The 72,089-nt window shown below is 38.9% G+C and overlaps 3 protein-coding genes and 1 non-coding gene across 4 annotated transcripts; 2 read left to right on the top strand and 2 right to left on the bottom strand.

Moving 5' to 3' along the window:
• Positions 1-20,040: 20,040 nt before the first annotated feature.
• Positions 20,041-20,147, bottom strand: LOC145044710 (small nucleolar RNA R71). Its single transcript, XR_013681655.1, has one exon. It is a non-coding gene; the product is annotated as a small nucleolar RNA R71 (small nucleolar RNA).
• Positions 20,148-29,472: 9,325 nt separating this feature from the next.
• Positions 29,473-32,014, bottom strand: LOC145040931 (uncharacterized). Its single transcript, XM_078988815.1, has 5 exons — positions 31,615-32,014; positions 31,425-31,498; positions 31,185-31,308; positions 30,834-31,092; positions 29,473-30,406 (listed from the first exon to the last, which is right to left on the bottom strand). The coding sequence occupies exons 1-5, from the start codon at positions 32,012-32,014 to the stop codon at positions 29,473-29,475; spliced, it is 1,791 nt and encodes a 596-aa protein (XP_078844941.1).
• A 2,490-nt stretch (positions 32,015-34,504) lies between these two features.
• On the top strand, positions 34,505-35,662 carry LOC145040930 (uncharacterized). The gene is made up of 2 exons (XM_078988814.1): positions 34,505-34,896; positions 35,104-35,662. Exons 1-2 carry the CDS (start codon positions 34,505-34,507, stop codon positions 35,660-35,662), a joined length of 951 nt encoding a protein of 316 aa, XP_078844940.1.
• Positions 35,663-67,705: 32,043 nt separating this feature from the next.
• Positions 67,706-71,388, top strand: LOC145044076 (uncharacterized). The gene has a single exon (XM_078992883.1). The coding sequence runs from the start codon at positions 68,486-68,488 to the stop codon at positions 71,225-71,227; it is 2,742 nt and encodes a 913-aa protein (XP_078849009.1). The 5' UTR covers positions 67,706-68,485; the 3' UTR covers positions 71,228-71,388.
• Positions 71,389-72,089: the final 701 nt, after the last annotated feature.

The raw sequence follows: 72,089 nt of genomic DNA, 5'->3' as shown, positions 1-72,089 counted from the left end.
TAGCACCCCGAACTTATATTCCTGCACTTGGGATGTTACAACTCTCCCCCACTTAAACTAGGCTTCGTCCTCGATGCTTGCTGCAGCTAACAATTCTAGATAATGCTCTCAACTCCCGGACTCCGGCTCCCACACTGCTCGGACCCTTCCTGATGCAGCCACTGGTCTCCCTACCTACGATCAAATGCCCTCCAATATGAACATCAACCAGAGATACAACCGCCTCCTCATCCACTCGGTTCTGACTAAGCTTCCTTTCTTACTATTCTTGGCTTACTAGGCATCCTGTAGTGACACCACCACCACTTGAGACTTACAATGACTTCCCAAGGCGAGTAACCAGACATAATTCACTACTTTGGATATCCTCAATTCACAATTTCACGTAACAACCAATCCTACCTCTATCGAACCCTAAAACCTGAAATCCCGAAACTGGTCTATCTTCCCGATATTTATTATTTACTGATCTGTTGTTATTTCCACTCCACTTATCCCTTGGAGTGATTACCCAACTCCTGATATTTCGAGGCTTCCCACCACCCATAGATTACCTGCTGCTACGATAGTTAATGCTTCCACAGACTACCAAACTTAAGATGCACCAAGCCTTCGGCATGACTGGAACGCCTCTCAGGGCCTACAGCCTCCCTGGGCCGCTCGTCGGGCGTTGACTTGACTGGACCACCTTACCAGGCCCTCAGTCTAACCGGACCATCCTGGTATTCCAACCCTATGCCCTAACTTTACTTTTCTCCTGAACCTTTCGTGCCTACGACTCTCCGTCGGTCCGCACCCGGTATCTTGGCCTGCTGCATATAGCAGGACCGCCTCACTTCACAATATCCACTTGTAGAACAAGTTGATAGACCATATCATATATATATATATATATATATATATATATATATATATATATATATATATATATATATATATATATATATATATATTCCCAGAACCGAATCATATGACCATCTAATCCCACACAATGATCTACCACGTATACAGAGTCTTCAACATGACGGGACCGCCTCACCAGGCCTTCCATCTATCTAGACCACTCTTTAAACCTTCAGCATGTCTGTACCGCCTCTCTAGGCCTTCAACCTGTTAGGACCGTTCTCCGAGCCTTCGGTTTGACTGGTACGCCCCACCGACCCTCAATCTATCCGGACCGCTCTGAACTATTGAGCATCACCCTGGGCCACCCCTTCTTGGTGACCCTTCCCATGCAAACTGCTCTCACCCACTTGGGGTTCAGAACTTTGGATCCATTCCGCGCACCATAACCTTGCCCTAACCCTAGGCCTCATGCCGATTGTCCATCCTCTCGGAAATCCGTGGTTTGCTCCCTGACCCGTGTGTCTACCACATACGCTAAATAACCCGCACTCCTGTGCTGAATACACTGTTGATCCCTGGTAGCTAACAAAATCCTCAATCTATAAATCCAAAAACCTCAGAGTCAAGCACGCCCTTGACTGAATACTTGAACTACACTCAATTTTTTACTATAACTCCCACCTGTTTTCCCAACTTCTGCTATCAAGCACCCAGAAGATGTGCTTCTTATGTTGGGGAGTTTTACCGAACCCCTCCCCCCAATCAACACAACCCTCAAACCAAACAGCCACTAGGGCCTCCATTTTTCTCAGACGGGTAGTGAAACTTATCCTCATTTCAAAACCTCTCCCATTTCGGCATCTTGGGGTAACACTCCCCCACTTAGATTCGACTAAGCCTTCATAATGCGTGAAAACTTGAGGATTCTCCATCCTTCTCACTTCCCAATGACCGATCCGAACAATCAACTCTTTCCCACTAGTTATCCATTATTAGCCCATCCCGATTGATCACTCACTTCGAAGAACCAGATGAAAACTTGTTGAACCCCAGAGAAACCGTCAGCCACTAATGCTTGAGCGACCCCACACTCATGTCCTGAAGACCACAAGATAAATGCTCCTACTAATACCCCAGCAACGAACCACTTCCCTTGGCATTTTCGTCCGTCAATCTCGAACGGTTGCTAAGACCACTAAGTCCTAACAATGTTGAATAACGATCCTGTGAAACCCTGTCCACAGACTTCCCACGTATTACCCCTTTTTTTTCAAAGGTGTTCCAATAAATTTCCCGCTCTCAAGCTCTAGAATAAATCTCTTCAGGGTTCGCACCCTAACTCACTTACCAGTTTAAACATCCATAGCTAAACTGCAGCAGCTGAAACAATGTCTGCCCTAAATCAGGCTACAACTACTCCCAATACATAATCTACAATTTCAAAAGTGCAATAGGTCGTACAATCAATCCTTATCGTCTGATGCAAGAGATCCAAGGAAAACTGGACTCCAAACTTACTTATGCCATGTCGACCCACCTGCGCTCACCAGCGCTGAAATAATGTTGCCAACCTCTGCAACCAATTGACCCCAAGCAAGAAGACTACTTGCCCCCGGGTCAGAAGCCTGCTCACTCTTTCAAGCTTGAAAAAAACTGATAGGACACAATCCTTGTCCTACAAAACGACAATCCGATCGATAAACTAACCATTCCACTTCAAGCTGCAAAGCCCCAGCTGAATATCACCATTGCTCCCTTCCAGTGTCCCTGCGTCGCACATTCCGGTCTCGAGCAAAACCCCCAAGCCTCAAATCTAGATACCCACATGCTAGCCTCTCCCGCTCAACCCGCAAAAATATAAGGAGTACATATCAGCCTCCTGGTCCCAGATAAATGTAGCCCTCTACTCATCAGAATATGCACCAATAATAAGTCCTGGTACTAGAAATCTCGACCAACTCCTCTCCCTTTCCGTCGTTACAGCTGTTAAAACTGCCGCAACAACCGTCTCAGAAATGGCTGCATAGCGCTCGCCGAAATACTCAAACATGGTGATCTTAATAGACCCGACATCTCCGGAAACTACCCCCGGACAATCTTGATCACCTACTCCAGGATGATCTCACTAACACGATACCCTGAAAATGTTGGCCTATCATAGCTGCCCGCTCCCGATCCTAACCCGGATCCAGTCTCAAGACGTCTTGAATATTCCATAAAATAACTAGGAACCAACTCCCTAATCCAACTCTAGGGGTTGTGACTTCCTTGATACGTGTATGGGTCCTGTGCTTTTAGTAGTACAGGCTCATACTACCTTCCACACCTACCCATATTTGTCTCAAGTATCACCACAACACCCTACCATATACATATACATAGCGAGCGATAAATCCTCACTCCTAGAGGAATGCTAAATATCTCATAACTGGCCTCTCGGCCTCTCACTACCCTCCAATCCATGAAACTTCCACCAACCCTGCAGCACTAGTGTACACTAGTCATACATAATGTTGGACCCTATAGACTTTCGAATATCCAATCCTACCCTAAGCCTAACCAATAAGAACAGAACATAAGGCTAGATAAAACATTCTCAGGCTATAAGATCTTATTTATATATAACTATGATACATACACAAGTAACTACAGTAATGATGTCAATCTCATATAAGGAAAACCCTAGGCTAACAGGCATCATACTAGGAAAACCCTAGACTTTGATTTAATGACGCATCTAGACTAATAATTGGTCGCAATAAATATTAGACTAAAATTTGGTGATAATAATACTAGGTTTCATTAAAGGAAAAGACAATTGTTAGAAGCGAAGTGTTGCCCGAATTTCGAGTCGTCACTTTAACAAGTGAGTGCATACTTACTTTCATCTTACACATAGATATGCAGTATTTAATATTAATACATGCTATTTGTGCTTATTATCTGTGTTCCTGATATCTATGCTAGATGAACGATTTATACATGTGTTACGTCATTTAAATTGTATATGTATTTTTATACCTATAAATATATTGGGTAAAATATGGGTAGAAGAATGATGAGAGATGAAAGATGATATAGATGATGAGAGGTGAAAGATGATGAGAAGCCTTGAATTTAAAGTTGATCTCATCATAGATGACGACCACAGACTATTATAGACAATCCAGTGGAATGCTATCATGTTCGCAACCTGTAGATGTTTATGAATGACATGTTCACTAGATGTACTCTAAAAATCCTGACAGCTGCACCTAATGGAAAATATTGGTAGTTGGACCTAATAGATAACAATGGTAGCTGTGCCTAATAGATAACAATGGTAGTTGTGCCAAATAGATAACATTGGCAGCTATACCATTGGAAGCTATAGACTTAGTGCCTGTTAAATTACCCTGGTAACGATGGACTTCATGCCTACTCCTTAGGACAATCCTTAGGAATGAATAAATGAAGAATAGATGATTCTCAGGAAAGATCCTTAAGAATAAAGAAGATAATGGGGATGGGAAATTGGGTTACTTGTTTGATGATTAAAACATAATAATTATATTATTGTGGTTTGAAAACTCTATGTACTCACCAGGTTTCCCAACCTGACCCACAAAGTTTTTTGTATTACAGGTGGCTATATGAAAGATACATTCAGGTGAGAGATTTAAGGAGCATTAGGCCACTAGTTTAATTACTATAAGGATTGTAATATTTCACTATGCTTATGTGTTTGTATTGACAATGAAATACCAATGTTTTAATATAAATAAAAATATATTTCTTCGGAGATGCTTTGATAACATCTTTATCATGTTTTCTGGGAACAAAATCCGCAATCCTATTTTTCAAAACAGATACTCTGTTTTTTAAATAAACATAAACAAATCGGTCTTTTTGGCCGTAAAAATGGAAGTGTTTGGTTGATGATTATGTAGTTGTGCCATTGGAGGATATACAGGTGGATGACTTCCTGAACTACATTGAAAGACTGGTAGCGATCCTCGATAAGAAGACGAAGGCCTTGAGGATCAAAGTCGTAGATTTGGTGAATGTTCAGTGGCAGCACCGAAAGGGTTCAGAATGGACGTTGGAGCCTGAGGATGAGATGATGGAACATTACCTAGAGTTATTTACAGCGGTGGACACCAAGGAAAAAGTCTGATTCAAGTAGGGGAGATTTGTAGCATCCGAATCCTTGAGGTACTTAAATTCTTGAATTTTTGCATTTTGGAGGAGGTTCACGACATGAGCCATAGTGGCCACGACGTGAGAATGCCCATTGACCGTTTGACCCATATCCTCGAACCTTACAATGTGAGGCATAAGGTCTCACGATGTGAGCCAGGTCAAATGACCCTTAACCCTAATTTTTAATTATTTAATGGAATGAGAGGGCTAGGAACACCCATCCTCAGCCTCTCTCACTCTCTAGCCCTTTAAGAACCCTAAATTCGACCTCCTTGAGACTTTGGGCCACTGTTGGTGATTTTGAGGAGCTTTTTGGAGGTTTTTGGTTCTTTGAAGTGGAAGAAGGCTCTTATGGTGCTTCATTTTGGCAATGTAGCTTCTACCACTTGGATTTGTTGAGCTTGTGAGCATTTGTAAGTCATAAAGCTCTTATCTTTTTGCCATAAGCATGCTAGATCTAAGCTTTGGAACCTTTCTTTGCATGGTTGGGTTGTTTAACATGCATGAGATCCATAAATTTGTCAACTTTATGGGTCATTGAGACATCTTATGTATATGATTCCTTGGATATGAGTTTGGTGTGGGCTTTGGACTCCAAGATTGAGTCTTGATCTTAATACCCTTCTTTTGACCTAGTTAGTGTATAAGTCATGCATGACTGAAAAGCTATGATTTTTATGGTTCTTAGGGTCGATAAAGGTGTTCTGGAAAGTCCTAATATATGACTTAAAGGATTAAGAGCTTAATGCTCAAGGATGGTCGAAACCGATCTCTCAAACGTGAGAAATAGAACCTCACGACGTAAGTCAGGCGGTGTCCCGGTCTGAGGATCCTGTCGAATGAGTGAAAATGAGTCGATTCTTTGAGTGAGTCTGGGTCGAGTCTATCCTCACGATGTGAGGGTGAACTAAGGAGAAATTTGACCTTTGACCCTAGGTGTTGGCTTTTGACCTGAGTTGAATTTTGGTCAACTCTTGGTTTTGAAGGGCAGATCTAAGGTTTGACTTGCATGATTATCTAGGTCTGGAGTGATACTGGTGTAACTAATCGTAAGAGTAGTAGTAGTTCATTATCGATCGAGAGGTGTGCTTCACTATATCCATGGTTCGAAGGCACCAATATCAGCCCACTAGTTTATGATGTAGTGTGATGATTGCCTTTGTGACAATTGTTAGTTATGCCTATATTTGCTTGATGACTCTGTGATTCTTGTCATGATATTATGTTGTAGTAGTAGGGGTGAAATAGATCTGGTATCCTTTTGAAATAGACCAAAGGGGATTAAAAGCACCCAGATTTGCTTCACAGTATCCGGTTGAAATAGATCGAAGGGGAATGCAAGCACCCATATATGCTTGACAGTATCTGGTTGAAATAAACTGAAGGGGTAGGGAAGCACCCATATATGTGTGGTTGTATGTTTGTTTAGTATGTGGTATTTTAGGGGAACTCACTAAGTTTTTCAGCTTATGTTGTAGGTACTTCTAGTTCAAAGAGGAAGGGTCCGGCCTGATTGCACCGCATCACCTTATGATTTCCACATTTTGAGATTATGGGAATTTGTACTCTGATAACATGCTTCTATGATACAATTTTTACTAGTATCGTACGATTTGAATGAATTTTTTAAAAAAAATTATCCGTATTTTTGGGATGTTACACGACGCATCACAATAAACCATGAAATCCTCAACACCCTCCAAAAAGGTCAAAATCGGTGCCTCACACAGTCTCTGCCTCAGGGTATCAAAAGTTGCCTACTGCTCAGTCCCCCAACGAAAAGTGACTAGCTTCTTTGTCAATCGAGTCAGGGGAACCGCTATCTTAGAGAAATCCTAAATGATTCTCTTATAGTAACGTGTTAAACCAAGGAAACTTTGAAATTCAGATGGAGACCTTGAAACCTCCCATCTCATCATAGCCTCGCCTTAGACGGATCGACCATAATACCATTTTGGTTAACTAGGTTGTAGCACTCGGTTCCTGGTATGTAATTTATTTTGTTGTATTTTGCATTTTTGGCATGGGACTCAGCGAGTTGAAGGCTCAACTCATCGAGTAGGAGGGGGTTTGGACATGGGACTTCAGTGACGGACTCGTCGAGTCAGTGGCCAGACTTGATGAGTAGGCTCTGACAAGACAAAGCCCTAATCTTAGGGTTATCACCCTATTTAATCATCTCTTTCAGCCACCACTCATCCCTATTGCTCCCAAAGACTCTCCATAGCAAACCTTAAGTGTTTTGGTGCAAGAACTAAGGCTTTTGAGATATTTTTGTGAGTTTTGACCTCAAGGAAGAAGGAAGAGCATAGAAGGATCAAGAGGAGACTGAAGGATTCGAGTTTAATTCATCATTTGCAATCTTTGAAAGGTATAAAGTTTGTACCTTGCTTTCTTGTTTGTTAGATCCCTTTTGGGGAAGATTTAGGGCTTTTAATCCATATGAGGTGACCAACCATGATTTGAAAACATGGTTGGGGGTCAAGTCTTCGAATGTAGCACTTGGTAAGAGTCACAAGGCAGATTTGGGTTGCTTTTGCACCCAAGGTAGGCCCCATGCAACAAAAGAGCCATTTTAGAGCCTTTTTGGCTCAAAAGTCCCATGCATGCACGTAAAGTTCGTAACTTTACTTGGTAGATAGAGCTTAGGGGCTTAGATCTATCATTTGGACAAGTGATATACATCAAAAATCGAGGATTAGGGTGTGGACGTTATCGACTCGGTGAGTCCGTTCGTGGGACTCAACAAGTCCAAGCCTTTGAGTCCCATATCTGTTGAGGGTTAAAAGAACTTAGTTGGGTAAAGAAGGAGTGACCCAACGCATTGGACTTAGTTTTAGACCTGGATTTCATGGGACTCGACGAGTGCTAGAACAGACTCGGCGTGTCCAAGGCAATTATGTTTGAAGATGAACTCGATGAGTTGTTCATACAACTCAGCAAGTCAAGGTCAGGACTAGTGCATCAGATGAAGGTGAACTCGACGAGTTGTTCATACAACTCGGCGAGTCGGATGAAGGTTCATTGATGTTCGTAAAGAAGGGGAACTCGTAGAGTTGTTGCCAAACTCGACGAGTCAAGTCATGGATAAGGACGAGTAATGGGTAGGGACTCGATGAGTTGATGGCCCAACTCGGCGAGTTGGGACAGCTGGAAGTTAACTTTGACTTGGACTTGGTTGGGGGTAAAATAGTTATTTTACCTCAAGAGTAGATATTAGATTTTGACAAAGTGTTTTGTAGGGATTATAGCCAGAGGATTTCTGGAGCAGCAGCAGACAGAGATTTCCCACAGAGATTATCAGCAGCTACTCGTACGACGCGAGTTACCTTCCAGTAAGGGTGGGTCTAAGGCCACAATGCCGGCCCACCAAAGAGGAATATTTAGGAGATGATTTTCTTTGTGATAATTATCTTGGTCTGGTTATGTGCCTTGGTTATGAAATTTATCTGTATGATATGTTATGTGTATAGTAGGGATTAGTTTCCCTGACAGTGGTCCTTAGGACCGAAGGGTAGGTCAGTACCCGGATATACCTGATTGTATGTTTATATATTGATGTTGTATGCTAGTGGTAGGGGGTGGAATAGTCCCCAGTTACCGGTTGAAAAATACCAATGATGGTTACCGGTTGAAAGATATTGATGATGATTAGCGGTTGAAAGATACCGATGATATTATATGGTATGTGGTATGATGGGGGAACTCACTAAGCTTTGTGCTTACAGTTTATGTTTGGTTTCAGGTACCTCTTCGTCTAAGGGGAAGGAGCCGGCGACGTAGCATCGCATCACACACACACATGATTCCGCATCAGATTTTCTGGGATTGCACTTTGATTTTCATTATTTTTTGTCATGGTTTGGGACACAATATTATGATTTTGTAATGTGTTGCTTTATTGACAATGTTATGGTAAAATGTTTTAAAAAAAATTATTAATTCAAAAATGAAATTTTCGGGCTTGAATTTTGGGATGTTACATAGGTTCCCCAAAAACTACAGATCATGCAACTAGAACCCACACTTGGAGAACTTTGCATAAAGTCTCTCCCTCCTCAAAGTCTCCAATACCTCCCTCAAGTTCTCCTCATAGAGCTTCTGGGTCGTGGAATATACCAGGATATCATCAATGAATATAATCACAGACCGATCCAGCATCGGCCTGCATACGCGGTTCATGAGGTCCATGATCGTGGCTGGAGCATTGGTGAGGCCAAAGGGCATCACTACGAACTTGTAATGACCATAACAAGTCCGTAAGGTCATCTTTTGTACATCCTCCTCTATGGCCCTCATCTGATGCTAACCTGAATGTAGATCAATCTTGGAAAACCAATATGCACCCAGAAGTTGGTCAAACAAATCATCAATCCCCAGGAATGGATAACGGTTCTTCACCGTTAGCTTATTCAATTCCCAATAATCAATATACATCCGATGACATCCATCCTTATTCTTCACAAATAGGATCGATGCTCCCCAAGGCGAATTTCTATGTCAAATGAACCCTTGTCTAACAGCTCCAACAACTATGTAGTCAACTCCTGCATCTCTGGAGGAGCTAACCAATACGGTGCCTAGGCTATCGGAGTCGCACCAGGAACTAGATCAATCCTAAACTGCACCTGCCTCTCTGTAGGCACTCCAGGAAAATCCTCGGGAAACGCATCTGGGTACTCCCGTATAATCATCACATCATCCACATTTGCCCTACCCTTATGCTGGCTATAGTAAAATAGGCGAAAAATCTAGAACAACCTTGATGAAGATAGCATCTGACCCTAGCCGCTGAACGTAGAATCAGCCCACGGTAAGCTCTCTCTCCCTAAACCAGCAACTCTCCCCCACTTGGGGTATGAATACGCACTAACTGGTACTCACAATCGATCATCATCCCATTGGGGCTCAACCAATTCATCCCTATAGTAACTTTTTTGTCTCATAAAGGAATGGGAACTAAATCACTCAGAAACTACTCGCTAAACATCTCAAGAACCCAAACCTGATGAACCCTCGCTACTCGGACAGATCGATCATCTGAAAGCTCATTGTCTACAGGACAATCTAGCTTCCTAGAGATCCGGAAAACCTCTTGCTAAGCGCAAACAATACAAAAGATCAGGTATCCCTCGAATCAAACAATACCAAGGCAGAAATAAGGTTCATGAGGAATGATCCTAAAATAAAACACACAAATATAAGCAAGCAGTTCAATGTAAATATAGAGATAAAGAGAAGATAAATACCCATCACCACATCAGGTGTTATGCAAGCCTCCTCGACCGTCAGCTGAAAAGCCATGCTCTTCACCACAGGCACATCTGCCTTGCCCTATCAACCATCAGTAATCATCAGCATCGTTGGAGTGGGTATTACCCATGGTCTCGTTGCTGCCAAACTCAAACAATGGGCCTTATTGTGGCCCCTCTTATTATGGTGGAAGCAAATCAGATCAGATACTAGGGTGTTGGTGGTGGTAGTAACACTACAATCCCTGCTAATAAGACTTCTCCATCCACACTTGAAGCAACCAAAACCACCCACTCTGCACGCCCCCATCGTGCATCTTGCCACAACGGCTCTGGCCCTACTGGCTTCTCGATCTCGATTCAAACACCTTAGGCCTCTTTCATGAACCCCATGAAACTTGAGCCTGATTCGGCTTCCTCTTCCTCTCTATCTCCAAATCTCTCTCTCACTCATTCTCTATATCTCTCTCTATCTATCTATCTCTCTCTCTTTCTCTCTATCTATCTATCTATTTATCTATCTATCTATCTATCTATCTATCTATCCCTCTCAATCATATCCTCCAGTGTCTTACAACTTGATCGACTCACAAACTGTTGAATATCACACCTGAGTATCTCATGATATCTCTCCTTCATCTCCTTGTTCACCAAATACTGGGGAACCAATAAAGCCCTCTCTTAGAACATCACAATGATCTCAGCCACCATCTTAGTAGTCTGAAAAAGGTCCTAGAACTCCCTCCCCAACTTCTACAACTCGATCACTGGTGCAAACTTAGCTCGGAATCTAGTCACAAAATCATCACATACCATCAAATCAACTACCTCGTCACCAACAGAGCGCCCAACCTCCTCCCAATAGTCTCGAGCTTTGTCTTTCAGAAGACGTGAAGCAAGCTTTACCTTTAGCTCATCGGGACAACTGCTATTACGGAAGGCGTTAGCAACATCCACTAACCAACACCTTCTCGCGATTAGGTCCTTCTCCTCGAAGTACTTCGAAGCCCCACATGCCAGGAAATCCGTAAAAGTCAATGAGCGTGCCCCAATCAAATCCACCATATCAAATAGAAAAAAACCCCAAGAACTCTTCAAACACCTCCATGATACCCTCCTTGATCGTACCAAAGATTACAGGAATCTACTCAAGTATGTTATGGCTAATCTTAGATGAAATGAACTCCCATGTCTGATCATCTAACTACCCATCTCTAGAACCCGAGCATGAACCCTAACCAACACCATAACCACTAAACGGTCTACCTCGAAGTGTCACCATACTAAAAATAGACCATATAAACAATCAGAATATGCATAAATATATCAAGAAGTATCATACCCTAAAAGCTTTCTGGTTTCATAGTATGCTATCCTTGACTCGAGTATGGATCCTCTTCTTCCAGTATTGTGCGCACAAACTACCTTCCACATCTATCCATACTTTCCTCAATGATCGCTTTGAATCGTCCAAGTCACTCAGTATCCATACATACAATCCTCCACAAAACAAGGCTCCCAACGCTAAATTTCTTCCTATCTTTTCCTAGGGCAATCACCACACCACTCTCCTCCATCAATTATATAAGGAACTCCTACTAGCAACCTCTAACTAGCTCGCGAATAAAATTACATATCACTGACACCAGATAATTCTTCGAATGAAAGGTCTCACACTACAACGGTTAGACTCAAAGAAGAGATGCACAATAAAGTTAAACCTAACCTTCTAAAATTATTTATTTTACGTAATATGTAACTTAGAATATTCACTTACTAGTTAGTTGAAGTTAGTGAGAACTCCTAAAAAGCACAAAGCAAGCAGCATTCGAGTATTGAGTAATAGAATAAAGCATCACCTAAATAGGCCATCAAATCACTGACTGATTAGCACTAGCAGGCAAGTCTACAAGTTTATACAATAGGCATATAAAGGCATCTTTCCTAGAATTCTATCATGCAAATCATGAGCAGATCCTGAGCCATAACTAGCATGCAATTCATAGATTCATAAGTCAAAGCACATCATAAAACATATATGGATATTTTGGAAAAACTCACTTAATCTCGGTCGATTGCGTGCACCACACCCTTTTCTTTTATTAGAGAACCCTTTTTATAAAAAAAAAATTAATTTTTTTACCAAACCCTCCGTTTGAGTTCAGAAAAACCCGAGAGTATGTCCGAATCCCTCAAACTAATGCTTTGATACCAACTTGTAACGTCCCAAAAGTTAAGACTAAAAAATTTCATTTTTAAATTAATAAAACTATTATCCAAATCATCATCATAAAAATCATGGTGGAACAAAGTGTATCAACAACATCACAAAACATCAGAGTAACATAAAATGCGGAACGGGCTGGTGTGTGTATTGCAATCATCATGGGCTCTTTCCCTTCAAACTAGAAGTACCTAAAAACATAAATTAAAAACTGTAAGCACAAAGCTTAGTGATTTCCCAAAGATACCACATACTATACATAATAAACACGTAATGGGCCCCGCCCGGCATCGAACCCCACTCGGTATACAGATCTTTTAGTCATCGAGCCCTGCACGGTATACATTTAAACATATAAGCATATAAACACATAACACATGCAATAATCACAAAGATAAATAGCATACAAAAAGGACATCGGGCCCCGCATTGTAAACATATACACACAACATAAGAAGGATTCACGCAAACATCTAGCATCCTAAACATAACAAACCATGGGTCGGCATTGGTGCCTTCAACCTGCTAAACATAGTGAGGAAACTCACCTCTAGCTACTGAAACGCTCAAATGAATCTCGATATGTTGGTCCGAAGAAATCCCCTCATCATCATCATCAAAATAATATCCAATTAATAATTGGATCTTGACCCGTAAACAAGAATCTAAGCTACTTAACCCATAACCAGGGTAAGAGACCATTTTACCCTTTTCTTACTTGGTCCAAAACCAAGGCCCAACCCAACTACTCAAAATCTTATTTTTGATCCTCGTCATCCCATTCACAAATTTAAATAGCATAATCCAAGGTTAAACATGTCATTGATAAGATTCAATGAATCTCAAACGATCTAGGAGTTTCATGCTAGATTGAAATTGGTAAATTTGTATTACCTACCTTGATAAATCCGCATTTAGATTAGGGCATCCATATTCTTTATTATGAATTGTATTTTGGATCCTAGCCTTGAATATTTATTTTGGGTTAAAATATTAAGGATTCATATCACTAACTAAAAACTTTGTCACTTTATATAAATGTCTGGAAACGGTAAACTTGCTAATTTGGCTCCTCCAACTCAAACTTCTCTCTACTATCGATTTTGTTGAAAGAGAAACTCACCGATCCCAACTACATGGATTGTATGAGGAACTTGAAGATGACTATTCATTATGAGGGAAAGGAATATGTCCTCGAAAATCCTCTTATCGAAATCAATGAATCCACCGCTACTCCTTTGGAGATTGCCTCTTTCAAAAAACATCAGGATGATGCCACAAAGGTCGCTTGCATCATGGTGGCTACTATGGGACCTGAGATGGCTATGTTCTATGAGGTCTACTAGCCATACGAGATGGTTCTTGACCTTGCTGGAAATTTCCATAAGAAGGTGAGACAAGAGCGGTTCGAAGTGGTCAAATATTTCATGGTGTGCAAGCTCAAGGAAAGAGAACCTGTTTTCCCTCACATACAAAAGATGCAAAGGTATGTGTAGCAACTCCATAAGATCAATGTGTCATTTGATGATGAGTTGGGCATTGATATGGTCCTTAACTCATTACCTCCTAGTTATGATCAATTCATTTTGACCTATCATTTGAACAATACGGAGACGACATTTATTGATGGAGGGTCTAGCAGTAGGTCAAAGTCAAAGCCCATCTTTGATGTCCCTATGATCAGTGATCCAAAGGAGGCCACTTGCTTCCATTGTAGTGAAAAGGGCCACTGGAGAAGAAGTTACCCTAAGTACCTGAAGGACTTCAAGGATGGTAAGATCAAGGCATCCTCTTCGTGTATTTACACCATTCAAGTTAATAACACACAACTTTCTTATTCTTGGGTCCTTGACACAGGATATGGTTTCCATAATTGTTCTAATCTGTAGGGACTAAGTAAAAGTGAGGAGGTGGAGCATGGGAACCTAAATCTAATCATGCAGAACAGGCAATATTCACCTGTTATCAAGATTGGATGGGGTTATGTTTAGTAGTGTTGTTAGGGTTAATTTGATTAATTGTTGTTATTCGTCAGATATGACGCAAAACATTATTTCATTTCATGCACTATTTAGATAAGGTTTTAGATATTCATTTAATAATGAAGTTGGTTATATTTATGCTTATCATAATGGTGTTTTTATGTTTGAAGCTTTACCTTGTAATGGTATGTATGAAACTGTGACTTATGTTGATAACCTAGGCAATATTATGCTTCATATTGATTCATCTAGTAGTGTGGATAAAGCATGTTTGTGGCATTGTTGTCTTGGTCACATAAACAAGAAACATATTGCCTAAATCCAAAAGGATGGAGTGATGGAATCATTTGATCTTAGAACAGATGATGAATGCGAATCTTTTCTCTTGGGCAAGATGAAAAAATCACCTTTTATTGGAACATGTGAAAGAGGTGAGGGTTTGTTGGACCTAATCCATACGGATGTGTGTGGCCCATTTAGATCCCCCACGAGAGATGCTAATTTATACTACATGACATTTACAAATGATTATAGCATATATGTGTATATATACTTGATCAAACATAAATTGGAAAACTTTGAAAAGTTCAAAGAGTTTAAGCACGAGGTCAAGAATCAATTAGGTAGGAAGATAAAGAAGCTCGGATCTGACAGAGGTGGTGAGTATCTTAGTACCGAGTTCCATAGCTATCTCATGGAATGTGGAATCGTTTCACAATTGAATTCTTCCAGAACACCACAACTTAATGGTGTGACTGAGAGGTGTAATCGAACCTTACTATAAATGGTTTATGATGAGTTGAGATTATCTTTCTATTCATTTCTGGGGGTATGCCTTAGAGAAAGTTGCTTCTTGTTCCAATAAATAAGGTATCCAAAACACCTCATGAGATATGAACAAGGAAAGCTCACTCGCTCGCACATATCAAGGTTTAAGTTTGTGAAGCACTCGTAAGATGAGAGACACATGACAAACTTGAACCCAGAGCCAAGAAGTGTTATTTCATTGACTACCCACAGAAATCCATGTTACTTGTTCTACAGACCTAGTGATAATCTTTGTAGATCGAAGGGGATTCTTTCGCGAGAGAGAACTCATATTCAAAGAGGAAAGTAGGATTACAGTTGATCTTGAAGAAATTCAAGAGTCATCCAATGAAGGAACCTCAGACAACACTAGCACCCAACATGAGGAAGAGTTTCCATTTGAGTCAGGTTAAAACACATTACCCCTACATTGTTCCAGTAGGGTTAGCATACCACCTGAGTTCTATGGTTTCTATATTACTAGAGATGGTGACACGTTTGTTAGTGATCGTACACTATACACTATTATATTTGGATGAACTTGCTAACTACAGGAAATCAATGGTAGGCCCAGCAGCTTCTAAATGGAAGGAGGTAATAGGTAGTGAGATTCATTCTATATATGATAACTAAGTATGGAACTTGGTTGCTCATGTGCCTGGTCGAAAGACAGTCGGGTGAAAATGGATCTTCAAAAAGAAGACCAAGATGGATGGGAAGGTACACACTTATAAATCTAGGCTGGTTGCAAATGGATTTACTCAAACCTAAGGGATTGACTATGATGAGACATGTTCAGTAGTACCAAAGATAAAGTCTATCAGGATTATGCTTGTTATAGTTGCATTTCATGATTATGAAATTTGGAAAATGGATGTTAAAACCACTTTCCATAATGGGAATCTATCTGAGGACATCTACATGTGACGTCCAGAAGGTTTTATACATGCCAAATTTCTTGATTGAGTGTTTAATCTTGAGAAATCCATTTATGGATTGAAACAAGCATCTCATAGTTGGAATCTTTGCCTCCATAAGAAAGTTAAAGATTTTGGGTTCTCTAGAAGTGAAGATGAGTTATGTGTATATGTCAAAACTAGTAGGAGTATAGTTACTTTCCTAGTCTTGTATATTAATGACATACTCCTTGTAGGAAACAATATTCCAAACTTGCAAGAAATTAAGTCTTGGCTTAGGAAGTGTTTCGTTATAAAGGATCTAGGGGAAGCATCATATATTCTAGGAATAAGGATTTATTAGGATAGAAAGAATCTTCTTATTGGTCTTAGCCATAGTACATATTTGGATAAAATACCGAAGCGTTTCAGTATGGAGAATTCAAAAAAAAGGGAATTTCCCATTCATAGTAATATCAAGTTGAGTAAGACTCAAAGTCCAAGTACTGAAGAAGAGATACCTGACATGAGTTGAGTCCCATATGCTTCGGTTGTAGGATCGATCATGTATGTAATGACCTATACTCACCCTGATGTGTCCTATGCTTTGAGCATGGTTAGTCGATTTCATGGATATCTTGGCACAGCCCATTGGATTGCGGTGAAAAATATTCTTAAGTATCTGTGAAAAATGAAAGATATGTTCTTAGTTCTTAGTGGCAGTGATACATTAAGAGTAAGTGGTTACATTGGCGCTAGCTTCCAAATAGACCGAGACAAATTTTTTTTCACAGTCTGGCTAGGTATTCTTACTGAATGGAGAAGCGGTTACATGGAAAAGTACCTATCAAGATGCAGTGGTTGATTCCACGTGTGAACTAAGTACATTGTAGCGAGCGAAGCATCAAAGGAAGAGGCTTAGCTGAAGAACTTTATCGGGGATCTCGGAGTCGTTCCAACTATTCAGGAACCTATGGAACTATTCTATGATAATGAAGGCATGGTTGCTTTGACAAAAGAACCAAAGAATCATGGTAGATAAGAGCATATTGACAAAAAGTACCATTACATTCTACATTAGGTTGAACAAGGACACCTTCTAGTGAAGAGAGTATCATCAGAATATAATGTTGCAGATCCTTTCACAAAGGCTCTGAGCAAAGTCAAACACTACCAGCATGGTAGGAGTATAGGCCTCCTAGATGATCTTAGTTTTAGTAGTTAGGTGATATGTTTGAAACTTGTAACAAAATAAATGTAATTGATTTGGTGAATGAATAATAGAAAATTATTTGTGAGTATCATATTGTCTTATTTAATTATTTACTCTTCTGTTTCTTTTTGCATATTTACACTTCTAGAGTAATTTGAATTATTCAAACTTCCACAGTCGTTCATACTTCTACAGATAATTAGTGAATTAAGATTGTCATGAATTGATTATAGATTGTCGATTGAGGTTAAAACATTGCATTTTGAATTGTTGAAATATTGATATGTGCATAATTAGCCATATGTTTAGTATATATTTTTATCAATTATTAGCTAATTATTTGCATTATATGGACACAAGGTACTTAATAATGTCTAAATTATATTTTCAGTCCAGAAGACATGCTTGGAAACAAAAAAGAAAGAAGGGGAAGCAATTAGAAGCTAGAGAATGAAGAAAGAGGAGAAAATCTGGAGCTACTCGGCGAGTCCACGCACCTACTCGATGAGTTGCCAAGAATATTCGCGAAGATTAGTCAAAAATCTTTGCCGTACATGGATTCTCCTATCTACTCGGCGAGTTGGGCATCTACTCGTCGAGTAGACCCTATTTTGAGATAACTATAAATAATGATTGAGATCCTAAATTGTGGAGTTTTTTTGGCTTACTTGGAGAGCAACCTGCAACTGGAGATACCTTTGTAGACCCGAAGAACCCTAATATTTGATCATTAAGAAGACTTAAGGCGAATTAGGTTAAATCTTCCACTTAATCTAGAAGTGAATCATGTTTAGTTTAATTGAATTCGTTTTTAGCTTTTCTATGACTGTAATCATGAGCTAAATTTCGTAGTTTCTGTTTAGGAAAGATTAATTTACTCCTATGGTGTGATTTATTACTTTGATTAATTATTGGTGATTTTATTAAGCTAAGTTTGTTAAAGAACCTTATGCATTGATTATAACTGTTTTCTGTTAATTGGAAGACAATTAGGCTGCATGAACATCTCTTAATTATCAACCTCATATGATTTATCTGAACACTTCATTATATGCCTAGGATTAGTGAATATGAAACTAGGATTAATTAGAGAATGGGTAAATTAATGTGTGAGCTTGTTTGGTAAACCAACAAACAAGGGGTAAGTTGAACCACCGATTTGATTAACCAATTATAAATCTTATTTAATCCAAATAATTGAGCTAGGGAGTTAATTAGTTTAACCACTTGATCACTGCTTAAATTGAGTAATTTCCTAAGGGTTGGTAATAGCGAATGCGAACCTAATCACTATAGTTGGTAACCAATAACAATCAATATATTATTCTATCATAAAATTGACCATAGGAGTGAATTAATTGGACCTAAACAAAAACCTTTTATTAAATTTGGTAAATTTTTACTTGTCTTAGTTGTTTAGTTAATTACGTGTTAGGAGTTGTGTTTAAGTTTCTAGTCTTGTAAAACTAGAGAAAAACCCTTTACTTTTATTACTTGTTTAGTTAAAATTAGTTGTTAGTTTAATTTCCGTTCCTTGAGTTCGATACCTAACTTATTTAAATATACCACTAAAAGACAGGTTCACTACCTTTGTGTACTTAAATTATATTTTTAGAGTAGGAATAAAACTAGTGCATTTATACACACATCAAGTTTTTGGCGCCGTTGTCGTGGAGCGTTTCAAAAATTAAATCTAATTCCTAGTTTTATCGATCCTTTGTGTGAGTTTATCTTGCACAAAGTTAATTTTTTTTAGTAATTCAATAAGTAGGTTAGGTTTTAGTATTTATTAGTTTTTAGTCGTTTTTATTTAATTTTGTCTATTTTTTAGTTTTATATAGCCTACTCGCCGAGTGCACTCGAATCTACTCAGCGAGTACCCTGTTGTTTGGCAGTTTAATTTTTATTTTCATTCAATTTCATCTTTTGTTCTTTTTACGCGTTTTTCTTGTTTTGTTGCAGGAGTTTCACTACCATAGGATCCAACACACCACTGGTTCTCCCTTTTGAAGACCCAAAATCCGCGTTGAGGAAAAGAAGAGGCAAAGACGTTGAAAGCTCGAATACACCTAAGAAGTCGCCTTTGTCTAGCTTAAAGATGGTTTTTGGGAAGAAGAAGAGCAGCAAATCAGGAGCATCTAGTGCCTCTTTAGAAATCGAAGACCCAATAAAAGAGGACACCGAGTACGAAACCGAAGAAGAAGAACCTACATTCGGGCACGACTCAGATTTCGGCGACGAATTAGTTATCCCTATGGCTAACATCGATGAAGTCCGCATGGGGGAATGGAAGAAGAGGATACACGACGATACCGACCCGAGACTTGTGCAACCCGAAATTCCCGTAACTGTCACTTTTGAGCTTAAGGGTCACATACTTGCCCAACTCAAAGAAATCCCCTTCTATGGAAAAGACCATGAAGATGCTTACAAACACTTGGATGAAGTTAACGATGTAGCTGATTATTTCAATGTTCCAAACGTACCTCGTGACACTTACCTACTTCTAATGCTTCCGGTTACATTGAAGGTTGCTGCAAAAGATTGGCTCAAGTCACTTCCCCCCGGATCCATCACTACATCAGTCAAGATGAAAGAAGAGTTTATTGATCAATTTTGCCCACCTTCCAAAATAGCTAAGTTAAAGAAAGCCATAGCCAACTTTGAGCAACAAGCTGGAGAATCACTTTATGAGGTTTGGGAGAGGTACAAAATTCTATTAAGAAATTGCCCACATCATGATCTCAATAGTCAACAAGAAGTCTCCATTTTCTATGATGGAGTGAATGTTACAACAAGGCAATTACTTGACTCGCAATGCCCCATCACGAAGAAAGATCCCCCGATGATAAAGCAATTAATTGAGGAATTCTCTAATCATTCTAGGGAATACCACAATCCGAGAAATGATGTGACGAGGGGGGCAGCTTCAGAAGATTTGTCAGTAGTCATGGCTATGTTGAAAACCATGGATAGGAGGGTGGATAAAATCGATCAAACAATACATGCTATTCGGGTGGGTTGTGATAATTGCAACGAACCTCATCTTACTAGAGACTGTGACTTAGACGAGAATGGGAACAAGAAGGCGCAAGTATGCTACTCCAGTGGTGACAAATATGATGATAACTGGCGAAAACCAAAGAAGGAGTGGCTCCCTTATGAAGAGTACAAGAAAGAAAAGGAGGAGAAGTATAAACAAAAAGGAAGAGGGTTTTACCAAAAGGAGGAGCCGGTGCAAGAAAGAAAACCAAGTTTGGAGGATATGCTTGCTAAATTTGTAGCTACTTCAGAAAAGAGACACAATGACCATGATGCTGCAATACAAGAGACAAGAACAATACTTAGAAATCAACAAGCATCTATCCACAACATTGAGACACAGCTGGGGAAACTTGCCCAACAAATAAATCAAAGGTCAACGGGAGAACTTCCTAGTAAAACCGAAAACAACCCACGAGGAGCACATATAAATATTGTGACAACTAGAAGTGGGAAGATAATTACCCCTCAGGCGCCTATTCAGAATGAAGAGCCCAAGCAGTCACAAAAGGAGGACGCAGAAAAACCGAGCCAAAGTCAAAATCTGTTGGACACAGACCCTACTCGCTGAGTCCAAAATATGGACTCGACGAGTCCATTGCCAAATCAGAAAAATCAGATTCCTGCAAAGCCATTTCAACCTCCATTGCCATATCCAGCCAGAGCTAAAAAAAGAAAAGAATGAAGAAGACTACCAGAAATTTCTAGAACACATAAACGCTCTTCAGATCAACATACCATTCATAGAAGCGGTTGACCAAATGCCAAAATATGCCAAATTCCTCAAGGAGCTGCTAACCAATAGAAGGAAGATGGAAGAAGTGAGTGAAGTGGCTCTTAATGAGAAGTGCTCAGTTGTCATGTTGAATAAGCTACCGAAGAAGAAGGGTGACACGGGAAGGTTAACATTGCCCTGTCAATTTGGGAATTTGGCCACCATTCATGCTTTGGCCGATTCGGGAGCAAGTGTAAACCTCATGCCATATTCATTTTTCAAGAAACTATATCTCGCAGAACCGAGGCCAATCCGAATGGCAATCCACTTAGCAGACAAAACTGTTACATTCCCAAAAGGAATTTGTGAAGATCTCTTGGTAAAGGTGGATAAGTTCATGTTCCCCGCAGATTTTATAATCTTCGACAAGGAAGCGGATCCTCAAGTCCCGATGCATCCTTGGAAGACCTTTCCTTAACACAGCAAGCGCTATAGTTGACATGCGAGATTCAAAACTTACTCTACGGGTGGGGGATGATTTAGTCACTTTCGGGGTTGATCAAGCCATGAAGCATGAAAGGAATAGTGATGACACGGCATTTTCAATCGATATGTTGGACGAATTGATGGAGGAATGGGATAATGAAGACTCAAACAAATCCACCATCAATTTTGAAGAAGAACTTGATGTTGAAAAAGACCTACTGGAAATAGAGAGACTGCTGGAAAAAGCTGATTATGATGTGTTAATGAAGATGATGGAGAAACCTACTCACCGAGTAGGCCCGATCTACTTGTCGAGTCCATCTGAAGAATCATGAGAAATTGCAAATTTTGCACAGGACTCGACGAGTACCTTACCTGTACTTGACGTGTTCAGCATGTAGAACGCAAAATATGAGCTCAAGGCACTACCAGATCACTTGGAGTATGCATTCCTTGAAGATGGTCAACAAAAACTTGTTATAATAGCTTCTGACCTCTCCAAATCTGAAAAAGAAGAATTAGTTCAAGTCTTGAAGAAGAGGAAGAATGCCATTGCATGGAGTATCACCGATATCAAGGGAATAAGCCCCTCTTATTGCTCTCACAAGATCAACTTGGGAGAAGCAGCAAAGCCGGTAGTATAACACCAAAGAAGATTGAACCTATACATGCAGGAAGTGGTCAAGAAGGAAGTAGTCAACCTTTTAGATGCGGGGATCATTTATTCTATTTCTGATAGTCCATAGGATAGTCCTGCGCAAGTGGTGCCCAAGAAAGGAGGGATGACGGTCATAACAAACAAGAAGAACGAGCTTATTCCGACCCGAACGGTATCAGGTTGGAGAGTGTGCATCAATTATTGAAAGCGAAACGATGCCACTCGTAAAGACCATTTTCCTTTACCTTTTATTGATCAAATGCTTAAAAGATTGTCCGGCCATAGTTATTATTGTTTCTTAGAAGGATTTTCGGGTTACTTCCAAATACCCATAGACCCAATGGACGAAGAAAATACCACTTTCACTTGCCCAAGTGCGATATTTCAAAGGTGCATGATGGTCATATTCCACGACATGGTGGAAAAATTCATGGAAGTATTTATGGACGATTTTTCTGTTTTTGGATCTTCCTTCGATGATTGTCATGCTAACCTTGATTTAATGCTTGCAAGGTGTGAAAAAACCGACTTAGTCCTTAATTGAGAAAAATGTCACTTTATGGTTAAAGAGGGTATAGTTTTGGGCCACAAGGTATCCAAAGCAGGGATTGAGGTGGATCGGGCAAAAATAGATACAATTGCTAAATTACCTCCACCAACTAATATAAAGGGCATTAGGAGTTTTTTAGGTCATGCGGGTTTTTACTGTCATTTCATAAAAGATTTTTCTAAAATAACTAGACCTCTAACACAATTACTTTTAAAAGATGCACCCTTTAACTTCACTAAAGAGTGTCTAGAGGCTTTTGAAATTTTGAAAAAAAACTAACTAATGCCCCGATCATCATTGCCCTGAATTGGAACTTGCCTTTTGAAATAATGTGTGATGCAAGTGACTTTGCATTAGGAGTTGTCCTTGGTCAAAGGGTATATAAGCACTTTCGACCCATCTATTATGCAAGTAAGACTCTAAATCCGGCCCAAGAAAATTACACCACAACTGAAAAAGAATTATTAGTCGTAGTGTATGCTTTTGACAAATTCCGCCCTTATCTTATTTTATCTAAAACCACTGTTTTTACTGACCATTCCGCTATTAAGTACTTGTTTGCAAGTAGGATGCAAAGCCAAGATTGATACGGTGGGTTCTCCTTTTACAAGAATTTGATATAGAAATATGCGATAAAAAGGGAATGGAGAATGTAGCTGCCGACCATTTATCAAGACTAGAAAACCCGCACTTGGAAGCATTGGAAGAGGGTAAAATTGGAGACGACTTTCCGGACGAGTACATTCTAGTAACTGCGGGGAGGAGCCATGGTTTGAGGATATAGCTAATTATTTAGCTACCAAATTTATCCCAAAATATTTTACCCGCCAACAAAATAAGAAATTCTTTTCAAAAATAAAATACTACTTTTGGGACGAGTCATATCTTTTCCGAAGCTGCGCGGATGGGACCATAAAGAGATGCATGTTCGGGAAAGAAAGCCGTGAGATTTTGGAGCATTGCCATAACGGGCCCACCGGTGGACATCATGGAGCACATTACATGGCAAAAAAGATATTTGATACTGGATTTTATTGGCGCACAATTAAAAAAGATGCTACCTAATATGTTAAAGAGTGTGATGCATGCCAAAGAGCGGGAAACATACCATCCTGAAACGAGATGCCACAACATAGTATTCAAGTGTGTGAAGTTTTTGATGTGTGGGGGATCGATTTCATAGGACCGTTTCCACTTTCAAAAGGGAACAAATATATTTTAGTGGCGGTTGACTATGTATCCAAATGGGCGAAGACACAAGCTTTACCAACTAATGATGCTCGGGTGGTGGTGCGCTTTCTAAAAAAGTTATTCTCAAGATTTGGAGTTCCTAAAGGCCTTATTAGTGACCAAGGCACCCACTTTGCCAATGATCAATTAGAAAATGTGTTAAGGAAATATGGGGTAACCCATAAATTCTCTACATCTTACCATCCACAAACTAGTGGGCAAACTGAAGTGACGAATAGAGCATTGAAGAGAATTTTGGATAGATCGATGGGTAGCAATCGAAAGGAATGGATGGATAGGTTAGATGATGCACTTTGGGCCTTCCGAACAGCATTCAAATAACCTATTGGTACTACGCCATATAGGCTAGTTTATGGGAAGCAATGTCATTTACCGGTGGAAATAGAGCATAAAGCTCTTTGGGATTTCAAAATGTGCAACTTTGATATACCTGAACTTAGAACCAACCGGTTGATGCAACTAAATGCTCTTGAAGAACTTAGAAATGAAGCATATACTAGCTCCTTGATTTATAAAGAAAAAACCAAGAGTTGGCATGACAAAAGAATCAAGGGTAATAAAGACTTTCATGAAGGGAAAAAAGTGTTACTTTTTAATTCAAGGCTCAAACTCTTTCCTGGCAAATTAAAGTCAAGATGGGATGGTCCATTTCTAGTTAAGAAGGTTTTTCACATGGAGTTATCGAGTTATTATCAAGAGATGGCACTCCTTTCAAAGTGAATGGACATCAGGTGAAAAAATATGATGAAGGAATCCTGAGTAATGAAGACCTAGAAGAAGGTATGCTGTTAGAAGGAATGGCAGAAACGTAGAGCGGGAAGGAGTCCAGCTAAAGACTCCTTAAAAAGAAGCGCTTCAAGTAGGCAACCCGATTTAGATTTTGCATTTCTTTTCCCTTTGTTTTTCTTTTTCACTTTTAGGATCTGTTTTCTTTTCATTCTTCTTCTGAAATTATGCTTAAAATGATTGCTTGAGGACAAGCAATGCTCAAAGTGTGGTGTGGCGGTTAAAAAATTGAGTTTTTTTTTTCAAACTGAATGGTCTACTCGCCGAGTTCACAAGATTACTCAGCGAGTAATTTTGGAATAACACGCAAAATCGTGAATACGCATCCCTACTCAGCGAGTAGGCATTTCTACTCGACGAGTACATGCATTTAAACGGGTTTTTACAATCTGTAAATAAGGGTTTCTTTTACCCTACTCATTTTCACAGCCACACCTCATCCTACTCGCCGAGCATTCAGTTTTCTCTCAAGACATTTCTTTGATTTCTTGTTGAATCTTCATCCACAAAGCAAAAGGTATGATTTTTCCTTTAGATTCTTGTTAATCGTCACAACTTTATCAGTTATTGGTCCTTATTTTTGCTAAAATTCAGATTTGGGGGTTTACTCCAATTCTAGGGTTTCGATTTTAGGATAAATTAGGAGGATTTGGATGAAATTTCTTGTGGATTTAGGCTTAAGGGACTTAGAACAGCAAACCCCTGTGCAAATATATGTGTTTTGATTAACCCAATAGGGACCGATTTGAAACTGTTCTCGCAGTTCATCCTACTTGCCGAGTAGTACATGGACTCAGCGAGTAGATGCTATGATAGACACGTATGTTTAACTTTAATTGCTGGGTTTTTGTTTGTTGTTGTTTTCTTGATGTTTTTCTGTAGAATCATGACCAGAAGGGGTCAGAGTTCAAGGGGAGGAAGTCATTGAGACATTCCATGGCTAGCTTTTTCACAAATCACTTCAAGGTCATCTCAAGCTAGGGCGAAAAACAAATTGGAGGCCTTGAAACAAAAGAGATCTATCTCCCCAATGCGCTTAATTGGGACTGGCTAAGTCAAACCGGGTTGGAAGAGGAGTTGACCTAGTATTTGCTAAAATCTTTCAAAGTGGAGGGCACAACAATAATATGTGAGGGGTGGATGCAGCTGTTTAAAATACAAGAACCCGTCTTCGTAGAATTGTGTTGGGAATTTTTTTCTACTATCTCATTTCGAGGTGGTAGTGAATATTATAACACCAACATTATCACTTTTTGCCTCGGAGGGAAGCTGCGCCACTGCAGCATAGCGGAACTCGCATGGAGGTTTGGTCTCTATGACCAAAATGTCATCATGACGGATGATTTTGAAGCATTTCTAGAGCAATGCCACAAGGAGCTTCCCGAGGGAGTTGTTGCATCTACTTGGTGGAACACTATTGCAAATCGGGTCTATATTCCCTCTACTGCTCAAGAGGGCCATATTCGTTCTCCAATCCATCATCTCATCCACCGTTTCATCGCTAGTACCTTAAATATGAGGAAGAATGATGACAAAGTTCCTACCCTCGACATTTTCTATCTATGGAGCATCATCACCCCGGACGTCTTTTGCAACTTGTCATATTGTTTGGCGAAATACCTTGCAGATGGAGCAGTTAAAGAGAAGATTAACTCCAAAATTAATGGGGGTATGTTTGTGACAAGACTTGCAAGGTCATATGGCATTTTGGACATGCAACAGGCGAGGGCGTTGACCGTGATTTCTCCTCCTCCGTTTAGCATTACCTTGTTCCGGAGGGCAAGGATTGTGGAAAAATTTAGGGATTCTTTTACAATCCCAAATGAAGACAAGGTAGTTGTTCTCGAGGATTCGGGAAGAAGAGTGCGATATAGGAGGGAATGGGTTCGAGAAGACCCTCGGTTATCCCGGTGGAAGATGAGAACGAGGGGTGGAATCACGTGTAGTATCAGGGATATTTGGATGACATTGGTTGGGGCATTAACTATAACAATGAGTCATTCAATTATCTCTTTGAACAAATGCACATTGCTCCACGTCCCGGGCCCGGATACTCGTACATCATGAATTGGGAAGAGCGGATGCAGAGGAGGAACGACCAAGCATGAGGAAGTGGAGCAGGAGGGGCAGACATGGATGAAGAAGTTTGAAGTTTGATTTTATTTGGATGTTTTTTTTTATGTTTTTTTTTGTTTGACGTACTTAGATTTATTTTTAAGTAGGACCTTGGTTTGTTTGCTTTCACTTGTGGTTACAAGTTTTTCAGGTTTGAAGATTAGGATGCATTTAGGAGTCTCATTGGTCAAGGCTAAAGTGAGGATCGGTTTAGATGAGAGTGCGAAGTGTTACATTTAAGGTTGAGTCTGTTAGGAAGAAGAGTGACAAAATGTGTTATTACTGAAGGAAATAGAAGAATAGTCACTAAAGTATCCTGATTTAGCACCTCAGTCAAGAATAAAAAGCAGGAAAATTTATTTCCGACTCAACGATCTACTCGCCGAGTGCACTTAGGATACTCGCCGAGTGCATGTGCAAATTCTCGATTATCTGATGAATGCCGATCTACTCACCGAGTCCATCAATATTTCACACTCAAGATTCGTTTTGGGCACATTCACTGCAGTTCTTATCCATATTTTTCGTTGAGATTCATTCATGGAAGAATTCTGAGAGCTTTGTCCTAGATATTTGGAGCTATTTAGAGGTTTACCACACGCGACATGACACCCAAGGCATGGATGAGCTGTTCCCATGTCTAAAGTCATTCAAAGTAGGAGCTTAATTAAAGAAGATCAGTCTCACGACTGCTACCCTAGGGGAGTTTGTTCCAATTCCCTCTATATTTCATATTTTTACTTTTCATGCATAACATGCAATGGGGACATTGCATGAATTAAGTGTGGGGTAGGGGGTTGGTTACATTTTAGTAAATTTAGAATCCTAATTTAGTTTTTTTTTTAATTTTACAAATTTTGCATAAAACATTGCTTAGGGCTTACCTTAGAAAACTTTGGTAAAAGCAATTAGGGATCATCCTAGTATTATATTTGATGATTTTATAAAGACCCAAATGTTTAGTTGAGCCTATATACGTTCTAGTGCATTTGTGGCTTCCTTATTCCAGTGAAATCATGGGAAAAAACACGACCTCACTTAGTTTGAAGGATACAATATGTTTAGCATCGTGTACCAGAACTGTATCCAGAAAAATTATTATCGTTAACCAATAAAGGTTGAAGTTGAGCACCCCTGCTTAAGCATGTAGGGTTTTGAGTGTAAAAAGTGAGTTACATGTAAAAAAAGAGAATTACAAGAAAAAGTTTGAAGAATTATTTTTGGAGCATCAAAGTTAAAGTATGAAGTTCAAAGATCAAAAATTCTGAAGAAATTCAAAAGTTGAAGATACCCAAAAATTAAAGATCAAATGTCAAAGAAGTGAGGAATTCCAAAAGAGCTCCATAGTGGTATCATAAATTGTAATTGTCTAGATTATGTATGCTTGGGTTGCTCAACCAAAAATACCTTGAGGTTAAGAGGTTTTCTGCGGATGGATTCGGAGGGATGCATAAAATGAGCATTGTTCGGAAAAAGTGGGCGAATGTTTATGAGAATTGTGAGTATTTTGGACAATGAGAATGATTTTGATCTATGTCTCATTCCAATACGATATCTTGAAGAACGAATGAACAACTGATCATCTTAGGGCCAATAACTTATTTAAATCAGAGTTCAGCAGTAGCTTTGGAAAGCACTATTTGTTGTTTATTTCAAGGTTTCTACCTGCAATTGTAGTTACAGACTTATCCAAGTGGGAGACTGTGGATTAAGGTATCTAAGCCAATAACTAATTTGGTCTATTCTTTAATTAGAAACAAAGCTCTTTTTGGGTTGCCCTCAAAACTAGTATTTGAATAGAATGACTTTTAGAGAGAAAGGCTGAATTGTTAATTTATTTATGATTAATAAATTGGAATAAATAGTTTATTAATATATTATATGATAAATATATTAATTAGGAAATAATAATAATTAATTTGGAATTAATCAGAAATTAATTGCAATTAATTTGGGATTAATTGAATTAATTATAAGTACATTGACTGTTTGGTTATCTATTGAAAGTTGAAGTAGGAAGACTCTAGAACCCCATGAGATAGGGGTGAATGAAATTTGGATAGGAATGACCTATAAATTTTGTTCATGAGGCTTAGGATAAGGAGATAAGGCAGTTTGATTATTATATTAATTAATTTGGGCCTTATCCAAAAAACCCTAACTTTGGCCTCAAGTTTCCTTCAGCTATATAAACTCCTCCATGGCTCTCATTATTTCCAGGGCCGGTTCTGAGGATTCAAATGCCCAGGACAAAATGGATAAAAAAAAAGCCCTTAGGCCTTAACGTGTAACACTTTAACGAATTAAATTACATAAACTAATTTTTTTTTTATTAAAATGACGATAAACCTTATAGAAATAAACATAGCAAAATCAAAGTATTTTAATGACTAATAACATATCCTAACAGCTAACCGACGACCCTTGAAGCCCTCCTAGCACTCTTGATTGCAAATTGGTTGATCAACTATCCGTACTCTGTACTCTCTAAGATTTCGTTCTCGATAGATATCATCGCCAAACAACTAAGTCTTTCTTGGGTCATTGTGGAGCATGAGTAAGATTTCAGAAATTGCAGTTTGGAAAAACTCATTATTGCAGATGCGGCCATTACTAGAATAGTCAACAATATTCTATATGCAATGCTTGCAATTTGGAAATAATCAAGTTCTTTCAAAAACTTCAAAACATCTATAGGGTTGCTAAATTCATTGGTTTCCAATGTCTCAAATAATTTCAACTCCGTATAAAGTTCCTCGGCATCAATATCAGATCTTTCTTCAATCTTGAGTGCTTTTTCAAGACAATGACAATACAAATTAAGATATTTATCTTCAATTCCTCTCAATTTATGTGGAAATAATAAACCAAATACTTTATCATACTCTTTGAATTGTTCAAATCTTGTCTCAATAGAAGAAATAGCTTGATCAACAATGTATAAGAAATAATTGACTCTGAAATTCTCTTCAGGTGTAAATGAAACTTCTTCACTACTTGAACTCCCATCAAACCCTTTTTTCCTTTCAATCAAACACTTTTGTGGAAATATTGGATCAATATCCATTTCAATAGCAATCTCCTTAGCTTCAACAATCGCTTTTGAAAAACCAGTTTCTCTATAATCCTTGAAGTACCCAATCAATTTGTTTATTTCTGTAATAGCATTATCAAGATGCATATCCTTTAATTGTAACTTCTTACTCACAATATTCAGATGGTTTAGTACTACATACCAAACAACATTTGATACCAAAAATTCAAAGCTACTAAGTTCTTTTTCTGCTAGTGAAGTTGCTTCACTTGCAATTGCAGCATCATTATCTTTTTCTCCAACTTGAAGTAAAGCTTCCCATACATCCACAAGTTGCAGTTTAATAGCCTTTACACTCTCAACCTGGCTTTCCCAACGAGTTTAACACAATGACTTAAGACTCCAAGCTTTAACATTATCTTTCAAACTTTCCCACCTCTTAGTAGAATTTTCAAAGATAGTATAAATACATTGGATGAATCCAAAAACGTTCTTTCCTTTAACACACTTGTTAGCCATATCACATAATGTTAGATTAAGAGAATGGCAACCACAAAGAGTGTAAAATGCTCTAGGATTTATATCTAAAAATCTCTTTTGCACTCCTTTGTGTTTTCCTTTCATGTTTGCTCCATTATCATAGCCTTGACCATGCATATCATCAATTTGAATACCAAGAGACTTTAACTCCTCAAGTGTAATATAAAATAATCCTTTTCCGGAGGTATCATCAACATTCAAAAAAACCTAAAAAGTACTTGATAGTAACATAATTATATGATAACTTTAAATACCTCACTATTATAGTCATCTGTTCTTCATGACTTGAATCGGGATAACAGTCAAGTATGATTGAGTAGTACTTTGCTTCCTTTATCTTCTTGATAAGTTCTTTTTTAATTTCTTCAGCTAACAAAGATATTATTTCATTTTGGATTAGGTGGCCAAGATAATGCACATGAAGCCCTTCACTTGTGATCTGTCGCACATGCTCTTTGATAATCGGGTCAAACTCTTCCAACATTTCAATGACACCCAAAAAATTTCCATTACCTGTTAAATACAATTAACAAATAAGAAGTGGAATCAGTCATCATAATTAACAAAAAGATTTTTTTTGGTGGAACTGGAACAAAAAAAAATACAATGTATAGTTACCTTTTTATACAACTTTTCATTGGATCCACGAAATGCTAAATTATGCGTAGCAAGAAACTTCACTAATGCAATTACTCTTAAAAGAACTTGTTTCCAGTAATCTCTTTCTTTCTTGAATTGATCATGTTGAACTTAATCAATTGTTTCGTTAAGCTCAATCTTTTACACATGTCAAACCACTTATTCCTATTTGTAAGACGATCCAATGAAATTTCGTGTTCTTTAACCCTAGTGGTAACATGGTGCCAATCTGCATAACCTTCACCACCCAATTTACCTTTCAAAATCCATTTTCTAAACACTTTACAACAGAAACAAAATACGATGTCTAGCTCTTTCAAATATACTAGCCATTCTCTATCACACTTCTCCAAATTTGATAAAGTTCTTGTATATAAAGTTGAAAAAATCGTCTACCAAATTTATCGTATGGACCATACATAATACTATTATCTCTTTTAGGACCTTTCTCAACCAAAATTTTGATCTCATCAGAATTAAATTTTTCCCACCTTCGTGGATCATATATATCAACAAGCTCTTTAACAGGATCATGCTCTTCTATCTCTTCTACTTCTACATGCTCTTGCTCTTCAATGTGCTCTTTAACATGATCTTCCATGTGCTCGTCAGCATGCTCTTCCATGTTCTCTTCAACAGGTTGTCTATGGATAAACTTATCTAGAGCACCAGTCTCAACCTTTCTCTTTTCTTCATCTAGTTTTCTCTTTTTACGTTTTTGATAATCGGATGGTTGTTTAGGCTTCATCACTACAAGTTCATTAGTTTCAACTTTCAGGTTTTCAACTTTCAACATTCAAGCAATTACAATAAACATTATTGGATAAACAATTTTACAATCAACATAAAATCATAATTTAAACTACTAAACTGATCTCTATGAATCTTAGAAACTAATTCATTCATTCACTATTCTATTAAACTGATTTCTATAGTGGATAAACTGATAATAAAATATTAAATTCATTCAATATTCTATTAAACTAATAATCTATGAAAGTATGAATCATTCAAGTATGCAGTTGACAACTATAAACTTGATAATCCTCAATTTCTCATAAATCTTACCTGATTGGTTGATTAGCAGGAGATAAAATCAGATAATCGACCCTTAATAATCCTTAATTTCTCATAAAAGATCACCAACCCTTGCTGAATGGCATTGAGCCGTTGAGTTGTTGTCTTGTTGTTGCTGAATGCCTGAATCAGTGAATCGTATTCACAATTCACCCTTCTCCTGTCCTGCTGATCGCTTTTTTTTAACAAACGAACGAGTAATGAGTAATCGACTAATCGATCATCGTGAATCATGATGTGGCTTCCCGCTTCTGTTCGTTCCTTCATCCAATTGAACAAGTCCTTCTCCCATATTAATGGGCTGTAAATTGAATATACTACAAAAAAATCCCCTTAAGATTTTGGCCCCTGTTCTGATGCCCATATTGCACATGGGCTAATTCGGCACTAATTATTTCATCCACTTCTTATTGCCTTCATAGAGCTAAAATTTTGCTCAAGCCTCCTTTCTCCTCAAGCCTTCTTGCTACTAGGGTTTTAGGTACAGGCCATTATAATTATCCATTCCTTTGGTACTAGCTTTCCAAGATCTAGAAGAAGGATTCTACTTTAATTATTTGTAATAATAATCAAAAGGTATGTAACCCTAATTTTGCATGAATTTCAATTTCATAGCCTCTCTCCTAGGATTTCTTGATATTCATAGTTAGTTGTTATCAATAGAGAAAACATATATCATTTCTAGGTTGCATATGAACTTAAGGATTTAAGTGTTTTTCCACCACATGTAGATTTTTATAACCTAGAAAACTCATCACACACATCATCCATGCCAGAAAAAATGTTCACCGTTTTCTTCCAAACAAAGACATGTAGAAAAAATAAAAAAAGGTTAGAGTTGTTGAAAAACTAAAAGATATTGACTCAAACAAAAGCTTTCTACCAATTAAACATAAAAGATCATTCCATGGTTCTTCTATTGACATCAAACATGCCAAACTTCAATTTTCGACAACTTGTTCAGATCGATGGTGGTGGAAGCTAAACAGATACATGGAGTGATCAGAGATGGACCCACACACCCTTCTTCGTCTCGCTCCATCAAACTTGCAACTCGATTGAAGGTAAGAAGGGTGGGTGAACCTAAGTTTCTACAATGTGACTTGAAGGAGAGCAATAGAGTGAGGCTGTGAGATCAATTGGAGAGGTAGAGATAAAGAAGAAAACGTATGATCATTAGAACCAGGAGCTACAAATCGATTCATAAGAGAAGAAGGAAGTTTCTCGAAGAAAAAACCCACATGGATTATTATTTCAATTTTAGCTTTTAAAAAGAAAAATAAAAAGTCAAATAAGCTTATTGTACTGGCAAAACGGGCTTAAAATATAGTTTATCCCTTTATTAACAGGTAAAACACAAATACATGTTGGCGAATTGGTTGTTCATCCATAGGCGTTTAGCTACGGGTCAACCCAATGGTGTTTTGGAGTGTAGTCCAAGATACGTGATATATGGAAAGTTTCCTTTTCTATGAAAATATGATAGAATAGGAATTATAATCGAATAAGTTTTCTATTCTATATATGTGTGCGTCTGGTCATGTATAGAGTAGATGTCAATTTTTAGAGTTTTTGTGATACTGAATTTCTCTAATATAATCAAAGTGTTAGTTTCGTTGATAAACTTCTTTTAATTAGTATCAGAGCGACAACCTGTGGCTTTCGATTATTCGATTCTTCAAGCCAATAGTTTTTCTTCGTATGCCAAATTGTTGCTTTTCCTCCAAGTATTTAATACACCAATTATTTATTAATTGGCTCCTGGATCAAGAACCCATTTTGAAGAAAACAATTGTTTTATTGTGGTCCAATAAAAAAGAAAGCACGGATTCTGGTTCTATTGGTCGCCGTTTCCAATTTCTTATTTGAAATCATTATTTTATTGCTCACCTGCTGAAGATAAAGGTGTGTGGTATGTTGATAATTCATGTCAGGAGACGGAGCGAATCTACCCGTGAAGGAGGCTCACTTGATCTAGTTTCAATTTCTACAGTTGACGCCATTAAACTACACGATATAGAACATGTGTATGAAAGTTTTACTCGGCATTCACGACGTGTGGGACGTGGTTGATCCGGGTTCAACAGATGCAAAGAGAAACGATATCGTGATGGGACTACTATTTCAATCAATACCATAAGATTTAATCTTGCATATCGGGAATCTCACCACTGTTAAGGAGATGTGGGAAGCAATCAAATCTCGGAACATGGGTGCGGATCGAGTGAAGGAAGCACGTTTGCAAACATTTACTTCGGAATTCGAAAGTTTGAAGATGAAAGATACGAGCACTATTGATGATTTCTCTTCTAAACTATCGGGACTTGCTACCGTTTCAGCGATACTTGGAGGAACAATCTCACAAGAGAAGTTGGTGAAGAAATTTCTTACGAGTCTTCCTAGTCGATTCATTCACATCGTAGCGGCACTCGAGCAAGTTTTAGATTTAAAAACCATTACTTTTGAGGATAAAGTTGGGCGGCTAAAAGCATACGAGAAACGGACTAAAGAAACCGGCAAAGCATCCGATTCTAGTGAAAAGCTACTTTATGCCAAGACTGAAAATGCAAATCAAAACCAAGACTCAATGCGTGGGAGAGGGTGTGGTGCATACCATGGGGGATGAGGCCGAGGACGTGGTCGTGGTTGGGATAACACCCAAAACCACGATCAAAGGGACTCGTCAAAGAACCATTATGATCAAAGATGAAAAGGCAAAAATCATGAACAAAGAGACCTATCAAATATTCAGTGTTACCGGTGTGATAAGTACAGACAATTTGTTTCACAATGCCCGCAATGTAACAGGAAACATGAAGCAAATCTCAACAATCCCCAAGAGGAGGTTGATCATGAAGAAGGAACATTTTTTATGATGCAAGAGGAGGCAGTCTTCCTAAATGAAGACAAATACATTCCACCCAAAGTAGAGGTGAATCAAGAAGAAGATGATATGTGGTACCTCTACAATGGGGCAAGTAATCACATGACCGGGAAGTACTCGTATTTTTCGGAGTTGAATGAACGGATAACCGGAAGAGTAAGATTTGGAGAAGGCTCGTGTGTTCAAATTGAAATAAAAGGATCAATTTTTTTCGAAGGTAAAAATGGTGAGCAAAAGGTTATGAAAGATATCTACTATATTCCCTCTGTTCGTAGTTATGTCATTAGTCTTGGCCAAACAACATTATCCAGTTGTGACATTAGAATGCATGGTGATTACTTGACAATGAAAGATCGAAATGGATGGTTGCTAATGAAGGTTCCACGTAGTGAAAATCGTCTTTATAAAACACGACTTAAATTCGGAAAACCCCAATGTTTGCAAGCAACAATTGATGACAAGTCTTGGTTATGGCATGCATGACTAGGCCATATCAACTTTGGTGCGATGAATATGATGCACAAGTTGATTAGTGGAGTTTTGGTTTTGAAACATCAAGAAGACATTTGTGAAATTTGCTTGATAGGCAAACAAAACAAACACACATTCCCAAAGAAAACCGATTATAAGTCTAAAAATATTCTCGAAATGGTACATGGATATATTTGCAAGCCTATTGATCCTCCCACGATGGTCGGTTATGTTTATATTTTGGTACTAATTGATGATTTTACTAGATACATGTGGTCTTTTTTGTTGAAGCATAAAAATGACGCGGTAGATGTAATCAAGAGATTTAAAAAGTCAATCGAAAACCGAATCAGGAAAAGAGATAAAAAAAATCCACATGAATAGAGGCAGAGAGTTTACTTCAAACGGTTTTAATCATTTTTGGAGCGAAGAATGTGTTGCAAGAATGTTAATGGCTCCGTACTCACCCCAACAAAACAGCATAGTAGAGAGACGAAATTGGACGCTAATCGAGATGACACAATGTCTTGTGAAAGCAAAAGAAGTTCCAAATCAGTTTTGGGGTGAAGTCGTTCGACATGCAACTTATATTATAAATTGTACCCCTACGCGAGCATTAGTAGGAGCCACGCCTTACGAAAAACTCTATGGTCAAAAACCGAATCTTGAATATCTAAAGGTGTTCGGATGCATTGCATATGAAAGAGTTGTTTCGAAACATCTAAAGAAACTTGACGATAGATCAAGACCAATGGTTTATTTTGGGAAGGAACCGGGTTCAGGAGGTGCTCTTTTATTTAATCCATATGAAAATAAAATTATTATAAGCAACAATGTAACATATGATGAAAGTTGTCATGGCAATGGAAAAAGGAAATGGATAGTAACAGCAAAAAAAGAAAATGATTATGGCACTTTCAAAATTACTTGGGCCACATGGATAAATCAGCCGCATAATGGGCCTCACCATCCTAATACCGATGCTACCACATCTCCACAACATTCAAATAACAGCCCACTAGCATCACCGAGCCCAGCAGTAGATGGTCCAATCTCGACAGAACCTGATACGGACAGCAGCGATCAAGAGTCTTGTAACACCGTAAAAATTAAAACAATTTTTCGCATTTCCAAACACATTTTCACAAATTCATTCATTCATAAAATGTCATAGTATCATGTCTTTTGTTTCACAAATATCTCCCAAGATCAGATAAATAAAATCCCATGTGTGTGTACGAATCAAGTCGGCGCCTTCCCGCGATCATCACTGGTACCTGAAACCCATAACACATAACACTATAAGCATAAGCTTAGTGAGTTCCCCAAAATACCACTCTAACACATAATAGCCACTTGAGGCTGTAACTCTGTTGACCCTCAGGTCTATGTGTCTCAGTGGGGCCCTCCAGCCCCAACTCTCTATGGGCCCTCTGGCCCTAACTTTGTGGACCCGAAGGTCCTAACTCTGTAACTCTGAATCATGCATAGAATATATCACAATAAATCATAGCACATAAATAACATGCAATTACACTGGCATATAACTCTAAAATACTCTATCACATCACTCTGTCACCACACTAGATAAAGTATAGTGAGAAGACTCACCTCGGGTATCTCGGTAAATCTCTGACTCTATAAACGCTGGCCTAGCCTCCACTTAATCATATGAAATAAATACTCTATTTAATATAACTCTCATGGGCTAGACTATGCTCTCTTATAACACTCTCAGAAGGGTAAAAGACCATTTTACCCCTCTCATAACTCAAAAGGTCCCACAATAGACCATACCCTAAAAGTCAACCAAAAGTCAACTTTCCGGGTTACGCTATGCGTACCAGATGTGTACGCTGAGCGTACCCGGCTGCATCTCAGAATCGGGGAACGCCACCCAGTACGCGGCACGTACTGGGATTACGCCCGGTGTACTCTTCTGCTTCAGCCCGTTAGCTCTTGAGGTCTTAAACAGTTAAGACCCACGTAAAAATTTTAGATCTGACCACATCTAAGCCTCTTAATACATAAAGTTGATGACTTTAAGCCTTTGCATGGCTGGATAAGTCACCAACTCTCACAATGTTCCATCCTTTAACTCTAGAAGGCTTATTACACAAGCATGACCTCAAACTAACATCCAAGATGGCAACTTTATGGTTCTAAATCACTAATACCACTGAAAAGGGATAGATCTCGGACCATGGAGCACTTTACACTCATAAAGTCTCCATCTTTGGGGTTTTTAGCCCTTGAAATGGCACATGCAACAACAACAAAAAGAAGAGGAAAGTTTTGAACTTTATACCTCCAAGTGTAGCCCTTTTCTCTGTAGATCTCAGATCCAAAATGGCACCTCAAGCTTTAGCTTCCAAGAACTCCTTTCCTTCTCCTTCACTAAGTCACCAAAGCACAAAAAGCTCCAATCAACACTCTCACACACTAAGGACGATGGGGGCTCTCTTTTAGGGTTTCACTCACTGATATGGAAGCTGAGAAATGAGCTTTAGCACCCTTTAAATAGTGCACAAGATGGATTAGGGTTTTTGCATCTGGTCGGGTACACCCGGCGTAACTTTGGGTACGCCCAGCGTACTTTAGCGACACCGCATCCAATTTAAGCGCATGAGTACGCGCAGCATACCCCTCTGGTACGCCTAGCGTACTCACTTGCTAAAGAAAAACTCCACTCAAGGACTAAACATGACCAATCCACAAAGAACAAGGATGAAAGAAATGTACCTGAATCTCGGGGTGTGACAATTCTCCCCCACAAGAACCAGACTTCGCCCCCGAAGTCTCATTCCTCGAACAACTCTGGATGCTGCCCTCGTATCTCCGATTCTGTCTCCTAAGTCATCTCGGACCCCTTCCGATGTTGCCACTGAACCAAAACCAAAGGTACTTCCTTGTTCCTCAAAACCTTGATCTTCCGATCCCTGATTGCCACCGGTCTCTCAGCATAATTCAGGCTCGCATCCACCTGAATATCCTCCAATGGTACCACTGCAGACTCATCGGCTATACATTTTCGCAACTGTGACATGTGGAAAGTGTCATGGATATGACCTAACTCTGCAGGTAGCTCCAACCGGTAGGCTACCCTGCCTACCCTCGCGATCACTCGAAAAGGACCGATATATCGGGGCCCCAACTTGCCCCTCTTCCTGAATCGGATCACTCCTTTCCAAGGAGAGACCTTCAAGAGCACAAGGTCGCCGACCTGGAACTTGAGCTCGGACCGGCGCCTGTCCGCATAACTCTTATGAAGACTCTGAGCGGTCAACAACCTCTGCCTGACCTGTTGTATCTGCTCAGTCATCTGAATCACGATCTCGGTACTACCCATAACACACTGCCCGACCTCTCCCCAACAAATGGGGGTCCAACACCTTCTCCCATACAACAGTTCAAAGGGTGGCATACCAATGCTCGAATGATCGTTGTTGTTGTAAGAAAACTCTGCCAAGGGCAAATACGTGTCCCAACTCCCATCGAAATCCAACACACATGCCCGGAGCATATCCTCGAGCGTCTGAATCGTCCGCTCACTCTGACCGTCAGTCTGGGGGTGGTATGTGGTACTAAAGTGCAGCCTAGCACCCAGTTCCTCATGAAATTTCTTCCAGAATCTGGAAGTGAAACGCATATCCTAGTCTGAGACAATTGATATCGACACTCCATGACGTGATACCACTTCCCTCACGTACATCTATGCCAACTTCTCTACGGAAGAGCTCTCACTGATAGCAAGGAAGTGGGCGCTCTTTGTCAACCTGTCCACAATCACCCAAATTGCATCGACTCCCCTAGCAGTTCTTGGCAATTTGGTGATAAAATCCAGGGTAATCTGTTCCCACTTCCATTCGGGAACCTCCAACGGTGGCAACTTACCATGCGGTCTCTGGTGCTCGGCCTTAACCCTACGATAGGTTAAGCACCTCTCAATAAACCACGCGACATCCCTCTTCATACAGGGCCACCAATACTCCCTCTTCAGGTCTAAATACATCTTAGTGGCCCCAGGATAGATCGAAAACTTCGATCGATGAGCCTCTTCCATCAAAATGGTACGCTTCTCACTCACAAACGGTACCCAAATACGACCCTGAAATGTCATAAGCCCCCAGCTATCGGTAATGAACTCTGACACCAACCCGATAACTCGCTCTCTTTTTTGGTTCTCTAATCTCACGGCCTCAGCTTGTGCCCCACGAATGGTGTCCAACACCAGAGCCATCACGGTCAATCTCAAACATACATCTCGCAATGGGGCGCCCTCCGCCCTGTGGCTCAGTGCATCGGCTACGACATTAGCCTTGCCCGGGTGGTACATGATCTCACAATCATAATCCTTTACCACATCCAACCATCTCCTCTGGCGCCTATTCAAGTTGGGCTGATCCATCAAGTACTTCAAGCTTTTGTGGTCCGTGTATATCGTACATCGAACCCCGTACGGATAGTGACGCCGGATTTTGAGGGCGAACACCACTGCCCCCAACTCAAGATCGTGGGTGGGATACCTCATCTCATGAGGCTTTAGCTGCCTTGATGCGTATACTATCACATGCCCTCTCTGCATCAGCACCACTCCCAACCCTAAGATCAATGCATCACAATACACCACACAGTCCTCCATTCCCTCCGGGAGGGCTAACACTGTGGCTTCGCATAACCTTTGGTGAAATGTATCGAAGGAGGCCTGCTACTCGGGGACCCATGAAAAAGCAACACCCTTCCGGGTCAACCTGGTGAGTGGCACTGCGATCTTGGAGAAATCCTTGATAAATCTCCGATAATAGCCTGCCAACCCTAAGAAACTCCTGATCTCGGAGGGTGACATGGCACCTCCCAACTCATCACTACCTCAACTTTGGCCGGGTTGACCAATATCCCTTTCTGGTTAACGAGATGCCGTAGGAATTGGACCTCTCGTAACCAGAAATCACACTTGGAGAATTTGGCATAAAGCCTCTCCGATCTCAGAACTCCGAGGATCTCCCTCAAATGCTCCTCATGCTGCTCTCTAGATCTCGAATACACCAAAATGTCGTCGATGAATACGATCACTGACCGATCCAACATCGTCCTGCACACTCTGTTCATGAGGTCCATGAACACTGTCGGGGCATTGGTGAGTCCGAAAGGCATCACCACAAACTCATAATGCCCATACCGCGTCCTGAGCGATGTCTTCTGGATGTCCTCATCTCGCACCCTTACCTGATGATATCCATACCTCAAATCGATCTTGGAGAACCAAGATACTCCCTGCAACTGATCGAACAAATCGTCAATCCTCGGCAACGGGTAACGGTTTTTGACCGTCAGCTTGTTCAACTCCCGATAATCAATGCACATCCGGTGTGAACCATCCTTTTTCTTGATAAAAAGGATAGGCGCTACCCACGGTGAGCTGCTCGGCCGAATAAACCCCTTTCCCAGCAACTCCTGAAGCTGCGAGGATAACTCCTGCATCTCTGAAGGTGCAAGGGGATAGGGCACCTTGGCAATAGGCGCGGCCCCCGGAACCAAATCGATACTGAATTCCACTTGCCTCACGGAAGGCACACCCGGTAACTCCTCTGGAAATATGTCCGGGAACTCACACACTATCGGAACCTCATCAACTGACCTCGGTCTCTCTGAATCCACCCGCGTATCCATCACATACGCTACAAAGCCCTTACAACCCTGCTGTAGACATTGTCTCACTCTAGCGGCCGAACAAAATGCTGACCCAGAACGTGTACCCTCGCCGTACACCATAAGAACTCCCCCACAAGGGTCTCATATGGTCACCAGCTGACGCTCGCAGTCGATAACCGCTCTAAATCTGCTCAACCAGTCCATGCCCACAATGACACAGACATCACCCATCGCAATAGGAACTAAATCAATCGGGAACTCAACACCGAAAATCTCGAGTACGTACCCTCAGATCACCTCTGTGCCATATACCACCCTCTCGTCAGCTATGGAAACTCTCATAGGTCGACTCAACGCCTCACGAATAACACTGATGTGCTGACTAAAAGCCAAAGATACAAAAGACCGACTCGCACCCGAGTCAAATAACACCAAGGCAGGTACAGAATTCACAAGAAAAGTACCTACGCATAACATAATATAAGCACAATATCTCAAAACAAAATAAATATATGAAAGAATACATACCAGCCACGACATCGGGCGTTGCGCGGACCTCTTCCGCAGTCAACTGAAAGGCTCTCCCTCGTGCCTTCGGTGCCTCAGCCTTCATTGACCGGCTCTCAGTAGCTCTGATGGCAGCAGGGGCAGATCCCTGAAAGGCTTCCTGTGTTAATCCCCGCAACTGCGGACACTCTGCCTTCCGGTGTCTGGTCTGGTTGCAGTGAAAACATACTGCAAACCCCTTAGGGTAGTCCGTGGCCATATGCCCCTCCTTGCCATATTTGTAGCAAGACCCTGCTCTGCACAACCCATCGTGGCTCTTGCCGCACTTGCCACAAGCGCGGCCCCTCTGGCTCACTAATCTCAAATCAGCGGGCTTGGCAAGCTTGGATACCGGCTGAGACTGCATCGGTCACCGATCCCTCCTCTGAGACTCAGCCTCCTCCCTAGCCTGGGTCTCCAACTCTATCTCCCTCTTCCGGGCATTTGCCTGAAGCTCGGCAAATGTTTGGTATGTAGAGTTCACCACGAACTCACGTATATCCCTCCTCAGAATGCTCAAATATCGGCTCATACGTGCCTGCTCGGAGGACACGTGCTTTGGGCAGAACATCGCCCGCTCATGGAACATCCTCGTAATCACCGTAACAGACTCAGTACCCTGCTTGAGGGTAGAAACTCCTGGGCCAAACGCTCCCTCTCCACCTGGGGAACATACTCATCTCGGAACATAGCGGTGAACCTCTCCCAGGTCACAGCAACAAGCTCAGCAGACGTAAAGTGCGCAATCACAAACTTCCACCAGTCCTTCGCTCCCAAGCGAAGCTGGTTCAGCGTGAACCGGACTCTCAAATGCTCTGGAGATAAGCAAGTAAAGAAACACCCCTCTATGTCTGAAATCCATCTCATCGCCGCGATCGGGTCATGGGTCCCGTCAAACTCTGGTGGTTTTGTGTTGCTGAACTCTCGGAACAGCAACGCATCACCACCCTGCGGCCTAGTCGCAGCTATAGCTGCAGTGGCCGCAACAATAGCAGCCTCGGAAAGAGCAGCGTACTTCTCATCAAATGTCTTTATCAGTGTGGTCTTGATAGACCCGAACATCTCTGGTATCGCTGCCCTGATGGCCGCAGCCACCTCCTCCTGGATGATCCTACGGATCTCCTCATCACTCGAACTGCTGGTCCCTGGTGTGTGGCGCGTCCCAACCATGATCTCCCTCTCTCTGAAATACAACACAAGAATAAATATCAGGGACTCACTAGAATATGCTCACACTCGATTACTCCACCCTACTTGTCCCTTGGTACTCCGAAGATTCTTACTTGGACTGTGCACTGACCCGGTGTCTTCAATAGTACAGGCCCAACACTACCGTCCACACCGCATCAGCATTCACCCCAAGTCCTCCTCCCAGAGTCCCAATCACTCTACTCTCTCTAATCATATGATACTAGCAAGCAGATCTCTCATAACCTCCTCGCTGCTACCTAAACACTCTAAAGTATTCCTAGCAGCAAGACTCCTAGACTCAGGCATCACATATCAGTCCACTCTAGTCCTAATAAGAATACCTAGTCTACTCTAGCATGCATAGCTCATCATATAACGTATCACATCATATCTTATAACACTTATAGTAATGGTATTTTGGGAAATCACCGTTCAGGCGCTGGCTGTTCGTACACACGACTCTGCTCTGTTTGTCTCGTAAGTCCTTCTTTTGAAAACTTGTTTTATTATCAAAATTTCCACAAATCCTCGGTTTGAGTTCAGATACGCCCGAAGGTGCACCCGAATCCCTCAAACCAAGGCTCTGATACCAAATTGTAACACCGTAAAAATTAAAACAATTTTTCGCATTTCCAAACACATTTTCACAAACTCATTCATTCATAAAATGTCATAGTATCATGTCTTTTGTTTCATAAATATCTCCTAAGATCAAATAAATAAAATCCCATGTGTGTGTATGATATGGGCATATTTAGTTATAAAATTCATGCATGATCTTAATACTTTATGTTTATTTTGTCTCATTTAATGAACAAAAGGTGCTTAATTAGATTAAATATTTCATTTTCAGCAACAAAGACATGCTCGAAAGGAAAATGAAGCGGAACTAGCTATTGGAAGCTTGGATCTTGGATTTTGAAGAAAGAAGGATGTTGCTGGACAGCTTGACCCCTCGTCAGTGGTTTGGCCATATCTCATCAACCGTAACTCCGATTGACGAGATTCAAAATGTTCTGAAAAGTAGACACAATTTCAGATGACTTTCATGTTTTGAGAAAATGTTGATTCGAAACGTACTCGGAGAGTAGGATCGATTACTCGCCGAGTTGGTCAGAAGTTTCGCGATTCTGGACGCGCTGACTTGCCGTACACGGGTTTTAAGTGACGGACTCGCCGAGTAGGTCACTGGACTCGCCGAGTAGCCTCCGTTTTGTGAAAATCTATACAAAGGGACTTTCAGATCGATATCATAGCATGGAGAGAAACCCTAGGAGGCTGAGAAACGATTGGAAGTGCTGCTAGGTCGTGAGGAACTGAAGAATCAACCCTACATTCAATTGTGAAGAGAATCAAGACAATTTTGGTTTATTCTTCGTACCTTTTTGATTTGAATCATGTTTACATACTTTGATTTCGTTTTTGAGTTTATGTTTAGTGCAATCATGAGCTAAAAACTTATTCTTCTGTTAGGGTAGACAATTTTGTGAACATGGATTGATTATTTGAGTAGGATTAATTTTGATTGGTAATTATGTTTTGTTAAGCTTGTTAAAGAACCTTATGTGTTGACAATAACTATTCTTCTATTAATAAATCAGTAATTAAGTTGTATGAACATCTCTTAGTTATTAATTTCATATGATTTATTGTGACCACATAGTTGTATGTCTAGGAATAACGAACGTGAAACTAGAATTAACTAGAATATAGGTAAGTTAATGTGTAAGCTTGTTGGATGAACATCGACAAGAGGTTAATTGAAGGGCCAATTTAGTTAACCACTACAAGTCTTACTTAACCCGAATCAATAATCTAGGAAACCCGTTAATTTAGACAACTGGCCATTGCTTGAGTTAATTTGTTTTCTAAGAATTAGGAATAGCGAACATGAGCCTAATTATCTTAATCGGTAGCCAATGAAGAATTAATCCGATACATTAAAATCATCCATGGGAACAAATGAGTCGTACCTAAACAGAAGTCCTCTTTACTATTGAATTTAGTTGGTAATTAATTGTTTTAGTTGCTAGTTAGTTAATTTGTGTGTTGGTTATTCTAATTAAGTTTCTAGTCTTGTAAAACTAGAGAAAACCCCCCTTTTGTTATTTGTTTTATTTAGATAATATTAGCATTTATTTTAATTGTTTACCGTTCCCTGTGTTCGATACCCTACTTGCTTGAACTATATTACTAATCGATAGGTACACTGCCTTTCGTGTGTTTATTTTGTGTCTAAGTTAGTAGGATTAAAACTAGTTGGTTTTACACACATCAGTGTACGAATCAAGTCGGCGCCTTCCCGCGATCATCACTGGTACCTGAAACCCATAACACATAACACTGTAAGCATAAGCTTAGTGAGTTCCCCAAAATACCACTCTAACACATAATAGCCACTCGAGGCTGTAACTCTGTTGACCCTCAGGTCTATGTGTCTCAGTGGGGCCCTCCATCCCCAACTCTCTATGGGCCCTCTGGCCCTAACTTTGTGGACCCGAAGGTCCTAACTCTGTAACTCTGAATCATGCATAGAATATATCACAATAATCATAGCACATAAATAACATGCAATTACACTGGCATATAACTCTAAAATACTCTATCACATAACTCTGTCACCACACTAGGTAAAGTATAGTGAGAAGACTCACCTCAGGTATCTCGGTAAATCTCTGACTCTGTAAACATTGGCCTAGCCTCCGCCTAATCATATGAAATAAATACTCTATTTAATATAACTCTCACGGGCTAGACTATGCTCTCTTATGACACTATCAGAAGGGTAAAAGACCATTTTACCCCTCTCATAACTCAAAAGGCCCCACAATAGACCATATCCTAAAAGTCAACCAAAAGTCAACTTTCCGGGTTACGCTGAGCGTACCCGGCTGCATCTCAGAATCGGGGAACGCCACCCAGTACGCGGCTGCATCTCTGAATCGGGGAACGCCACCCACGTCCAAATTTTAGATCTGACCACATCTAAGCCTCTTAATACATAAAGTTGATGACTTTAAGCCTTTGCATGGTTGGATAAGTCATCAACTCTCACAATGTTCCATCCTTTAACTCCAGAAGGCTTATTACACAAGCATGACCTCAAACTAACATCCAAGATGGCAACTTTATGGTTCTAAATCACTAATACCACTTAAAAGGGATAGATCTCGGACCATGGAGCACTTTACACTCATAAAGTCTCGACCTTTGGGGGTTTTAGCCCTAGAAATGGCACATGCAACAAAAACCAAAAGAAGAGGAAAGTTTTGAACTTTATACCTCCAAGTGTAGCCCTTTTCTCTGTAGATCTCGGATCCAAAATGGAACCTCAAGCTTTAGCTTCCAAGAACTCCTTTCCTTCTCCTTCACTAAGTCACCAAAGCACAAAAAGCTCCAATCAACACTCTCACACACTAAGGACAATGGGGGCTCTCTTTTAGGGTTTCACTCACTGATATGGAGGTTGAGAAATGAGCCTTATCACCCTTTAAATAGTGCACAAGATGGATTAGGGTTTTTGCATCTGGCCGGGTACGCCCGACGTAACTCTGGGTACGCCCAGCGTACCTTGGCGACACCGCGTCCAATTTAAGCGCATGAGTACGTGCAGCGTACCCCTCTGGTACGCCCAGTGTACTCACTTGCTAAAGAAAAACTCCACTCAAGGATTAAACATGACCAATACACAAAGAACAAGGATGAAAGAAATGTACCTGAATCTCAGGGTGTTACAAGTTCGACGGCAATAACGAGTTCAAAAATAACCCGGTACGTCGTTCTAATCGTGTTTCCGTTTTGCCAATTCACCTCAATGATTATGCGCTTAACATGAATGAATTAATGTTATCATTTGATGAGGGACCAAGTATTTGTAAAGAAGCCATTGTGAAATTCGAATGGCTTAAGGCAATGAAAGATGAGATCGAGTCAATTGAAAGAAATAAAACTTGGAAGCTAGTGTCTCTTCCCAAGAATGTCAAACCCATCGGATTAAAGTGGGTACATAAAATCAAAAGAAATGTGTACGGATCTATTTCTAGGTACAAAGCGCGACTCGTAGCAAAAGGCTATATACAAGAACATGTCATTGATTTTAATGAAGTTTTCCCACCGGTAGCTCGACTCGAGACGATTCATTTATTGATCGCTCTCGCAGCCAGGAAGGGTTGGAAATTTTACCACTTGGATGTAAAGACGACCTTCTTGCACAATGAATTGGAAGAAGAAGTGTACGTACGACAACCCGAAGGTTTTGAGAAAAAAAGGGAGAAGAAGGAAAAGTGTACAAGCTCGTGAAAGCTTTATATGGCCTAAGACAAGCACCAAGGGCGTGAAACATTAAACTTGATGGGATTTTACGTGGAATGGGATTTATACGATGTTTACAAGAAAATTCAGTGTACAAAAAGGTAGCAAAGGCGAATACATCATAGTGGTTGTTTATGTTGATGATTTATTTGTGACTGGGACGTGCCAGGAAATTACAAATCAATTCAAGAGTATGATGTCCGTGAAGTTCGAAATGTCGGACCTTGGATTATTAACTTATTTTTGGGGATCGAAGTTTCTCAACAAAAGGAGTTCATAACAATTAAACAAGAGGGCTATGCAATGAAAATTTTAAAAGAATTCGGGATGGAAGAATGTAATGCTACACAATGTCCAATGGAACCGGGACTAAAATTATCGAAAGCCGAGAATGAACCAGAAGTTGAAGCCACTCATTACAGAAGGATAGTTGGATGCTTACGTTACTTCCTTCACACTTGTTCGGACTTATCTTACTCATTCGGGGTAATAAGTCGTTATATACAAAGTCCGAGAGAATCTCATGTGCGCGCGATCAAGCAAATTCTTCATTACCTTCGTGGCACAATTTCGTTTGGAATTAAATATGAGAAGTGTAACGAGTTGAAACTTTTGGGTTATAGTGATAGTAGTCATAATGTAGACATGGATGACGGTCGGAGTACTATCGGTCACATTTTCTTTCTTCGTAAATCCCCTATTACGTGGTGCTCGTAAAAGCAAGAAACCGTTGCTTTATCTTCATGTGAAGTCGAGTTCATGGCAGCTACTTCAGCAACATGTTAAGCAATTTGGCTAAGGGAGTTGCTTGCGGAGGTGACCAGATTAGAGAAACAAAAGGTGTTGATTCGAATAGACAACAAGTTGGCAATCGTGTTGTCTAAAAATCCGGTGTTTCACGGGAGGAACAAACACATTCACACTCGTTTCCACTTCATTCGAGAGCGTGTAGAAAACGAGCAAGTTGAAGTCGAACACGTGGTGGGAAAAGAACAAGCAGAGGATCCCCTAACAAAGGCCTTAGCACGAGTAAGGTTCGGTGAAATGAGATCGTTGCTCGGTGTGTGCGAGTTGCCGTCTCAACCATTCAGGGGGTGATTGTTGGCGAATTGGTTGTTCGGCCATGGGCTTTTAGCTACGGGTCAACCCAATGGTGTTTTGGAGTGTAGTCCAAGATACGTGATATATGAAAAAGTTTCATTTTCTTTGAATAGATGATTGAATAGGAATTGTAATCCAATAAGTTTTATATTCTATATATGTATGCGTCTGATCATGTATAGAGAAGAGGTCAAATGTTAGAGTTTTTGTGATACTGAATTTCTCTAATATAATCAAAGTGTTAGTTTGGTTGATAAACTTCTTTTAATACATACCCCTTAAAAAAACGCGAGAAACCTTTTAAACCAATATACTAAAAATCGTTAAGCTTATATGAAAATAACCTAAATTTATAAACATTCATTGATGTTTACTAAAAAAAATAACTTCAAAATGATAAAGGAGTTTGGAAAACCGTTCACAGAATTTTAAATCAGGCAAAAAACAATTTACAAAATGTATCTTTAAAAATATATGATGCTATTGCAATAATTGTTAAAAGGGATTAAATAATTTAATATCATGCACCACTATTTGGTATTTTAGCGATTAGTTCTAATAAGTTTTCAAGGACAAGTTTGACCATGGAATAGATGCTTTGGAGAGTCTAACTTTTGGTCGGTCTTCTCCATGTTTTCCTTTGTCTTCTATCACTCATATATATATATATATATATATATATATATATATATATATATATATATATATATATATATATATATATATATATATATATATATATATATATATATATATATATATATATATATATATATATATATATATATATATATAATCAAATGAGAACATTTAAAAGGTTAAAAACGTAAGAACAATTATAAACCAATAATTTTATAAGGGTATAAAAGAAATTTGACAAATGTAATTAAATATAGATAATGTATGATAATTAATTAGTACATAATGCATTTATTTTCCCTGGTATTAGGAATGTAGTATACTTATTTTTTTAGTTAACAAAATTAATTAAATATCATTTAACATGATTTAAAAAAAAAACGTTTTTATTTTTTACTTTATTTACCAACAAAATATTAAAAGTATTGAAGAATTTACCATATTATCCAAATATTTTTAACGACATATTAAAAACACATTTCTAATCATATATCAATATTCTTGTAAGCTTTAATGTACAAAACATAATTTGGATATAAAAGATTTCGTTACAATCATATTATAATCATAAATAAATAAAACACAACTTTTAGATAAAAAGTTTTCAATAAAATCATAATTATAAATGAATAAAACACATTGCATAAATAAGTAAATTATACATCTCATCATAAATGAATAATACAAAACAAAATTACAATATACTAATTAACTATTTTCCCTATAATCAAAATTAATACAACTCAAACAAAATCATGAATACAATAATTAACTATTATTCTATAATTCATAAATGAATAAGTCACTTTGCGATTGAATTCCATAATCATAGATAAATAAGCCTTCAACATTTCTACTTTATAGTATTTTCTTGAACACGATCATTCCAACATTACATTTCAGAAAATCTTGGATTTCAATGTATAAATGTAGAAACATAAATCTATTACAATTTTAATCATAAAGGAATAAAATACAGAAGACAAAGATGAAAATACATAATAATCATAAATGAAAAAAATCATATTATTCAATTCATATATGATTAGAGTCTTATTTATTTATGATTAAAGTCTTATTCATATAACTTCATTTATATATTTTTACAAGCTTATATAACACATAAATATTACATAAATAGTTTTTTTTCACATAATTTCTTTCCAACTGCACAGATTAAGAGGAAACAGAGAAGATTCCATGATTCTAGCTTGAATATTTCCATTATATATTGAAGAAATAGGTTGCAACAAGGTGTTCTTAAAAAATTTGTCTTCTAGTGTAATGAAAAGGTCCGTTTTCATATATATGGTTTTGAGCTTTTCATTCATTATTCATCTAAAATTTGATTTTATCCACTGCACTAACTTTAAAATCCCCCATAGTATTAGTAAAGTGATATTGCGAATTTTACAACTCACCTCACTTGGCACCTGTTCCTAAAGAACATATAAGTTTAAGCCCTGACAGTAATAGGGAAAGATGCATGTTGGAGGCTATGTTGGGGTTTTGTATTCGTCACCCAAAGTTGACCAGAATTGTAGACAACCAAAATCGGAAAACCCAAACCTGACCAAAACTGTAGACAACCAAAATCGGAAGCCCCAAGAACAAGAAGTCGACGAAAAAAAAAAGAAGCAATCATATGAATAAAAAAGAAGCAATCAAGCCAAAATGCAAAACAGAACCAGAAAATAGAAAGGCCAGAAACTGAAATATGTCCACAGTTGTCTACTTAAGGGTAGAAAAAGCAGTAGCGCCTGTTGACGTGAGAGGTTAGAGTTAATTGATGGTTAGTTGATCATTACAGAACATGGTAGTCGATGGTTACTAGTGGTCCTCTAGTGGTCTGGTGGTGTTGATGGTCAAACAAGTGGTGGTGGTGATGTTAGAAGGATTTATGCGGTGTGGGATAGGTGGATATGGTCGCCCGATTGAGAGTGGTGACGACTCAAATTAAGATTTAAAGGTTTGAAATACGTGAGTGAAAGATAAGGGAGAGAGAAAGAGAGATTACAACAACTTGACAAAAATAGGCTGACCTTTAATGACTATATTACCCTTTAGTCTATTAAAAATTTACAATCTCATCCCATGACTTTTAGAAATTTACAATTTCATATAATGACTTTTATAAATTATATTAGCCTTAGATCATAATATTTGAAGAGGTCAGATTTGTTCTCGTGCTCCCAACCTTTTTTGTGAGAAAGAGAGATTACAACAACTTGACAAAAATAGCTATCAAAAAAACATTCTCCCATAATGGTTTTGAATATTCTTAAAGAGTATGAAATTAATTCAAAGAAATCAGATTAAATCATCATGTTTAACGAATAACTAACCATAAGCAAAGTTAAAATAGATAAAATAAAGACCTCATTAGTGTGACATCCCCAAAATCACGGCCAGAAAAGACCAGTTTTGTTTATACTTTATTTCAAAATCAGAGTTATCTTTTAATAAAAGGGTTGCGGAATTTGTCCCAAAACAATAATATGATAAAGATTTATCAAAAGCATTTCCATAGAAATGTATTTCATTAAAAGACTCGGGATGTCATGTTCGTACAGATCAAAAGTATAAACAGTACAATATAAGCCTTACTACATTATTTCATATCTACAGGCCTATATCCGTAATCCCTCGTCCAAAACATCACACCTATGCTCATGCGCCACTACCTGTAATGCATAAAACTGAGTGGGTCAGGCTTGGGAGCCTGGTGAGCACATAGGGTTTTCAACCCACAATAAGTTTATTAATTTCATCAATCAACAATAACCCGATTACCCGTTCCCGTTATCCTCACTTTACGTCCCTAAACACCTATCATAAGGGACCTAGCCTAAGGATCATCATCGGGATGGACACTACTGCTAAGGGGATTCCTCAGCAATAAATGTCCTAATAGGCAACCATGTGGGGGATGGAGTACACCGGTGAACACATCGTTCACAACACCTATAGGTTGCGAACCTGCTAGTGTTCCACTGGACTGTCTAGAAGAGTCCGTGGTCGTCATCTATACTCCGCTAGATGACTGGATCAACAACAACAACATCGAGGCCTCTCATCATTTTATCACACATCACCTATTACATCTACCCATGTTTTACCCCAACATTTTCGTAGATATAAAATACATATACAGTTTAAATCATTGAAAACATGTATAACAACGTTCATCTAGCATAGATAGCAAGTATTCAGATAATATGCACACATAGCACGTAATTTATATAAAATACTTCATATCTATGTGTAAGTTGAAGGTAACTATGCACTCACCGGAAAAGGTGGTGATTCCGAACTCAGACAGCGCTTCGCTTCTTAAAAAGAATTTTTCTTCGACGAAACCTAGTATTATTACCACTAGAGTTTAGTTTATTATTCGTCGAGACTAATTAATAGTCTAGCTATTATTATTATTATATAAGCGTCAAAAAAAATACTTATATAACCCATAATAATAGCCCAAGTATTTATTATAAGTTCCTAATAACGTTACTATAATTAAATAAAAGTTATATTAAAAATAGCGTAGGCGTAGCTCACTTACAGCGGGTTTTATAGAAAACCGGGCTTTGCTTGGAGCAGCGTTCCCGAGCCGAAAAGCTCTTCTTCTCAGAGCCTTCGAGCACTCCGGGGATTCCGCCTCGTGCTAGGGAGGTTCCCTAGGCTTTTCGGGGGATTTCGGGGCTAGAGAGAGGTTCTAGAGAGAGAGAGAGTAAAGAGAAGAAAGAATGGGAAAGGTGTGAAGAAAATGAGGGTGGGAGAGGTGGTATTTATAGGGTGAAATGTGGCTGAACTTGGTGCCACATGTCACCATCTGGTGGCAAGCCTTGGGGAGAAAGCAATGGCCAAGATTGTGCCACATCACCCATTTTCGCACAGCACACTTCCGACTTCTAAAATCCGTAACTTTCACATACGACCTCCGTTTTTGACGTTCTTTATATCCACGCGTAGGTAATAATAAGATCTACAACTTTCATTTTGACACCGTCAGCTAATTCTCGACCGATCTTAAATTTAACAGTACAAGGAGATTATACTGTTAAACGTCTGCGTAAAATTAATAACTTCTACATACGGACTCTGTTTTTGTCTGTCTTTTTACCGTTGATTTCCTATTAATGAGATCTTCAACTCTCATTTACGTTGCGTAAGCCAAAAACCGATCGAACTAAAATTCGAGTTTCAGGCCGTGCACTGCTAAGCCGAATCTTAGAAAAATCATAACTTCTTCATACGAAGTCAGATTTGGGCGTTCTTTTTATCGATGTTCTTAGTTTAACATATTCTACGACTTTTGTTTAGATTGCTAAGGCTAAAAAGTCTTCTATCATAAATTCACTATTTACGTCTCCCGGTGTCGTGCCGGTTTTGCCGTAAAACTTCGGCGGGCCATAACTTCTTCTTTATAGCTCGGATTTCGGCATTCTTTATATGCACGGAAACCTTGAGACATATTCTACAACTTTATGTAGAGATATCGGGATTATCTCACACTTTAATTTTGACGCTCATTTTTATTCTTTATTAATTATACATTTATAATTAAATAATAAACACATAAACACACATAATTCACATAATACTCAAATATTTCATATTTATTACTTCAAAAAGAGTTACAATAGTTGACCTAGACTATTACATTGACAAAAATGCTTAGCCCTGAAAACCCGGGCGTTACAATTCTCACCCCCTTAGGATGATTCCGTCCCGGAATCATGCATCAGCAAACAGATGTGGATAGCGACTCATCATGTCATCCTCTGTTTCCCAAGTGAGATTCGGCCCATTCGAATGTTTCCATCGGACTAGCACCAAGTCGACCATCTTGCGTCGTAACTTCTTAGTCTTACGGTCAATAATTGCCTCAGGCTCTTCGATCAGCCTTTTATTCTCATCCATCCTTAATTCCGAGATTGGAATTATGTCGGGAACATCTCCCATGAATTTCCTCAAATAACACACATGGAAGGTGTTATGAATACCATTGAGTTCTTCGGGCAATTCCAGCTTGTAAGCTTGGTTCCCAATCCTCTGAAGAACTTTGAATGGTCCAATAAACCTTGGACTCAACTTTCCTCGTTTCCCAAATCGTATAAGTCCCTTCCACGGTGAGACTTTAAGTAAAACGGAATCCCCAACTTCGAAGTTTATCGGTCGTCTTTTCTTGTCGGCATAGCTCTTCTGACGATCCTGAGCTGCTAACATTCTTTCCCTAATCACCTTCAATTTCTCAGCAGTCTCATGGACTATCTCGGGGCCCATAAACTGCTTCTCTCCGGCTTCAAGCCAACAAGACGGCGTACGACACTTCTGCCCATACAAGGCTTGATAAGGAGCCATCTTGATGCTCGAGTGAAAACTATTGTTGTAGGAAAATTCTACCAGAGGTAAGTGCTCGTCCCAATTCCCTTGGAATTCGAGGGTACATGCTCTCAGCATGTCTTCCAACGTCTGAATCGTTCTTTCACTCTGACCATCAGTTTGCGGATGGTAAGCAGTCTCAAACATAACTTTGTACCCAACTCCTCTTGTAGACTCCTCCAAAACCTTGACGTGAAACGACTATCACGATCTGACACAATCGTAAGAGGGACACCGTGAAGTCTTACAATTTCCTTCACGTAAGCATTTGCGAGCTTATCCATAGACCACTTCTCGTTGGCGGCTATGAAGTGTGCACTCTTGGTGAAACGATCCACGACTACCCAAATCATGTCGTGTCCATTCTTCGTTCTGGGCAGTTTAGTCACAAAATCCATGGTGATGTCTTCCCATTTACCCATGGGTACAGGTAAGGGTTCTAAACTCCCATACGGTTTTTGATGTTGTGCCTTAACCCTCGCACATGTTATGCACTCAGCCACATACTTCGCAACATCGAGCTTCATCATCGGCCACCAGTAGTAGGGTTTTAGGTCCTTATACATTTTAGTGCTACCGGGATGAATCGAGTACATGGTCTTGTGTGCTTCTTCCATTAGAAGATCTCTTATTCCTCCCGTCTTAGGTACCCAAATTCGATCTTGGAATACATTCAGTCTTCGACTGTTCGTACCGAACACTAACGTTTTTCCCAAACGTTCTTCCTTTCGGTCATTCTTTTCTAAGGCTTCTTCTTGAGCTTTCCTGATACTTTCCACAATCATCGAGACGACTTCAATTCTTAACGCTCTTGGCCTTCTTCTTTCAAGATTGACTTTCCAACTGAGAGCATCAGCAACAATATTTGCTTTACCTGGGTGGTAAAGTATCTCACAGTCGTAGTCCTTGAGAAGTTCTAGCCAGCGTCGTTGCCTCATGTTCAACTCCTTCTGATTAAAGAGATACTGGAGACTCTTATGATCAGTGAAGAGCTTGCACTTCGTGCCGTAGAGGTAATGCCTCCATATCTTTAAGGCGAATACTACCGCTGCCAACTCCAGATCATGAGTGGGGTAGTTCTTTTCGTGCTCTTTCAATTGTCGAGATGCGTATGCTATCACCTTTTCTCTTTGGGTCAGAACACAACCTAACCCGACTCCAGATGCATCACTATAAACTGCGAAATCTTCGACTCCATCGGGTAGAGAAAGTATCGGCGCTTCACATAACTTCTTCTTTAGCTTCTCGAACGCCTCATCATGTTTCTCACTCCATGTATACGTAGCTCCTTTATGGGTCAAAGCTGTTAATGGAGCAGCTATCAAAGAAAAGCCTTGGATAAATCGTCGGTAATATCCGGCTAATCCTAGAAAGCTTCGAATCTCCGTGGGATTCTTCGGACGTTCCCACTTCATTACAGCTTCGATCTTCGCAGGGTCAACCATTATTCCTTCTTGGTTAACAACATGACCCAAGAATTGGACTTCCCGTATCCAAAAGTCGCATTTGGAGAACTTTGCAAAAAGCTTCTCCTTCTTTAACACCTCCAACACTTCTCGTAGATGCTTGCCATGCTCCTCCTGGCTTTTCGAGTAAATGAGAATGTCGTCGATGAACACTATCACAGATTTATCGAGGAATGGTTTACAAACCCTATTCATCAAATCCATGAATGCTGCGGGAGCATTGGTTAGTCCGAACGACATAACCAAGAACTCGTAGTGTCCATATCTTGTTCTGAATGCAGTCTTCTCAATATCCTGCTCTCTCACCTTCAGCTGATGATATCCTGACCTAAGATCGATCTTTGAGAAGTAGCTCGAACCTTGCAGCTGATCGAATAGATCATCAATCCTCGGTAATGGATACTTGTTCTTCACCGTTGCCTTATTCAACTCTCGGTAGTCTATGCACATCCTCATGCTTCCGTCCTTCTTCTTCACGAATAACACCGGAGCTCCCCAGGGTGATGAACTAGGTCGAATGAAACCGCTATCCAACAGCTCCTGAAGTTGCATCATGAGCTCCTTCATCTCCGTCGGTGCTAATCGGTAAGGTGCCTTTGCTATCGGTGTTGTTCCTGGTAATAAGTCTATACGAAATTCTACTTGCCTATCAGGTGGTAATCCAGGAAGATCTTCGGGAAAGACTTCCGGATAATCGCACACAACCGGTATATTCTGCACCTCTTTCTTTTCCTTCTTAGCATCGATTACGAATTCCAAGTACGATGCACATCCCTTGGACAAACATTTCCTAGCTTTCATCAAGGATATGATTCCAGAACTCACTCTGCGTTTGTCCCCGTACACCATAAATGATTCCTTTCCGGGTGGGTTTATCCTAACTATCTTCTTTCGGCATAATATCTCGGCATCGTTGGCGCTAAGCCAATCCATACCCAAAACGATGTCGAAACCGTTTAACTCTATGGGTAATAGTTCCTCCTGGAATTCGTTTCCGTTTAGGTCAATGACGATGTTCCTAATACGATTACTAACAGGTACGAATTTGCCACTGGCAACTTCTACAATTAGGGCGTTATCAAGTTTTTCTACAGGTAATGCTAATTTCGCACTAAATTTATGCGACACAAAGGAGTAGTTGGCTCCAGAATCAAACAGTATATTTGCAGGCAAACCATTTACAAGAAAGGTACCTGAAGCGACGTCTGCTGCCTCCTTTGCAGCCTCGAGCGTCATCTGGAAGGCTCTCGCCTTCGGCTTTGGTGGTATGTTGGGTCTTCCTGCCTCCTTCTTCTTCGGGCAGTCCTTCAAAATGTGCCCTTCTTCATTACACCCATAACAGGCCTTCTGGTTAAGAGTGCATTCGTTAGCATAGTGCCCAGGCTTTCCGCATTTGTAACAAGTGACCCCTCCATCACACTTCCCAGAGTGCTTCTTCTTGCACTTGTCACACCACTTTGCTTCTGATCCTCCTCCTCTCGAACTAGACTTCGAGAATCTACCTTTCTTACCGGACCTCGAGGATCCGTCAAATTTCCGTTTCTCTCCCACTTCCGCTCTCTCTAGACCCTTTTCTCGTATCTGGGTCTCCACATTCTTAGCAGCCCAGATGGCAGCTTTCAAAGTGGTAGTTTGCTTGACCATTGGGCCGAAGTCCGCTGGTAATCCGAGGGCAAATTTGTTAACCTTGGAGAGTTCAGTTGGGACGAGGTGAGGAACAAGCTTCATTTTCTCAGTAAAGCTTGCAGCGTATTCAGTAACGCTCATTCTTCCCTTCTTCAGATTCTGGAATTCGTTGCTGATCTCCAGAAGATCCTGCTCAGAGCAGTATTGCATCTTCAACTGTACCAGAAAATCCTCCCACGACATTTTGCTTGCTTCACCTTTGGGCATTGAATCAGCTAATAGCTTCCACCAGCTTAGTACTCCAGATTTCAATAGAGGAACTGCAAGAGCAGTCTTCTGCCTATTGCTACACTCGCAACTCTCAAACATTGTCTCCATCTCAGAGATCCAGTTCATGACTTCCACCGGCGTCGGGCTTCCGGATAGACTCGGTGGCTTGGATGCCATGAAATCCTTGTATTTGCATCCACGTCCATCATTTCCTCCATCCTGGTGGTTTTGCCTAACTATCGGTGGGTTGGCTTGACCAATAGTCCCACTGTAGTTTCCTTCTTCAGTCTGCCCTTCGTTCAACTCGGGCTGTTCGAGCTGAATAGTCGCTTCCTCTCGATTTTGCTGGAGCAAACGCCTGGTTTCCTCCATTTGACGATCCAACATTGCCTGGATCATCGCTTGCACTCCGGCCATCGTTATTGGTCTGGCAGCGGCTTCCACAACTGGTATTTGCTCGATCACGGGGGGTTGGTGTCCGTTCCCATTTGCGTTTACGTTTCCGCTACGGGTCCTTACCATCTTGATCTATATACCTAATAAGGTGGATTTAGATCTTTATTTAGGAGAGACGTTTTAAATCGTCCTTATCACTCCGAAACGTTTACATGCTAGTTCTAATATCGTAGTCGTACGTTTAGAATCCTAAACACATAAGGTTCCAGATCCGGTCGGCAACAGACCATAGATCCCGAACAAAATAACAGCATATCATGCATAAAACATTTAGCACATAAAAGCATTTTAGGCACAATTCCTAAAATAAGCTAGTGCTCACACCTCACAATCATCGCTTAGCATTCTAAGTTTAAGTCTAGAAATCCTACAAATTCCTAGTTCGCTTAAACTAATGCTCTGATACCAACTGTGACATCCCTAAAATCACGGCCAGAAAAGACCGGTTTTGTTTATACTTTATTTCAAAATCAGAGTTATCTTTTAATAAAAGGGTTGCGGAATTTGTCCCAAAACAATAATATGATAAAGATTTATCAAAAGCATTTCCATAGAAATGTATTTCATTAAAAGACTCGGGATGTCATGTTCGTACAGATCAAAAGTATAAACAGTACAATATAAGCCTTACTACATTATTTCATATCTACAGGCCTATATCCGTAATCCCTCGTCCAAAACATCACACCTATGCTCATGCGCCACTACCTGTAATGCATAAAACTGAGTGGGTCAGGCTTGGGAGCCTGGTGAGCACATAGGGTTTTCAACCCACAATAAGTTTATTAATTTCATCAATCAACAATAACCCGATTACCCGTTCCCGTTATCCTCACTTTACGTCCCTAAACACCTATCATAAGGGACCTAGCCTAAGGATCATCATCGGGACGGACACTACTGCTAAGGGGATTCCTCAGCAATAAATGTCCTAATAGGCAACCATGTGGGGGATGGAGTACACCGGTGAACACATCGTTCACAACACCTATAGGTTGCGAACCTGCTAGTGTTCCACTGGACTGTCTAGAAGAGTCCGTGGTCGTCATCTATACTCCGCTAGATGACTGGATCAACAACAACAACATCGAGGCCTCTCATCATTTTATCACACATCACCTATTACATCTACCCATGTTTTACCCCAACATTTTCGTAGATATAAAATACATATACAGTTTAAATCATTGAAAACATGTATAACAACGTTCATCTAGCATAGATAGCAAGTATTCAGATAATATGCACACATAGCACGTAATTTATATAAAATACTTCATATCTATGTGTAAGTTGAAGGTAACTATGCACTCACCGGAAAAGGTGGTGATTCCGAACTCAGACAGCGCTTCGCTTCTTAAAAAGAATTTTTCTTCGACGAAACCTAGTATTATTACCACTAGAGTTTAGTTTATTATTCGTCGAGACTAATTAATAGTCTAGCTATTATTATTATTATATAAGCGTCAAAAAAAATACTTATATAACCCATAATAATAGCCCAAGTATTTATTATAAGTTCCTAATAACGTTACTATAATTAAATAAAAGTTATATTAAAAATAGCGTAGGCGTAGCTCACTTACAGCGGGTTTTATAGAAAACCGGGCTTTGCTTGGAGCAGCGTTCCCGAGCCGAAAAGCTCTTCTTCTCAGAGCCTTCGAGCACTCCGGGGCTTCCGCCTCGTGCTAGGGAGGTTCCCTAGGCTTTTCGGGGGATTTCGGGGCTAGAGAGAGGTTCTAGAGAGAGAGAGAGAGTAAAGAGAAGAAAGAATGGGAAAGGTGTGAAGAAAATGAGGGTGGGAGAGGTGGTATTTATAGGGTGAAATGTGGCTGAACTTGGTGCCACATGTCACCATCTGGTGGCAAGCCTTGGGGAGAAAGCAATGGCCAAGATTGTGCCACATCACCCATTTTCGCACAGCACACTTCCGACTTCTAAAATCCGTAACTTTCACATACGACCTCCGTTTTTGACGTTCTTTATATCCACGCGTAGGTAATAATAAGATCTACAACTTTCATTTTGACACCGTCAGCTAATTCTCGACCGATCTTAAATTTAACAGTACAAGGAGATTATACTGTTAAACGTCTGCGTAAAATTAATAACTTCTACATACGGACTCTGTTTTTGTCTGTCTTTTTACCGTTGATTTCCTATTAATGAGATCTTCAACTCTCATTTACGTTGCGTAAGCCAAAAACCGCTCGAACTAAAATTCGAGTTTCAGGCCGTGCACTGCTAAGCCGAATCTTAGAAAAATCATAACTTCTTCATACGAAGTCAGATTTGGGCGTTCTTTTTATCGATGTTCTTAGTTTAACATATTCTACGACTTTTGTTTAGATTGCTAAGGCTAAAAAGTCTTCTATCGTAAATTCACTATTTACGTCTCCCGGTGTCGTGCCGGTTTTGCCGTAAAACTTCGGCGGGCCATAACTTCTTCTTTATAGCTCGGATTTCGGCATTCTTTATATGCATGGAAACCTTGAGACATATTCTACAACTTTATGTAGAGATATCGGGATTATCTCACACTTTAATTTTGACGCTCATTTTTATTCTTTATTAATTATACATTTATAATTAAATAATAAACACATAAACACACATAATTCACATAATACTCAAATATTTCATATTTATTACTTCAAAAAGAGTTACAATAGTTGACCTAGACTATTACATTGACAAAAATGCTTAGCCCTGAAAACCCGGGCGTTACAATTAGACCAACACATACTATATTAACAAAACTACATTAGCTAATTTTCAAATGGATATGAAGACTTATCAGTGGACATCATGTGCAAATGAATGGATAAAATATTTGATTCAAGCATTTTAACAAACAGCTGGTGGGCAAAATCATATGTCTTTTTAGTTTTAAGCTAGATGTCATTCCATTCACTCCTTGCTAATAGATTTGACAAATTTACAAGAACATGGATGATGCTTGAGTTATACTGATATGGATTACCAAGGTTATAATAAAACATTAAAATTCGATTGCAAAAGTTATTATAGAAAAAAATTGACCATCAAAAGTAAAATTATAGAAGTGATACAAACACGTATCATCATTATGATAATTAAATTACACTTATTACAGATATTGAATATGGAGTTCAGTATGTGGAGTTCTCATGAAAATGTAAAATATATTAAAGAGTTCTTTCACTAACTTGCAAACTTTAATTTTATATTGATCAAAATTTGCTAATATATAATAACTTAAATGATATTGTGTTAATCGCAGTAGCATTTTTCCACTGACTTGCAAATCTTGAATCCCTTGTCTGGTTGAATTTTTCAAAAACCAACAATCAATATTCATATAAAATAATCGATCAAATACTCTGATATAATTTAGAATTACAAACTAAATTAACTAAACCAAACTAACCTTCATAAAAATGTCAACAATTTATAAATTTAACAAAAAAAAAACCTAAAATTGAACAAAACCTATATAATCATAAATCTTAACAACACACCAAAATTGAATTCCAAAAAAGGTGAAACATGAAATTGTAACCGTTAAATATAAAGTCGAATCAGAAATCAAAGCCAATTAAAAAAAAATCACCTGGTTCATCCTCTTTTTCCTCATTGTGTCGCTGACGGGAAGCATAAGTCGCATAGCAAAGGAAATTTAAAAAGAATTATTTAAACGGATCGGAGATAACGTTGGTGTAAGTTAATCGCACCAGTAGATAACAGGGGAATGGTAGTGGGTGGTGTAGCAGTGGCGGTGAAGAGGGTAACCAAGATTCTTTGGACGGCGATTGAATGAGCATGTGGCCTAAGGTGTTGGTGATGTACGGCTAAGGAAAAATGGTGGTGTCGGGTTACTGAGATGAAAAAGACGTATAAAAGGATTTTAAAACCGATTTCCCTATTTTTAGGAGATATTAAATGTTTTAAAATGCATACTATAACTAAATAGTGTTAGATTACTATCATACCCTTTTACTATTTATTAACTATTAAAATATTCTTAAATTTTGATTGGTCCTTAGATGCACACTTATTGAAAACATTTGAACTTAACTCTCTCTCACTCTCTATCTCTCTCTCATTCTTAAATTTGAACCACGGTTACAAAAATAATTAAATTTTTAATGTAAAAAATCATATTATAATCAATTACTTCAAAAGTATACTGCTATAGTTGATATGCTATTTTGGTTTCTAGAAAATAAAAGTCTGAAGAACTTATTAAAATGTCATATTTTGCAAGAAAACTCAAAATAGCAATGTACTTTGAAAGTACATTGCTATAATTGACATGAATTGTTCAAGATACTACTTTGTTGGAAAAAAAAACTTAATAAATTATTAAAATGTCATATTTCACAAAATTGATAGCTCGAACCTAGAAGTAAAATGGTTGATAAAACTTAAGAACTTTAATCATAAATATATAAAGATCGTGATTTTCATGTAAATCACAATTGTGCTTCGGTTGTTCTATAATTAGGCTAAAAACAAAACCGCAAAAATTAAGGTTCTCACATTCACACAATAATTAAGGTTTATATATGAACCTAACTCTCTCTTTTTTTCTCTCTCTCTCTCTCTCTCTCTCTCTCTATATATATATATATATATATATATATATATATATATATATATATATATATATATATATATATGGGTAGGTTCATGTGAACCGTTTTTTCGAGACTAAAAGAACGATTGTCAGGTATACTAAATCAAAATATTTGTCTATTTTTCAAAAATTAGACATTCATTTTCTTATTAACATCCAAAAACAATAACAAACAAACAAATAAAAGTAAACTAGATCATTGTTTGATATATATATATATATATATATATATATATATATATATATATATATATATATATATATATATATATATATATATATCGTGTGGTTTGGGCACCGGCCCATACATAAACAAGATGGACAAATGCTACGACTTAAAGAAAGGTCATAGTCCATGAACGACAAGGGTCGATATTCACCTCATTACGGCATATTGAGCATAGTTGTTATATAAAATACATCGTCTACATAAAGTATTAAAGATACATCCCATGAAACACGAAAAAAGACAAACTTATTTTATCAATAAATCCTACCCTTGAGACCACGGTTTTAAAAGTTCGTCATGACATGTCATGGTTCTAAGGCTTGTACTTACCGCCTAGCTTTGGTAAGATATCGCCTTAAGTCACATATGTATATAAAAATGAATAGTAGTAGAGTATGTATGTATGTATGTATGTATGTATGTATGTATGTATGTATGTATGTATGTATATACGTATCTATGTATGTATGTACGTACGTATGTGTGTATGTATGTATGTATGTATGTATGTATGTATGTATGTATGTATATACGTATCTATGTATGTATGTACGTACGTATGTGTGTATGTATGTATGTATGTATGTATGTATGTATGTATGTATAATTATTAATTATATACAAAATTGTCGTCTTAAGTCACGCTTTACAAACGACGTAGCTCGCTACATCTCAACAAAGCTCGAGGGTTGACATTGTCGTCAAATGACGCCTTACCTTATTTAGAACATTGCCTGAGACCACAGGCCAAAGCAAGACCCAAATAGAGAGATTATAAACTACACAAAAGCGCAACTATAAAAGGAAGATTGATCCTTCCTAAAGGGTAAACAATTTCCAACGCTTTTACAATATAACTCCAAAATGATGCCTAACTTAGAAATTGGAGAGAAATATCAGGCTCCATCTTTCATTATAGCTTTCTAACCTAGTGTTTTTCTATTCTTTGCAGCGTGATATCTCGGGTGCTTATTAGACACAGCCTCTCGAGGGTGGCTAACAACGCACTAAAATTTCCATGTGGCAACAATATATATATATATATATATATATATATATATATATATATATATATATATATATTCTAAGTCGATTATTATTTATAATGTTATAATTGCAAATAATATTCCTATGAGGATAATACTGTGCACATATGAGATTTAAAACCAGAAAAAGCATAACGAAACCTTTAGAACCGAAATATATAGAGCCAGTTTGGGTTTAAATAATAGATTTATCCGGGTTCCGAGTAATTCGGGTTTGGGTCATTCAGGTCCGGGTAAACCGGGTTTAAGAACAGGAACCAGTTTTTATGAAAGGTTAAAACATGCTCATTCGTTTAAAGTTGGATTAACATGAGGTTTTTTCGAGAATGTAGTTTATAGTTTGTACTTTATTTTAGACTATAATTTTTTTATTTATTTTTGGGTTCATATTAATTAACTTACAGTCCTCAAAGTTTGGATATCAAAGCTGGGAATTTTAAGTTTTTTTTTTCAGTAAAAGTTTTAAAACATGCATATCTAATTTGTTTGAAGTCAGATTAACATGTGGTTTTTTTCAAGGTGTAGTTTAGAGTTGGTATATGATTATAGATTATAATTTTGTCATTTTTTGTTTCATCTTCATTGACTTATAAACTTCAAATACCTAAAAACGTTACCTTTGAAATAAGCTGAGAGAACTTTTGTTTCATCTTTATTTTTTGTTTTATCTTCATTGACTTACAAACTTCAAATACCTAAAAGCGTAACCTTTGTAATAAGCTAAAGAGAATTTTTATTATTCAATTTTTTTTTTTGTAAAAAGACGAAAATGAAGATTTTTAGACATATATAAAGCCTTTTTTAGTTGTGTAACACCTGTTCCAGGTATTACTTGAATTATTTAATTCTAGGGTTTTTGGTGCGTGGACTCAGCAAGTTGGGAGTCCAACTCTTCGAGTAGAGGACATTTCAAGGACACGGGATCTACACCCTACTCGACGAGTTGGAAGGCTGACTCGACGAGTAGGCGTTGTAAAGACAAAACCCTAATTTTAGGGTTTGCACCCTATATAATCTCCTCAAGAGCCTTAAGGTTGACCTTCCATCAGCCTCCAAACCCTACAAACGTTTGTGCTAAACCCTAATCCCCATTCTCTTTCATTTTGTGAGCTATAGTGACTTTTGAAGCTTAAGAAGAAGAAGATAGTGAGAAAAAAGAGAAGATCCAGCAAACCAAGCCCTTACTATCGAGCTTGACCATCTTGTGGACTGCAGTAAGTGTTCAAGATTCGATTTTTATCTTAGAATATGGTTAGATCTTGTGTTTACTCTTCATTTCCTATCCTTCTTGTTGATTGCATGCATGGGGTTCATAAAGTTTGCAACTTTATGGATCTCTAGATCAAAATGGTCCCAAGGTGGGCTAGATCTAGCCTTTGGTCAAGCAAGAACGCCATGCAAGGGTTTTTAAGGCATTTTTCCCTTTTTTTGCCATATTGATTTAAGGACGTGCATTGGACATGCATGTCCATAAATCCTCCATCTTTGGAATGTTTTGAGGACTATAAACTCTTTTGGAAAGGAGGGATTTCAAATCCCTAGAGTTTTGGACCATATGACAAAGCTTTGGAGCTTTCCAACCTTTGATAAGGGCCTTAGAGCATTTGGAACGGTTCTAGAGGATAAAGTTGGAAACTTTATCCTTCTAGACACCTTAGGGCTTCAGATCTAAGCCCTAGAGTCCCTGTATTCGATGTATCATCGCAACAAGCAACATGAAGGGGACTCGGCGAGTTGCCCTAGTAACTCAACGAGTCGGTTTGGGTTTCCCCGCCTTCTGGATATCAAGCGAACTCGTCGAGTCGATGAAACAACTCTGCGAGTTGGATAGGGTTTGAACATGTTTTTTTGGACTTAGTAGGAACTTGACAAGTCGCTAGATGCACTCGACGAGTTGAGGCAACATAGACTGCTGACTTTGATTGTTGACCTTGACATTAACCAAGGTCGACTTGGAGGGTAATTTTGGGATTATGACAAGTCCATCTTATGATGCTTACAGGCAGTTGAGTTGGAACAGCATGAGGGACATATCTAATTCTAGCTTGTCAGTTCAACATTCGTGAGAGGTGAGCCTCCTCACCATACCAATGGGTCGAAGGCACCAATGCCAACCCATTATAGGTTATGTTGTACACTAGCTGTTGTAGAGATATGTGGTATGATAGTTAGCTTTATGCTAAGTGGTATACTAGTGATTATATGATATTTGCATGGAAGACCCTGTGGGAGCCCGTAGCAATTGGATATAAGACCATGTAGTATGATAGATATTTCTGTGATATATGATATACTAGTTGATTATGTATGTTATTGCATGGAAGACCCCGGGGGAAACCTTGGCAGTTGGATATAAGACCATGTGGGTAGCTCATGGCATTCCTAGGTAAAGACCATGTGGGGTAGCCCATGGCACGATGGTATAAGACCCTGAGGGGAGCCCACGACATCCTTACAGGTTTATGTATGCATGACTTATGTGGTATATATAGCTTTTATATCCAATATGATATGTGATATGTGGATTGTGTGTGGGGTATGCTCTCGGGGGAATCACTAAACATTAACTTATAGGTTGTGGATTTGTTTCAGGTACATCGGAGCCTAAGGGAAAGGGCAAGACTTGATGACGCGGCGTACACTCTCTAACAGACGTTTATAGGACACTCTAATGTTTTTAAAATAAAAGTTGTAATTGATATGAGTTTGAAAACAATTATATTTGGATTTTGTAATTTATGGTAATGTGTTTGGATAATCAAAAATGAAAATTTTCATTTGAAAAAAAAAATAGGTTGTTAAAAGTTGACACCACAAAAATCATTAAAAAAAAAAAAAAAACAACAACAACATTATTTTGATGATTTTGCAAATGTCATATTTTTTTAGATGTCATGTGCAAAATTCATAGCTATTTTGATGATTTGATAATTTTTTATTAATTTTTGAAAAATGAATGATGTAATTAGACATGTTTTTTTTCACCAAAATTTTAATCTAAAATTACTATACGTAAATAATTGGTATAAAGTTATAAACCCTATATAATTGAGGTTTAGACATTAAGTTAAAAATAAAATCTTATTATCATAAAGTATCTTAGATATTTGATACTAAATAATGACATATTTAGTTTGGAATTATATTGAGTTTTTATTTGAGTTATTGTTCTATAAATTCTTTTTTCCTTTGTAAAAGTCTTTGACCAAACAAAATTCGAAGTCAAAGTACAAAGCTTAAAAAAAGCATAATGTTTGCTAGTTTCATGATCACAATAGACTTTTACTAACAAAAACTTCTTAACCCCATTTGTATTTCCATAAGTATAATTGACTTTTGCATCCAACACTTTTAATAACTATTATTATTAAAACTTAAAAGTGTTTATTGAATTTTAAATTATTATAAATGAAAGTGGAAGGTTAAAATGAATTTAAAAAACAAATAAATAAGAGAGTCAGTAGGGTGTTGGTTAAAATAAGCCAAGAGTCATCCCACTTGGTGGACCTCATGATATTTTTTTGAAGATAAAAACCAGGAAAAAAAGAAAAATAAGAAAAGTGTTTTTGAAGTTCGCATTGTGGAGTTAATAGCTACAGCACCAGAAAGAGTCAATGGCACACACACAAATACACACAGTAGTAGGTCATCGTCAACATCAAAATCAATCATAGAGAGGTATGTTTTGAAGTAAATGAGCAATTGATCTGGTGGGTTTGCTTTAATTCAGTCTCTCATCTTGTTAAAATTGGGGTTTTTTTGAGGATATCTTGATTCTGAAATTAGGGTTTTTTCTTCCCCCTTTGACCCGTCTTCTTCCTTCGTTCCGGATCTAGGGTTTTGATTTTACCTTTATGTTCTGCGTCTAGGGCTTGGAATTTTCTTGAATCTTGATTCGAGGAGGGTCCTTTTTTCTGGGTTTTATAAAATCCGTTGTGGGGTTTTTTTTGGCTTTATTATCTCGTCTTTCCTGTTCTTCGTGATATTTCTGTAGACAGCTGCATTGACCTTTCTATTCTTGAGATTTTTTTTTCTTTTCTTGTTTTTCTCAAATTTCAACTTTGTTCTTCTCTGACATTTCATCTTTGATTTGTGCTCTTCATTTGGAATTGGGGCTTGATTTGTGTTGACCGAATTAGGGTTTTTAAGATAAATTATTCGATTTCGAATGTTGGAAAGTTGATTCCCTTTTGCTTTTATTCGGAAGTGGAATTAGGGTTTGGCTTTATGTGTAAATAAGCCAACTTTCCTTTTTCAAAACTCAGATTGATTTGCTTATGAGCTCATAAACTTGCTTTGATGCATCTTTCACTATGGAAACCAATTTCTCACTGTGCCTCACTGATCTTGGACAAGAAAAGCAAAAAGAAAAATGGTTCCACCGATCACAATTCCTCAGATGAAAACAAGAAAAACCCATCTGTTCTTCGAAGATTACAAGAACACAAACTCAGAGAAGCTCTAGAAGAAGCTTCCGAAGATGGATCCCTTATTAAATCCCAAGATATCGACTCCGAATCTGCAGTCAACAACAACAACAATCAAGATGACAACGGCCTCGGAAGATCTCGATCTCTCGCAAGGCTCGAAACCCAAAAGGAATTCCTCCGAGCAACATCCCTCGCCGCCGATCGAACATTTGAAACCGAAGATTCCATCCCCGATCTTCATCAATCATTCAACAAGTTCCTCACCATGTACCCAAAATACCAATCCTCTGAAAAAATCGATCATTTAAGGTCAGATGATTACTCCCATCTCTCAGAATCCATCTCAAAAGTCTGCCTCGATTACTGTGGATTCGGTTTATTCTCTTTTCTTCAAACGGTTCATTACTGGGAATCCTCAACATTCAGTTTATCAGAAATCACCGCCAATTTAAGCAACCACGCCCTGTACGGCGGCGCTGAAAAAGGAACAGTCGAACACGATATCAAAACCAGAATCATGGATTACTTAAACATCCCAGAAAGCGAATACGGACTTGTGTTCACAGTAAGCCGAGGCTCTGCTTTCAAACTTCTCGCTGAATCTTACCCTTTTCACACAAACAAAAAGCTTCTCACCATGTTCGATCACGAAAGCCAATCTGTTAACTGGATGGCTCAAAGCGCAAAAGAGAAAGGCGCAAAAGTTCAAAGCGCGTGGTTCAAATGGCCGACTCTTAAACTCTGTTCCACCGATTTACGTAAACAAATCTCCAACAAAAAGAAGAAAAAAAAAGATTCAGCTGTCGGATTGTTTGTTTTTCCAGTCCAATCAAGAGTCACCGGAGCAAAATATTCATATCAATGGATGGCATTAGCTCAACAAAACAACTGGCACGTGTTACTAGATGCCGGAGCTTTAGGCCCAAAAGACATGGATTCCCTCGGGTTATCTCTATTCCGACCCGACTTCATCATAACTTCTTTTTACCGGGTTTTCGGGTTCGACCCAACAGGATTCGGATGCCTTCTTATTAAAAAATCCGTAATCCGAAGCCTCCAAAATCAATCGGGCCATGCGGGATCCGGAATAGTCAAAATCAGCCCGGTTTTTCCTTTGTATTTGAGTGATTCCGTCGATGGGATTCCGGGGTTGGCCGGAGCCGGAATCGAAGACGACGACATCGGAAACGGCGATTCCGTTTCCGAAACCCGACCCGGCCCGCAACTACCCGCGTTTTCCGGGGCTTACACATCGGCCCAAGTTCGAGAAGTGTTCGACACGGAAATCGAGGCGGATAACATCTCGGATCGAGATGGGGCGAGCACGATTTTCGAAGAAGGTGAAAGTTTTTCGGTTGGTGAAGTGATGAAAAGCCCGGTTTTTAGTGAAGATGAATCATCGGATAATTCGTTATGGATCGATTTGGGTCAAAGCCCGATAGGGTCCGATTACGGTGGTGGTGGTGGCCCGGTCAATAAAGTCAAAGGGTCAACGTCTCCGGTCCCACCGTTTTGGTTCACGGGTCGAAACAAAAACAAGAATTTATCGTCTCCTAAACCGACTTCAAAGATCGCGAATAGTCCGGAAGTGAATCACGGGCTTCAAGAATCGCGAATGTTATCATTTGATGCGGCTGTAATGTCGGTTTCTCAAGAACTTGATCGGATTAAAGAAGATCCTTTAGAAATCGAAGCAAAAAACACGCCAAATTTTCATGAAATTGAAGAGGAAGAGATGGAAACGAGCAAATGGGATAACGGGTCGAGTTCAAAAATGACGAAAGAGAGCGCGATTCGAAGGGAAACGGAAGGGGAATTCCGGTTGTTGGGAAGGCGGGAAGGGAATCGGTTTTCCGGTTCCCGTCTTTTCGGGGTGGACGAGAGCGGGACCGAGTCCGGAAGTAAAGGGAGACGGGTTTCGTTTACGATTGAAGAAGAGGGCAAAAACGTCTTTTTACCCGGGAACGGTGAGGAAGATGATGAGTATATTACGGATGGTGATTACGGGTCCGGAATGGAATCGAGTAGACGTGAGCCCGAGATTTCGTGTAAGCATCTCGACCATGTCAACATGTTGGGCCTCAATAAAACAACTCTTCGGTTACGGTTTTTGGTCAATTGGCTTGTGACTTCACTTCTTCAATTGCGGATTCCAGGCCCACACGGGTCGAATGGGTCAAACGGGTCGGATAGTGTCCCATTGGTTTGTATATATGGACCGAAAATTAAATATGAAAGGGGTGCTTCGGTGGCATTTAATGTAAGGGACAGAAAAAAGGGATTAATTGACCCGGAAATTGTTCAGAAATTGGGGGAGGCGAATGGGATTTCTCTTGGAGTTGGGATTCTTAGTCATATAAGGGTGTTGGAGCGTGGAGGGCAAAATGGGGATTTGACACTTTGTAAACCGATGGAGAATGGAAATGGAGGAGGAGGGCAAAATGGGAAAAGTGGGTTTATTAGGGTTGAAGTGGTGACGGCATCTTTGGGGTTTTTGACGAATTTTAGCGATGTTTATAAATTATGGGCTTTTGTTGCCAAGTTTTTGAATCCGGATTTTGATAAAGATGGAGGGCTATCGACTGTTGTGGAAGATGAAGATGAAGAATAAAAAAAAAAAAAGAGGTTGTTTTTATCTTTTTTTTTTTTTTTCTCATTATTCGTCTTTTGGGATGTAATTTGTTCATTCTTATGGTTTTCATTTGCTTTTGTGGTTTTTGATTTCGATCTTGTTGGGGTTAAATGTTAATGTTATCGTAGAGTTTTTATTTATATCGGTTTAAACTTTATGATAAGGTTAAAATTGTAAAATCCAATGGACGAAAATGCCCTTCTCTTTGGTAATTTTTGACATATTGTTTTACATGGTTTGATTGGATGGATGCATTATGTTCGTTGAAATTAATTTTTGAGTGTAAAAATGAAGGATTTGAAAGCAATTTGATGTGGAAGTTGTACAATTATATATATTTATATAAGCTTTAATAATATAAGAGGATGGTGGACCATGGCGTGTTTGCCATATAAACGATAGTGCTATGTGCATTCATGATTGGAGTACTATTCTCCCACTTATGTAATCAAACATTGATACTTTTTGGTTTAAAGAATTTTGGAATCTAGTTTTCTTACAAAATTGTTTTTTTTTTTTAATCTAATGTTAAGCTAATTAAAAAGTCAACTGCTAACTAATAAAAATAATAACCGTTGATAGAATATAAATAACTATCGGTAAAATATAGTGTATAAATTATAAAATGACATAATGATAGGTAGAAAGCTAGTTAAAAAGTGAGTTGCTAGTTGATAAGCTAACTAATAAAAAAAAATAATCATCTGCAAAACTAAATGTATAAGTTTGTTGGGAAATGTAAAATGGTATAAAAATACGAAGAAGACTAAATATGTTTAAGTAGAAATTTCTTGAATCTTTTATCTTATTCAAAATATTATCATATCATGAATTTTTTGTA

This window comes from Lactuca saligna, chromosome 4 (assembly GCF_052625555.1).
Source record: "Lactuca saligna cultivar CGN05327 chromosome 4, ASM5262555v1, whole genome shotgun sequence".
Classification (NCBI taxonomy): Eukaryota; Viridiplantae; Streptophyta; class Magnoliopsida; order Asterales; family Asteraceae; genus Lactuca; species Lactuca saligna.
Note: the sequence above shows the minus strand (reverse complement) of the source record. Positions and strands in the feature narration are given on the sequence as shown.

Coding starts and splice junctions, on each gene's coding strand:
- LOC145044076 (XM_078992883.1), top strand. CDS start 68,486: ATGCATCTTTCACTATGGAAACCAATTTCTCACTGTGCCTCACTGATC.
- LOC145040931 (XM_078988815.1), bottom strand. CDS start 32,014: ATGTTGAAAGTTGAAAACCTGAAAGTTGAAACTAATGAACTTGTAGTG. Junction 31,309..31,424: donor GGCACCATGTTACCACTAGG/GTTAAAGAACAC, acceptor GATCAATTCAAG/AAAGAAAGAGATTACTGGAA. Junction 31,093..31,184: donor TAAAAAGGTAACTATACATT/GTATTTTTTTTT, acceptor TGTATTTAACAG/GTAATGGAAATTTTTTGGGT.
- LOC145040930 (XM_078988814.1), top strand. CDS start 34,505: ATGGGTGCGGATCGAGTGAAGGAAGCACGTTTGCAAACATTTACTTCG. Junction 34,897..35,103: donor GACTCAATGCGTGGGAGAGG/GTGTGGTGCATA, acceptor GCAATGTAACAG/GAAACATGAAGCAAATCTCA.